Raw genomic sequence first — 57,608 nt, 5'->3', positions numbered from 1 at the left:
TATCTGAAGTTCTTCAAAGGTAAATGATTTTATTTGAATGCTTTTCTTGTTTTTGTGAAAATGTTGCCTGCTGAATGCTAGGCTTAATGCTATGCTAGCTATCAATACTCTTACACAAATGCTTGTTTAGCTATGGTTGAAAAGCATATTTTGAAAATCTGAGATGACAGCGTTGTTAACAAAAGGCTAAGCTTGAGAGCCAATATATTTATTTCATTTCATTTGCGATTTTCATGAATAGTTAACGTTGCGTTATGGTAATGAGCTTGAGGCTATAATTACGCTCCCGGATACGGGATTGCTCGTCGCAACAGGTTAAGAGGATTTGAACAATTCTGAATGGGTGTAGACAAAGAAAACATCTCCAGTAGGTGTACCAAAACATTCAAGAGACATTTTCTCAAAAATGGGTCTAGAAATGTATTGTTCCTCAACTGCAGTGTTGAGGAACAATACACCGTTTTCTAACTCTGAGTCTCTACTTGTATCAAATTTAAAAAACAACAACCATTTTGCTACATAAGACGGAATCCAGGTAGTAGGTCACAAATGAGGACAACACCAGGGTCTGTATTCATAAAGCATCTCAGAGTTGGAGTGCCTATCTAGGATCAGTTTAGGCTTTGAGACCATATTGAATAAGATACCCTAGTAGGCTACTACAAATAAATCACACTGTATAGAGATCAGGAAAGGTTATTATCAAGGTTCCCATCTCCTTGAAGCTATTAGAAGGTCATGGGCCCTATTGGCCCTAGTCAAAAGATGTGCACTACATAGGGAATAGGATTCCATGTGGGACGCAAACCCAATACGACAAGACCAGTAGGCTATATGCTACAAAATAACACCACAGCTTAGGGCAGTGGTTTTCAAACCAATCTTTTGGAACCCCAGACGTTTCACAATGTTGTTGTAGCCCTGAACTAGCTCACATAATTCCCCTAATTAAGGATTATTAGTTGATAAGTTATTATCATCAAGGTTCCCAGACATCCCCTTGAAATTATCAATAGGTTATGCATTAGGCCTAATATATACTCTATATACCTGTATATGAGAGAATTATCCAACGTAAACGATATATCATATTGTGTGCGTGGCTCCAGACCGGATTCCGGTCTCCGTTCAGGAAATCCCCGATCCCGTGAGGTTGGTGAATGGTGGACTAGTCAACACCCGACCTTGGCCGACCCAGAACAGAATATAGGCTACACCATATCACTAGAGCAACAACATATACGACCTTGGTGTGATTTTACACATATTTAATGTCTCGGAGGCCTGGATAATAATATAGGTCAAAGGGCAGTGTGACATATTGGAACAAGCCACATAGCCTATACGCTATAGGCCTACAATCATTTGACCATACACATAGCTTTTGCACTTTAGACAAAATCTCTATAAAGCCTACCATTAGTAGTCCTACTAATAACGCAACACTGTTTACATGCCACTCTTAGGTTGCATAACACGTTATATAGACTAAACAAAAAGTGTGTATAATAAGTAGGTTAGACATTTACATATTTAATAAAAGTGTCAAAAAAGTGCACCTGCTAGTCGGGACAGAGAAAGAGACGAGCCATCCAGACAGCTCGTGATGTCAGCGTGGAACTGATCGACTCGCGTGCACCCTACACAGCCACGAGAGAAGACAGGAGGCCAGCCCGATCAGTGAGACTGTCTGGAAAGCCAATTTGCCAAATTGGGTCCGACGCACGCACTGTCTATTCGTCTGGGGAAATACTTTCATTTATAATGTTCTTTTCCCATCTTAACGAATATTACTGGACGACTTTTGATGACACGGTGGTTTATTTCAGGACTAACTGGTGCCCAGCTTTCGTCCCCTCTCTTTCACTTCCCTTGTTTATTTACTCCTGAATGAAAGATAAACAAACTAACCTATTTCGTTCTCATCCGCGCTTGTTTGCGTGCCCATCCGATGATCCCTTAATTAAGCGGTTTCCTCATCACCTCACCCTAACGATAAACCCCATCATAATAACCCACAACATGTGAACTTGGGGCAGCGTCTTGGTCTCACAGTGGTCTGGTCTGACTGCACCACTGGCTGATCACTGCACAACAACAAAGATAAAGAACCGTCTAGAGGAGGGTGCTATGGCAGACAGCAGGGTCCCGCATGGCATGAGACCGAGCGAGGGAGAACACACGACCCTCAAAACCCGATGGCTGCGCTCAAGCAAGGCATCTCACATCGCCAAGAATGTTTTAATTTCTTTAAAATTGCAATAACATCTCTAAAATACCGGGCCAATATGATAAAACTCGATTTGACAGACAATGATAATCCCAAAATTCTCGCGCACCGCACACCACCCCCAAAAATAAATTTGGGGCGCAGCTGGCACCATGCAACGCCGGATGTCCATTATTAATTTTTAATACCGCACGAAACGCGATTTAGAAAGCGTGTGGAGTGGCTTCGCACGCCACAATGGAGCCTACATTACAGTCTACATTCTTTATAGTCATGATCTAAAAAAAACGAATAGGTTGCGAGTAAAATATTTCGATATAAAAGAAGTTACCTCGTTTCCCATTTTGTCATTTCTTACACCTGACTGTGTAGGCTACAGTAGCCTAACCGACGCGAATGTGACCGACAGTGACAGTAGCCTAACCGACTCGAATGTGTACAGTAACAGCCAGTGACAATAGCCTTCGGCCAAAGTTGAAAGGGTTTTCAGGAGATCGAAAAGCATGCACCGCTCTCAATATGCAGTTGAACCCTCCTCCCTAAATATACTTTGTATCGGTTCTACTAAAAATAATGTAACAAAATAATAGCGCAAATACTTAGCCGAAATACGAGGTAAATCCAAGAGGGGATAACTACCAACTTCAGTAAATTACAAAGCTTAAGTGACTAGCTACATAGCTATACCTTATTAGGTTTCGTCCGTGTCCCCTTGAAAGAATCCTCTTCAGACAAGTAAGGCTACAAGGTTACTAACCCACACCAGTGTAAAATGTCTGCCTTAACCACTCCAAAGATTATTACGCACTTACAAGTGTGATAACACGGCGAAAGTCATAATACCCAAAACACATCATTTATCCTGACATAAAGGAAGTTAGTTTTAAACAGCTGGTGTCGAGCTAGTCCATAGTTGATCAAACGGGGACATCAAGGCTGTACAGGATAATGTCTGATCCAAAACAGATCAGATTTCGAAATGAGACCAGACACAATTAATACATTTTGAATGATTGCCTCCATAATGCCTAGATAAACCTAATTCTATTTTATAGAAGCTCGTAAATAACTTACACATCTCCGCGGAGCGGTCTAACCCCCTTACGCATCACATGGTGTCGCCCGTATGACTCACAATTAAAAAAGAGCGAACTGGTAGCCTAGTCTACTTTCAATTTTTCGGCGGAATGATAATACTTTAGTTTCTCATCAGCTTTTTGGAGGGGAGGGGAGGGCGTGAACATTGTTCCGAGGATGTTATATGTTTTGTTATTGTGCTTACATGTTAATGGTAGGATGGAATACACACTCGGTTAAATTTGACACGGCCTTCCCTTAAAAGCGAAAGGACCAACACACGCGCGCTCCGCTCGCAGAGCAACGGAGGAAAACTCCTGATGCAAAATGGAAACTGTGTCAACGGGTAAACACAGGCTCTCGGTGCACGAGGGCATACGAGTTCATGGCAGCGCTCAATTCTAGTGGTCGAGTTCGTTTTGCAAGTCCCGGTGCCCCGGTTTGCAGGATTTTGCTTATTTTAGACCACTCTCTTGGTCCTTAGGTGACGTCTTCATTCAACCGGGGCAACGGACCATGCAAAACGAACTCGCCTAGTGAAAACGGATATGGCTGGCGTAACGTCAGAGCTGGGGCGGGTTCATGTGAACCATCTTTAGGACACGGTGAAGAATGAGGGCCTGAACCCGGTGAACCGCACGACTACTTACTGTACCGAGGGCTCTAGCCTGCTTCCTGCTGCGCCGCTCTATAGGCAGATAATTACATTAAATCCGAGAATATGGGTCAGATTCCTATTAAAATGTCATGTAAAAAGTGTCTAGCCTAGCTAGCCTACTCTGCTACATGCAGACCAGTATCACAATGATAAGCAGCCCAGACCTACAGACAGTAATCATATGTTCCTTTTCTATTTTAAATCTGAATGTCACACAAAAGTAGGTAGCCACTTGCCTGTGTGTGTGCAGAACGTCAAGTTACATTCCCATGAATAATACAACAGTTTAGTGTGTGTGTGTGAGAGAGACAGGGAGAGTACGTTATCTTTCATTAATTATAGAACAGTTTAGTGTGGTGTGAGTGACAGAGAGAGACAGACACAGTGAGTGTGTGTTTGTTTGTGAGAGAGGGTGTGTACTTGTGTGTACTGTGAGAAACACAGCGCGAGAGAGAGAGTGTGTGCATGTTCATGCGCGCCTGTGTGTGCTATGCGTACAGTATGTCCTCTCCCAGTCGGCAGTAGATACAGGCCACAGCATTTGACACATTCCATATTCAATGGAGAGAACAACGCAGCTGGCAGAGAATGATCACAGATATTTTGGCAAAGTGGGTGGGGTTATATCCTGACTGTTTGGCCCTGTCCGAGGATATCATTGGATGGGGCCACAGTGTCTTCTGACCCCTCCTGTCTCAGCCTTCAGTATTTAGGCTGCAGTAGTTTATGTGTCGTGGGGCTAGGGTCAGTCTGTTATATCTGGAGTATTTCTCCTGTTTTATCTGGTGTCCTGTGTGAATCTAAGTATCCTCTCTCTAATTCTCTCTTTCTTTCTCTCTTGGAGGACCTGAGCCGTAGGACCATGCCTCAGGACTACCTGGCATGATGACTCCTTGCTGTCCCCAGTCCACCTGGCCGTGCTGCTGCTCCAGTTTCAACTGTTCTGCCTGCGGCTATGGAACCCTGACCTGTTCACTGGACGTGCTACCTGTACCAGACCTGCTGTTTTCAACTCTCTAGAGACAGCAGGAGTGGTAGAGATACTCTCAATGATCAGCTATGAAAAGCCAACGGACATTTACTCCTGAGGTGTTGACCTGTTGCACCCCCTACAACCACTGTGATTATTATTATTTTACCATGCTGGTCATTTATGAACATTTGAACATCTTGGCCATGTTCTGTTATAATCGCCACCTGGCACAGCCAGAAGAGGACTGGCCACCACTCATAGCCTGGTTCCTCTCTAGGTTTCTTCCTAGGTTTTGGCCTTTCTAGTGAGTTTTTCCCCTAGCCACTGTGCTTCTACACCTGCATTGCTTGCTGTTTGGGGTTTTAGGCTGGGTTTCTGTACAACACTTTGTGGCACCAGCTGATGTAAGAAGAGCTATATAAATACATTTGATTAGATTTTTAATCCAATCACTGAACAAGCCTGTCAGGATCATAGATATTCTAGAGTGTGTTGGTTTGTGTTCTCAATCTATCTCTATGGCCAGAACTGTGGAACATGGTAACTATGAGACACCAAGGCCATTTCATTCTGTTGAAAACAATAGTCATAGCCTAGGTGGATCGTTTTTAAAAATGAGACAGAGAGGTTTAGACTATTGAAAGTGTGTGTGTGTGTGTTTGAGATTGTTGAAGGCCAAATAGGAATTTCAAAGTGAAAGCTTCCCTCCACTGTCTACAGTTCATCTCATATAGTCCTGTATCTTCTTCAGTCATCATTGTCTGTAGGATGCCTTTTGGGATACAACGATTTTCCATCACCTTCACACAGCAGCAGGCCCATAATGTTGAGTAATGACAACTGTCTGATCCTAGATGATGAATGATGTCTGTAATTTTATGTAACCCTGTAATCCCTAATCCGCTGGTTGCACAAATGGCTCAATTGTTTTTTCCCTCTATAGCCGTACGGCTAGAGGTTTCCTTTAGCTATAGCCTTAACGCCCATTTTAACTGTCTAAACATCCCTTTAAACGCCATTCTAACTGTGTAAATGTCAACTTTAACTGTACAAACGTCCATTCTAACTGTGTAAATGTCAACTTTAACTGTACAAACGTCCATTCTAACTGTGTAAATGTCAACTTTAACTGTACAAACGTCCATTCTAACTGTGTAAATGTACTTTAATACAAACGTCCATTCTAACTGTGTAAATGTCAACTTTAACTGTACAAACGTCCATTCTAACTGTGTAAATGTCAACTTTAACTGTACAAACGTCCATTCTAACTGTGTAAATGTCAACTTTAACTGTACAAACGTCCATTCTAACTGTGTAAATGTCAACTTTAACTGTACAAACGTCCATTCTAACTGTGTAAATGTCAACTTTAACTGTACAAACGTCCATTCTAACTGTGTAAATGAATGGTAAAAAACAGTGCTCATAATATCAGGTGTGTGTGTGTGTGTCTGTACGATAGAGACAAGTGCCAGGTGCAGGCTGAGGAGGATTCAGAAGGAGACATGACACAGTGTACCAGACATTGAAATAGGGTTTTTACTAAGGGATTCACATGGACAATGTCACTGTATACACCTACACATTAGATCACACTTACACAAGGCCTGAGTCAGACAAGTCTTTTTCCAGTGTCAAAGACACACACATCTATACGCTCAACGTTTCCATGGTGACCACAATGAATGAGCTGTTGTGCCCGTTGCAACCTAGGTCTCGTGTTCATAATAATGGACCGAGGCCTTCCACATATCCACATATCTACATAGCTGGAATACACGGAACAGTTTTCTCTCATGTAAACGGATCTATTCATGTCAGCCCTGGGCTGAATCATGTCTACTTCAGGGAGCGTCCTAAATTACCCCCTATTCCCTACATAGTGCACTACTTTTGATCAGAGCCCAATGGGCCCTGGTTAAAAGGAGTGTGCTATAGAGTATCGGCAATAGGTAGCCATTAGGGACGTGATCTATCACTTTTGATCCCTCTGTTAACCTGCCACCACAACGATCAACAAGGCTTAAAGAAAAACACAACATCATTTGGTCTTTCTCAAAAGTAGCTGTATATTGATGTATCTTTCTTGACTTTTTGGCTGAGCTGAGGAACAAGCTGTCTCAGAGATATGAGGCCCTAGCCTGGTCCCAGATGTGTTTGTGCCATCTTGACAACTACATTGGTGTGATTGTCAAGCCAAACATGTTTAGTATGATAGCGAATGACAAGGAGGAGTTGGCATGATGGCACTAACAAGACTGGCACTGAGGCTAAGATTGGCTTCTCTCTGGGTGGGGGTGGAGGGAGGGCAGGGAAGGTTGTTGTGGCTGGCTGGAGCTGGGGTGCCTTCCTACAGAAAGCATCACACATCGTTTACACAAGAAGGGGCAGAGGCTGATAGCAAAGCACTTGCAGCGTTTGGAGTCAATTCAAGTTCAACTTATTTAGGAATGGAAATGTTTAATTGTGATTTTTCAGTTCATTAATAGGGACATTTCCATTCAATTCCTGAATTGATGGGAGTTAATTGTTGAATTGGAATTGAGTCCTCCAACCCTGTCCCTGCAGCAAGACTAGTTGTATTGTGGTCGACGACAAACAACGGCTGATATTGTGATCATGATCACCATGGTAACTAGGAGGACCTAGGGTTGAAAAATTGTAGGAAATTTCTCCAAATTCCTAGTTTTCCAGAAATCCCAGGAGGGATATTCTTAGAATTAGAAGGGAATGTGTAGGAAATCTGGGTATCCTCCAACCAGGATTTCTGACCAGGGAATTTGGGGAAAGTTACTGGAATTTTTCAACCCTAGGAGGACCATAACGATCCTGGAGAGTGACGATGGGAAAGGAGAGAGGCTAGAGTAAGGAGTTGTCCTAGTGGTTGAGATTTTAAAGACGCTTAAAATGGAGTGGGGCTCTCGAGTGTAGTTTCTCATGGCCGTCGGCCAGCCAACCCCTCCTGGAAATGTACTAGTATTTACACACAGAATGACTCAACAATAATCATCAAGGAAACATAATACAGACACTGACTCCACAGAACAGTCAACTTATGTAAGAGCCAGGATGTCAGTCAAAATAAATACTACACTTCTATTAATAGTAATAATAACAACAACAACATGTATAGGATTTGTAAATAATAACAGGTCAACTAAACCTCCAAGATTGCACGTTTTAACTGTAGCTAGAGACGCAAATGACATCTATATGCGACCTGGTAATATCGGGTTTATCAGTGTGAGCTATGCCTTCCAGTGCATTATCAAAACAAATACATTGTTTTGCTCTAAAATAGAACATTTCCCACATGTAAGGATTATATGTAACATGTACAATTAAATTATATCATTTGATATGTCATATGACTTTCATACCTGCTATCCAATAAATAGAATTCTGCATGCATTCTACAATACGTTGGAACATCAGCAGCATGATGACCTAGATATATGTTTCATATAATCCTTACATATATAGTGTCATATACTGTTTCTGTCTAAGGAGTATTATACATCACTTATCTATATTGTCACAGATTTGATCCCAACATCAGAACATGATTGTTTAAAACCCCCCCAAATTTTCACCTAAAATAACATACCAAATCAAACTGCTTGTAACTCAGGACCTGACACAAGGATATGCATATTCTTGATACCATTTGAAAGGAAACACTTTGAAGTTTGTGGAAATGGGGAATGAATGTAGGAGAATATAAAACATTAGTTCTGGTAAAAAAATAATACAAAGAAAAAAAACAATGTGTTTTTTTTTACCATCATCTTTGAAATGCAAGAGAAAGGCCAAAACGTATCATTCCAGCCCAGGCACAATTTAGATATTGGCCACTAGATGGCAGCATATGCAAAGTTTTAGACTGATCCAATGAACCATTGCATTCTGTTCAACATTTTGTATCAAGACTGGCTAAATGTGCCTAATTGTTTTTTTCATAACTTTTCAAGTTCATAACTCCTCAAACAATAGCATGGTATTCTTTCACTGTAATAGCTACTGTAAATTGGACAGTGCAGATTCTCTCCTATCTGACTTGACTGCTGCAGGTTCAGATGGCGATGCAAAACATTCTGACAACGTTGCAGTGACGTAAGAAAGACATTGGGATGGAGGGATAGAGGAATGTAGCCGGGGATGTAAAGAGGAGGGTATAGACGGGTTTCAGGAGTCAAGTTGTAAAAGAATCCAGTCCAGGATGGATGAAGGGAATGAAGATATGTGGTCAACGGAGCATCAAAGAGAACCCAACCCTGAAGAGAGAAAGAGAGAGAGGAGCCATTATAAACTCTATATACCTAGTTTATTCATGATGATTCTTTTTACAATTATTTTTGTGGGGTTTTATGTGTTTTATTGAGCTAGGCCAGTGAAGAGAAGACAGGAAAGGTAGGAGAGACTGCGAGTCTGAATGACAGTAGGTCAGATTCCAACCCATGCCACCTCTGGTATCCTAGGCTGTGTGTGTCAGGGTTCGCGGCCCTGACACATTAACGCTTCTTCTTGAAAGCTATTATACAGTGCTATGTCAGTGCTATGTCAGGCGTTATAATTAGACAGTAGGACTGACCTGGTGTTACTCCCAGAAGTAGCGGAGGTACCAGATAGTCTCGTTCTTCAGCTGAGGTCCAAACAGAGGGTTGGCCTGGGCTAGGATCGCTATCAGCCAGCTGCACACACACACACACACACACACACACACACACACACACACACACACACACACACACACACACACACACACACACACACACACACACACACACACACACACACACACACACACACACACACACACACACAGCAACTAGAGAACCTGACATTAACTTATACAGTAAGTAGACTAAGAGATAACACAGAGTAGAGAACCTGACATTAACTTATACAGTAAGTAGACTAAGAGATAACACAGAGTAGAGAACCTGACATTAACTTATACAGTAAGTAGACTAAGAGATAACACAGAGTAGAGAACCTGACTAAGAGATAACACAGAGTAGAGAACCTGACATTAACTTATACAGTAAGTAGACTAAGAGATAACACAGAGTAGAGAACCTGACAGGACATCCATACTCACAATAACCAACAACAAACAGCTGTCAAGATCAAACTAGTGATGACAACCCTGTGAACAGAAAGAGTTAATACACATGACCATATCAGCTATCATCGCGAGCACACACTGTAACCTGCTTAATATGAACGACATCTTTGATATACAGTAGCTACTACTGTGACAACTGCATTGCGATCGGGCCAACAGCAGGGATGAGAGAGAGGATCGATGCGTATAAGGCGTCTGTCCAAGGCCCACTGTTTCCATCCCGTTCATTCATTACAATCCGAGATATAGGAACATATTCTTACAATGCAAAATATTTGCCTTAAAAAAAAGCTAATATAAATATTTACCAGATTACCATTAATCAGATTACCATAATACACCATTTTTCGCTTCTGTTAAGCGTTTGTATGGATAACGGTAGGTAGGACACCTACCCTCGGTTTGGTCCTTTGGGCACGAAAAAGGGTGCTACAATACCAACGAGCGCCCATAACGTGGTGAAACAGATCATCGGCAGCGCGAAAGAGCCCATCGTTACACCGAATAGATCACCGGCTGAAAGATAAATAAATATCTAATTGTGTCCTTAGCTAGAACAACAGCATCAACGGGTCCGCTGCGTTCCTTATCAAGAACCCCCTTGCAGTTTTCTCCCGCCTTCTCTCATTAAATCGCCTCTGATTGGCCGGGAGCGTTGTGATTGCAGTCTTTGATTGGTTTAGCTTGTGTGTCCGTCAGTATTAAGAAAGGAGCGACTGGCTAGTGGAATGCGTATAGGCCTAGTCTGACAGTAGATCGGAAGTGAAATGTAACAATGTTGCCGAGTTAAAAGTAAGTATAGTTTGGACCACACTTTTTCCTAAAATTAATACACTGGTCACTGTAATGGCCTTGGTTATAGCTAATTATAAATGGGGTAATTCGAGCCCTGAATGCTAATTGGCTGTGGTAAATCAGACTGTATACCAGGGGTATGACAAAGTATGTAATTTTACTGCTCTATTTACATTGGTAACCACTTTATAATATCAATAAGGCACCTTGGGGGCTTGTGACATATGGCCAATATACCACGGCTACGGGCTTTATCCAGGCACTCCGCATTGTGCATAAGAACAGGCATTAGCCGTGGTATATTGGCAATATACCACACCTCCCCTGGCCTTATTGTGTAATTATAAACTGGGTGGTTCAAGCCCTGATTGCTGATTGGCTGAATGCCGTTGTCTATCAGACCGTATACCATGTTATAACAAAACATGCATTTTTACTGCTCTAATTTAGTAAGTAACCAGTTTATAATAGTAATAAGGCACCTCAGGGGTTTTAGAATATATGGCCAATATGCCACAGCTTTGGGCTGTGTTTTAGCTCTCCGCGATGCATCATACCTAAGGACAGTCTTTAGCCATGGTAAAGCCATGGTATTGGCGATATACCACACCCCCTTATGGCCTTACTGCTTAAATATAATATGCTTAATCCGTAGGTTATTTTCAATGTGTTGCCACATTTAATAGCATAAATGCCAAGTAACAAACAACATGTTACTTGAATGCTAAGTAGCCATGTTCCCAGCTGCTGTCATGTTGTAGCGCAAGTCAACAGCATGAATTAACCCATTCACCAAAGACACAGATTTAGTTTTGTACTGTAGGATATATACATCTTTTCTCATACACTGAGTATACCAAACAATAGGAACACCTTCCTAATGTTGAGTTGGACCTTCATCACAGCCTCAGTTCGTCAGGACATGGACTGACTCCACAAGGTGTCAAAGGTGTTCCACAGGGATGCTTCAAATGCCCCCCACAGTTGTGTCAAGTTGACTGGATGTCCTTCTGGTGGTGGACCATTCCTGATGCACAAAGGAAACTGTTGAGTGTGAAAACCCCCAGCAGTGTTGCAGTTCTTGACACAAACCAATGTGTGTGGCACCTACTACCATATCCTGTTCAAAGGAACTTTTCTTGCCCATTCACCCTCTGAATGGCACACACACACACACACACACACACACACACACACACACACACACACACACACACACACACACACACACACACACACACACACACACACACACACACACACACACACACACACACACACACACACACACACACACACACACACACACACACACACACACTTAATGTCTCAATTGTCTCAAGGCTTAAAAATCCTTCTTTAACCTGTCTCCTCCCATTTACATTTACACATACATTTAAGTCATTTAGCAGACGCTCTTATCCAGAGCGACTTACAAATTGGTGCATTCACCTTATGACATCCAGTGGAACAGTCACTTTACAATAGTGCATCTAAATCTTAAAGGGGGGGGATACTTATCCTATCCTAGGTACACTGATTGAAGTGGATTTAATAACAAGTGACATCAATAAGGGATCGTAGCTTTCACCAGAATTCACCTGGTCAGTCTGTCGTGGAAAGAGCAGATGTTCTTAATGTTTTCTTTATACTCAGTGTATATATAATAAATATAGCTGGACAATGTTACTAATGGAATCATAACAGCATCATTTCTCTTCACACCAGATGAGCACTACTTTCAATTGAAATTAATTCAATTTTATTTGGGGTAAAAAATAATGCATCCAACAAGATGTGCATTTGTTTACTGAAGGATAACATGTGAAAGCATTATATTATATAGGCCCAATGAAAACACTTTTTTCCATAGTGGTCCTAGATGGTACCCTGGGTACCGGTCTTTTTGGGGTAAAATCCTTGTCACTGCTGTCATTTGGCAAAAAAGACATGGAGTGTCTGGGAGTGTTTCTCCTTTGCCAAGATAATCTATCTACCTGACAGGTGTGGCATATCAAGAAGCTGTTTAAACAGCATTATAATTACACAGGTGCACCTTGTGCTGGGGATAATAAAAGGCCACTAAAATATGCAGTTTTGTCACAAAACACAATGCCACAGATGTTTCAAGCTTTGAGGGAGCGTGAAATTTGCATACTGACTGCAGGGATGTCCACGCCAGCCCAACCTACACATCCAGCGGGATCGTCTGAAACCAGCCACCCGGAAAGATGATGAAACTTAGGAGTCTGTCTGTAATAAAGCACTTTTGTGGAGAAACACTCATTCTGATTGGCTGGGCCTGGCTCCCCAGTGGGTGGGGCTATGCCTTCCCAGGCCCAGCCATGGCTGAGCCCCTTCCCAGCCATGTGAAATACAGTTATATGAAGTGTAACTCAGTAAAATCATTGAAATGTTTGCATGGTGCTTTTATATTTTTGTTCAGTATATGTTGAAAGCAGATGCTTCCACACAGGTGTGGTTTCTGAGTTGATTAAGGAATTAACATCCCATCATGCTTAGGGTCATGTATAAAAAATGCTGGGCAGGGCATGAAACAGCATTTTCCACCACCGTCAAAAAAACACCAAATTCTGGAATTTATTGTGAAAGGATGGTGTCGCATCCCTCCAATAGAGTTCCAGAGACTTGTAGAATCTATGCCAAGGCACATGGAAGCTGTTCTGGCTCGTGGTGCCCCAGCACCCTATTAAGACACTTTATGTTGGTGTTTCCTTTATTTTGGCAGTTACCTGTATGCGCTCCATTGTATCAACTGTAGGGTTGTACTGCCAAATTACATTCTGTACATTTCCTTTTCAGACAAAGGGCATAGTGTTACATCACCTCCCGTTGAAATCTAGCCAGACTCCCTCTCTCTCTCTCTCTCTCTCTCTCTCTCTCTCTCTCTCTCTCTCTCTCTCTCTCTCTCTCTCTCTCTCTCTCTCTCTCTCTCTCTCTCTCTCTATCTATCTACAGTGGGGCAAAAAAGTATTTAGTCAGCCACAAATTGTGCAAGTTCTGCCACTTAAAAAGATTAGAGAGGCCTGTAATTTCTATCATAGATACACTTCAACTATGCCAGACAAAATGAGGGGAAAAAATCCAGAAAATCACATTGTAGGTTTTTAATGAATTTATTTGCGAATTATGGTGGAAAATAAGTATTTTGTCACCTACAAACAAGCAAGATTTCTGTCTCTCACAGACCTGTAACTTCTTCTTTAAGAGGCTCCTCTGTCCTCCACTCGTTACCTGTATTAATGGCACCGATTTGAACTTGTTATCAGTATAAAAGACACCTGTCCACAACCTCAAACAGTCACACTCCAAACTCCACTATGGCCAAGACCAAAGAGCTGTCAAAGGACACCAGAAACAAAATTGTAGACCTGCACCAGGCTGGGAAGACTGAATCTGCAATAGGTAAGCAGCTTGGTTTGAAGAAATCAACTGTGGGAACAATTATTAGGAAATGGAAGACACTGATAATCTCCCTCGATCTGGGGCTCCACACATGCTCTCACCACGTGGGGTCAAAATGATCACAAGAACGGTGAGCAAAAATCCCAGAACCACACGGGGGAACCTAGTGAATGACCTGCAGATAGCTGGGACCAAAGTAACAAAGCCTACCATCAGTAACACACTACGCCGCCAGGGACTCAAATCCTGCAGTGCCAGACGTGTTCCCCTGCTTAAGCCAGTACATGTCCAGGCCCGTCTGAAGTTTGCTAGAGAGCACTTGGATGATCCAGAAGACGATTGGGAGAATGTCATATGGTCAGATGAAACCAAAATAGAACTTTTTGGTAAAAACTCAACTCGTCGTGTTTGGAGGACAAAGAATGCTGAGTTGCATCCAAAGAACACCATACCTACTGTGAAGCATGGGGGTGGAAACATCATGTTTTGGGGCTGTTTTTCTGCAAAGGGACCAGGACGACTGATCCGTGTAAAGGAAAGAATGAATGGGGCCATGTATCGTGAGATTTTGAGTGAAAACCTCCTTCCATCAGCAAGGGCATTGAAGATGAAACGTGGCTGGGTCTTTCAGCATGACAATGATCCCAAACACACCACCCGGGCAATGAAGGAGTGGCTTTGTAAGAAGCATTTCAAGGTCCTGGAGTGGCCTAGCCAGTCTCCAGATCTCAACCCCATAGAACATCTTTGGAGGGAGTTGAAAGTCTGTGTTGCCCAGCAACAGCCCCAAAACATCACTGCTCTAGAGGAGATCTGCATGGAGGAATGGGCCAAAATACCAGCAAAAGTGTGTGAAAACCTTGTGAAGACTTACAGAAAACGTTTGACCTCTGTCATTGCTAACAAAGGGTATATAACAAAGTGTTGAGAAACTTTTGTTATTGACCAAATACTTATTTTCCACCATAATTTGCATATAAATTCATTACAAATCACTACAATGTGATTTTCTGGATTTTCTTTCTAAATTTGTCTGTCATAGTTGAAGTATAACTATGATGAAAATTACAGGCCTCTCTCATCTTTTTAAGTGGGAGAACTTGCACAATTGATGGCTGACTAAATACTTTTTTCCCCCACTGTCTGTCTGTCTGTCTGTCTGTCTGTCTGTCTGTCTGTCTGTCTGTCTGTCTGTCTGTCTGTCTGTCTGTCTGTCTGTCTGTCTGTCTGTCTGTCTGTCTGTCTGTCTGTCTGTCTGTCTGTCTCTGTCTCTCTCTGTATCTCTCTTTCTCTCTGTATCTCTCTTTCTCTTCTCTGTCTCTCATATATATAAATATACAGTACCAGTCAAAGGTTTGGACACACCCACTCTATCTCATCATCTGTCTGGTATGACGCCATGTCAACATGACATCTCCTATGCTTTAACAGACATGCTACAATGTCATAAGAATGTCACAAAAAACCTGTAGGCAACAAACAGAGATTTTATTTACATTTTATGGCATAAATCATCCCCATACATTTCCAGAAATGATAAATAAATGTTTGAATGAACTCTGACCTACAAAGCAAACCAATCAATATTTAGATCAGGGATAGGCAACAAGGTTCAGAGGCGGGACGATTTTTGTCGGAGCAGATGGTTGGGGGTCCGGTACATAATAATCATTTGGCTGTCTGCTTTCCCCCTGCCGCAAGGTACTACCAAGGACACCGTGACTTGTGTGTACACTGTGACATTCAACACTGTGTGCTTGTTAAGAGTATTGTCCTTTAAACGGCGCAGTGTTCTGTTACCATGTGACGTGTGGCACCGCCCACCACTGGGGAACACATCACACACACACACACACACACACACACACACACACACACACACACACACACACACACACACACACACACACACACACACACACACACACACACACACACACACACACACACACACACACACACACACTTGAGTCTGTTTGTTTTGTCCATAGAATTTTAAATATTCAGATGTCACTGCATCCTTCCAAGTTCTTTGTGTCATCTCTAGCTGTGTAAACACATTATCACCAGTAAAACACCAGTCTCTAGACCCATAGAAAGGCCTCTCCACACCAGGGTCTCTAGACCTATAGGAAAGCCTCTCCACACCAGGGTCTCTAGCCCCATAGGAAAGCCTCTCCATACCAGGGTCTCTAGCCCCATAGGAAAGCCTCTCCATACCAGGGTCTCTAGCCCCATAGGAAAGCCTCTCCACACCAGGGTCTCTAGACCCATAGGAAAGCCTCTCCACACCAGGGTCTCTAGATCCATAGGAAAGCCTCTCCACACCAGGGTCTCTAGACCCATAGGAAAGCCTCTCCACACCAGGGTCTCTAGACCCATAGGAAAGCCTCTCCACACCAGGGTCTCTAGACCCATAGGAAAGCCTCTCCACACCAGGGTCTTTAGCCCCATAGGAAAGCCTCTCTTCACGAGGGTCTCTAGCCCCATAGGAAAGCCTCTCCACACCAGGGTCTCTAGACCCATAGGAAAGCCTCTCCATACCAGGGTCTCTAGACCCATAGGAAAGCTCCCAGGGTCTCTAGACCCATAGGAAAGCCTCTCTTCACGAGGGTCTCTAGCCCCATAGGAAAGCCTCTCCACACCAGGGTCTCTAGACCCATAGGAAAGCCTCTCCACACCAGGGTCTCTAGACCCATAGAAAAGCCTCTCCACACCAGGGTCTCTAGACCCATAGGAAAGCCTCTCCACACCAGGGTCTCTAGCCCCATAGGAAAGCCTCTCCACACCAGGGTCTCTAGACCCATAGGAAAGCCTCTCCACACCAGGGTCTCTAGCCCCATAGGAAAGCCTCTCCACACCAGGGTCTCTAGCCCCATAGGAAAGCCTCTCCACACCAGGGTCTCTAGATCCATAGGAAAGCATCTCCACACCAGGGTCTCTAGCCCCATAGGAAAGCCTCTCCACACCAGGGTCTCTAGATACATAGGAAAGCCTCTCCACACCAGGGTCTCTAGCCCCATAGGAAAGCCTCTCCATACAAGGGTCTCTAGCCCCATAGAAAAGCCTGTCCACACCAGGGTCTCTAGCCCCATAGGAAAGCCTCTCCACACAAGGGTCTCTAGCCCCATAGAAAAGCCTGTCCACACCAGGGTCTCTAGATACATAGGAAAGCCTCTCCACACAAGGGTCTCTAGCCCCATAGGAAAGCCTCTCCACACCAGGGTCTCTAGCCCCATAGGAAAGCCTCTCCACACCAGGGTCTCTAGCCCCATAGGAAAGCCTCTCCACACCAGGGTCTCTAGCCCCATAGGAAAGCCTCTCCACACCAGGGTCTCTAGCCCCATAGGAAAGCCTCTCCACACCAGGGTCTCTAGCCCCATAGGAAAGCCTCTCCACACCAGGGTCTCTAGATACATAGGAAAGCCTCTCCACACCAGGGTCTCTAGCCCCATAGGCCTCTCCACACCAAGCCCCTCTCCATACCAGGGTCTCTAGCCCCATAGGAAAGCCTCCCCAGGGTCTCTAGGAAAGCCTCTCCACACCAGGGTCTCTAGCCCCATAGGAAAGCCTCTCCACACAAGGGTCTCTAGCCCCATAGAAAAGCCTGTCCACACCAGGGTCTCTAGCCCCATAGGAAAGCCTCCACACAGGGTCTCTAGCCCCATAGAAAACACCAGGGTCTCTAGCCCCATAGAAAAGCCTGTCCACACCAGGGTCTCTAGCCCCATAGGAAAGCCTCTCCACACAAGGGTCTCTAGCCCCATAGGAAAGCCTCTCCACACCAGGGTCTCTAGCCCCATAGAAAAGCCTGTCCACACCAGGGTCTCTAGCCCCATAGAAAAGCCTCTCCACACCAGGGTCTCTAGATACATAGGAAAGCCTCTCCACACCAGGGTCTCTAGCCCCATAGGAAAGCCTCTCCACACCAGGGTCTCTAGCCCCATAGGAAAGCCTCTCCATACCAGGGTCTCTAGCCCCATAGAAAAGCCTGTCCACACCAGGGTCTCTAGCCCCATAGGAAAGCCTCTCCACACAAGGGTCTCTAGCCCCATAGAAAAGCCTGTCCACACCAGGGTCTCTAGCCCCATAGGAAAGCCTCTCCACACAAGGGTCTCTAGCCCCATAGAAAAGCCTCTCCACACAAGGGTCTCTAGCCCCATAGAAAAGCCTCTCCACACAAGGGTCTCTAGCCCCATAGAAAAGCCTCTCCACACCAGGGTCTCTAGCCCCATAGGAAAGCCTCTCCACACCAGGGTCTCTAGCCCCATAGAAAAGCCTGTCCACACCAGGGTCTCTAGCCCCATAGGAAAGCCTCTCCACACAAGGGTCTCTAGCCCCATAGGAAAGCCTCTCCACACAAGGGTCTCTAGCCCCATAGAAAAGCCTGTCCACACCAGGGCTGCAATAGGAAAATGACAGTAGAGGGTTTAGTCATATTAAAGCTCTATAGCAGCTCATGGTTATCATGTCACTGCAAGAATGGTGATGGTCATTCCTTCATTCTAGAATCAACTCTTTTTTTCTATGGGTTTTACATTCATCATCTCTCTCTCTCGCTGTCTCTCTCCCACTCCCTCTGTCTACCTACTTCTTCCCTCGCTCGTTTCTCTATGACAGTGAACTATCGCTACCTAGTGGTTTAAGGGATACCTTACTGGTCTGACTATGGACTCCAGTCTGTAACTTTACCCGGGTTGTTTACCGGACACAGATCATGTCAATGTACTAGAATAAATTCGTTTAACACTACAGTATATTGTAGCGTTCAGTTTGTTCACCAAATGTCCTTTAGGTAAGTAGGAACTGAAGTTTCAATATCCCGAAACAAGCATATCAAAACATGTTTCATTTCAAAGCTCCCCTGATAGTTTTACTGACATTCACATCACAGTCCGCGGTTAATTTTAAGTTTCAGCTTTCATTTATTCATCTTCAGATGATATCTGAGTTTCATTATTGCTTTTCCAAGAGAGTGGTCGTGGCAGGCAGACACATGCCCACATGCAGGAAACGTTGCGGTCAAGCTAGTCTCGTGTAGCCCTACCTAACTAAACAAGCTATGCATGCGCAACCACACATAGGAACACGGTATCAGGTGGAACTCGGATTTGGACGAGAGAGCGCTCGTAAAGCTTTGTGTAGAGGCGCATAGATTCTGTCTGTCGGATAGCTTTATCATTTACGAGTGTCAGATGTAGCTCGTCCGCATTCAGGAAACGGCGCAGATAAAGGCAGTTGAACCAACAACGAAGATTGATTCACCCGGCGGTTAAACTGTGGGGTAACCGCGGTCAATACTGGCCCTTTTATCTAGTTTTAAAGTGATATACTTTCAGTGTTTTGTATATTTTGTATTCGAGTTGATAATGCTGGATGGTCGAACTGATGAAGTTCACAAGAGACCTTTGCCGACTGCTGGGTATTGGAGGCGGTAAGTAAAAGTAACTGCGAGGCCACTGTAAAGTTATTGAACTCATAAATGTCTATGTATTTTACGTGTGTAGTGTTTATCGATGATCGATTTCTCGCTGGCGAGTCTACTCGACTGAAGACAAGTTACACAAGTTAACATGCTCCTATGCTGTGTGATAGCCTATTGTGATCACAAATAGGAGTGATATTATTTTGTTTATGTTAGTCATGTATGTTCCTATAAAAGGTTGCCTTGTATTTAAAGTGGCAGTCCGCAGTTGAAACCATAACAAGTCTGAGGGATGAAGTTGGAAAAATTTAACCGCTCTCAAATTCATAGTTCGAGTTACGGATGTAAGGACGGATCAGCCATGATATCAAAATTATAGTTTTATTAAATTTTTGAGCCTGTATAGTGTTTGTTTACATATACTCTGTTTACAAACATTGGAGTAAAACAAGCTTATATTCTACCCATTGATCCTCATGAGCTTAGTTCAACTGTTGCACCCATCAGAACCCAGAATATAAGCTTGTTGACTCGGGAACCCAAAAGCAAATATACTTGATTTTAAAAAAGGACCAATTTTTAAATCAAGTATATTTGCTTTTGGGTTCCAGAGTGGCACAGCGGTCTAAGGCACTGCATCTCAGTGCTAGAGTTGTCACTACAGACCCTGGTTTGATTCCAGGCTGTATCACAACTGGCCGTGATTGGATGATCCATAGGGCGGTGCACAATTGACCCAGCGTCGTCCTGGTTAGGGTTTGGCCGCTGTAGGCCGCCATTTGTAAATAAGAATTTGTTCTTAACTGACTTGCCTTGTTAAAAAAAGGTTAAATAAATTAAAATAAAACCATTTTTGCCCTCTCACTCACATAATCAGTATGTTTCTTCTTCAGTCCTTTGTGTGTTGCTTTTCTGTCTCTCTGCTCTGTCTGCATGTGCCGACACGCCACATCGGAATCTGAGACTTTGTTTCCATTATGCTTACAAGACACGGTGCAGTGCACATAGCTCAGGGGACACAGTCCTCTAAGCTCGAGGGTTGTGTGTCTTTGTGGAACAGATCTGGTCCTGTGTAGCTCAGATGCTAGGACCATGGGGCCTGTAATTCCAGGGTAGAGGGTTCAATCGCCGGGACCACCCATATGTAAATTGTATGACTGAAAGTCGCTTTGGATAAAAGAGTGTGCTAAATGGCATATGTTATGACATTAACTCTAGATGAAACTCTACCCTAAATGTAAGAGAACAAATTGATGACTAATTCCAATAGAACGTAGTCACCAGTAATTCCCAGACTCTTGTTTAAATCTAAAGGCCTTCTATTCCCTAGTTCCTGGTTTAGTCTTTTGTCTCAAATTGGTGTTGTGGTGGTGAATTCAGGACGCTTGTTCTATAAGCCAAGGCCACAGAGGACTGTAGTGTGTATACGCCAAGGCCACAGAGGACTGTAGTGTGTATACGCCAAGGCCACAGAGGACTGTAGTGTGTATACGCCAAGGCCACAGAGGACTGTAGTGTGTATACGCCAAGGCCACAGAGGACTGTAGTGTGTATACGCCAAGGCCACAGAGGACTGTAGTGTGTATACGCCAAGGCCACAGAGGACTGTAGTGTGTATACGCCAAGGCCACAGAGGACTGTAGTGTGTATACGCCAAGGCCACAGAGGACTGTAGTGTGTATACGCCAAGGCCACAGAGGACTGCAGTGTGTATAAGCCAAGGCCACAGAGGACTGCAGTGTGTATAAGCCAAGGCCACAGAGGACTGCAGTGTGTATAAGCCAAGGCCACAGAGGACTGCAGTGTGTATAAGCCAAGGCCACAGAGGACTGCAGTGTGTATAAGCCAAGGCCACAGAGGACTGCAGTGTGTATAAGCCAAGGCCACAGAGGACTGCAGTGTGTATAAGCCAAGGCCACAGAGGACTGCAGTGTGTATAAGCCAAGGCCACAGAGGACTGCAGTGTGTATAAGCCAAGGCCACAGAGGACTGCAGTGTATATAAGCCAAGGCCACAGAGGACTGCAGTGTGTATATAAGCCAAGGCCACAGAGGACTGTAGTGTGTATATAAGCCAAGGCCACAGAGGACTGTAGTGTGTATATAAGCCAAGGCCACAGAGGACTGTAGTGTGTATATAAGCCAAGGCCACAGAGGACTGTAGTGTGTATATAAGCCAAGGCCACAGAGGACTGTGTAGCTAGGCCTGGGCTATTGCACTCACTAACTGACATTGCTCAAGATACTCTCTACATGACCAAGATGCACTCTACATGACCAAGATGCACTCTGATAGACCAAGATGCACTCTGATAGACCAAGATGCACTCTGACATGACCAAGATGCACTCTACATGACCAAGATGCACTCTGATAGACCAAGATGCACTCTGATAGACCAAGATGCACTCTACATGACCAAGATGCACTCTACATGACCAAGATGCACTCTACATGACCAAGATGCACTCTGATAGACCAAGATGCACTCTACATGACCAAGATGCACTCTACATGACCAAGATGCACTCTACATGACCAAGATGCACTCTACATGACCAAGATGCACTCTGCTAGACCAAGATGCACTCTGATAGACCAAGATGCACTCTACATGACCAAGATGCACTCTACATGACCAAGATGCACTCTACATGACCAAGATGCACTCTGCTAGACCAAGATGCACTCATGACCAAGATGCACTCTACATGACCAAGATGCACTCTACATGACCAAGATGCACTCTACATGACCAAGATGCACTCTGATAGACCAAGATGCACTCTGATAGACCAAGATGCACTCTGATAGACCAAGATGCACTCTACATGACCAAGATGCACTCTACATGACCAAGATGCACTCTACATGACCAAGATGCACTCTGCTAGACCAAGATGCACTCTGATAGACCAAGATGCACTCCAATTGACCAAGATGCACTGCAATTAGACCAAGATGCACTCTGCTAGACCAAGATGCACTCTGCTAGACCAAGATGCACTGCAATTGACCAAGATGCACTCTGCTAGACCAAGATGCACTCTGCTAGACCAAGATATAGGAATCAAACCTGCAATAATTGGGCCATGCTTTTAACAAAATGTCAATGCACACTTTTGTGAAACACATAATGAACCCTTGTATGTAGATACCTGTAATGTTCCACACTTCCACAGTAGGCTAACAACATGTATTTAAACAGTAATACTCCACACTCTAATTGATACCCCCAATCAACAAGTTGCTAGAGAGAGAGCCGGCTGGGATATACATAACATTCCTTTCTTCCACAGTAAACCTAAACTAGTTAAACATCATTCCCAGGCTTTCAGCACCTCTGATTTTGTCAGATGAAGGTGTTGCAACAGCATCCGAGCAGAGAGCAGAGAGTCAGACAATCTGGACGTGTCATCAGTCTACCAGGTTGTTGTTGTTGTGGTATTCAAATGAGAGGCACCTGATCGCTGTCATCACACTGAAGAGGCCGTGTACGTTTGACGATAACATCTGGGGCTGTCCTCGTTCTAAATGGCGTTCCACCAGGAGGAAATATTTTACTTTCAGTTTGATTGTCCTCTGACTTTTAGCTGCCTGAGAAATCCTCTTCTGTGATGACTCACACACACACTACAGTCCTCTGTGGCCTTGTTTGGTCAAACCAGAAGGATGTCTTTGAAGTGTCATAAGAGAATGTAGGGAATGGATTAGAGCTGAACTGTTCCATTATACTACAGGGGAAACATGGATTTTTTTGCTGACACAGACAGAACCCTCCCCACCCGTCTGTTTCATTGGGGGATGAGGGTGATGAGGGTGGTATGGAGATGGGTTGTGTTGTGTGTATTCTTTGTGGTTTACTGTGTGGTGGCTAACTACTAACAAAGTGTTCCGCTTTGATTTGACTCCCTTCTGTCCTCTTCTCTGGTCTGTCAGCTTAAGGCATTATGGGTGATGGGGGGGAGGGGTACTTTGTCTCTGAGTGGCAGGAAACCACAGGCATGCAGAGAGAGAGAGATATAAATACCACCAATATTTATCTGTTTATCGTCCCCTGCTATTCGAACTACAACTATTTACACATTGTTAAAACGGCTGATAATATAACACTTGAAATGTCTATTTTTTTCAACCTTTAAGTGCAATGTTTACTGTTAATTTCAAATAGTTTTTTTGTTTGATGTTGTTCAATTAGTTTCTTCTCACTTGTTTATTTCACCTGCTTTGGCAATGTAAACATACAGTATGTTCCCCATGCCAATTAAACCCTTTGAATTTAATTGAGAGAGGGTGGCAGAGAGAGAGGGTGGCAGAAGAGGGAGAAAAAGAGATGTTAAGAGAGAGGAGTGGCAGAGAGAGAGACTGAGAGCATGGCAGAGAGAGAGAGACTGAGAGCATGGAAGAGAGAGAGGAGTGGCAGAGAGAGGAGTGGCAGAGAGAGGAGTGGCAGAGAGAGAGAGACTGAGAGCATGGCAGAGAGAGGAGTGGCAGAGAGAGAGACTGAGAGCATGGCAGAGAGAGAAGGAGTGGCAGAGAGAGAAGGAGTGGCAGAGAGAGGAGTGGCAGAGAGAGGAGTGGCAGAGAGAGAGAGACTGAGAGCATGGCAGAGAGAGGAGTGGCAGAGAGAGAGACTGAGAGCATGGCAGAGAGAGAAGGAGTGGCAGAGAGAGAAGGAGTGGCAGAGAGAGGAGTGGCAGAGAGAGAGAGACTGAGAGCATGGCAGAGAGAGGAGTGGCAGAGAGAGAAGGAGTGGCAGAGAGAGAGACTGAGAGCATGGCAGAGAGAGAGAGACTGAGAGCATGGAAGAGAGAGAAGGAGTGGCAGAGAGAGGAGTGGCAGAGAGAGGAGTGGCAGAGAGAGAGAGACTGAGAGCATGGCAGAGAGAGGAGTGGCAGAGAGAGAGACTGAGAGCATGGCAGAGAGAGAAGGAGTGGCAGAGAGAGAAGGAGTGGCAGAGAGAGGAGTGGCAGAGAGAGGAGTGGCAGAGAGAGAGAGACTGAGAGCATGGCAGAGAGAGGAGTGGCAGAGAGAGAGACTGAGAGCATGGCAGAGAGAGAAGGAGTGGCAGAGAGAGAAGGAGTGGCAGAGAGAGGAGTGGCAGAGAGAGAGAGACTGAGAGCATGGCAGAGAGAGGAGTGGCAGAGAGAGAAGGAGTGGCAGAGAGAGGAGTGGCAGAGAGAGAGAGACTGAGAGCATGGCAGAGAGAGGAGTGGCAGAGAGAGAGACTGAGAGCATGGCAGAGAGAGGAGTGGCAGAGAGAGAGAGACTGAGAGCATGGCAGAGAGAGGAGTGGCAGAGAGAGAGACTGAGAGCATGGCAGAGAGAGAAGGAGTGGCAGAGAGAGAGAGACTGAGAGCATGGCAGAGAGAGGAGTGGCAGAGAGAGAGAGACTGAGAGCATGGCAGAGAGAGGAGTGGCAGAGAGAGAGACTGAGAGCATGGCAGAGAGAGAAGGAGTGGCAGAGAGAGAGAGACTGAGAGCATGGCAGAGAGAGGAGTGGCAGAGAGAGAGAGACTGAGAGCATGGCAGAGAGAGGAGTGGCAGAGAGAGAGACTGAGAGCATGGCAGAGAGAGAGAGACTGAGAGCATGGCAGAGAGAGGAGTGGCAGAGAGAGAGAGACTGAGAGCATGGCAGAGAGAGGAGTGGCAGAGAGAGAGAGACTGAGAGCATGGCAGAGAGAGGAGTGGCAGAGAGAGAGACTGAGAGCATGGCAGAGAGAGGAGTGGCAGAGAGAGAGACTGAGAGCATGGCAGAGAGAGAGAGACTGAGAGCATGGCAGAGAGAGGAGTGGCAGAGAGAGAGACTGAGAGCATGGCAGAGAGAGAGAGACTGAGAGCATGGCAGAGAGAGGAGTGGCAGAGAGAGAGACTGAGAGCATGGCAGAGAGAGAGAGACTGAGAGCATGGCAGAGAGAGGAGTGGCAGAGAGAGAGACTGAGAGCATGGCAGAGAGAGAAGGAGTGGCAGAGAGAGAGACTGAGAGCATGGCAGAGAGAGGAGTGGCAGAGAGAGAGACTGAGAGCATGGCAGAGAGAGAGAGACTGAGAGCATGGCAGAGAGAGGAGTGGCAGAGAGAGAGACTGAGAGCATGGCAGAGAGAGAGACTGAGAGCATGGCAGAGAGAGAAGGAGTGGCAGAGTGAGTGAGACAGAGCATGGCAGAGAGAGGAGTGGCAGAGTGAGTGAGACTGAGAGCATGGCAGAGAGAGAGACTGAGAGCATGGCAGAGAGAGAAGGAGTGGCAGAGTGAGTGAGACTGAGAGCATGGCAGAGAGAGAGACTGAGAGCATGGCAGAGAGAGAAGGAGTGGCAGAGTGAGTGAGACTGAGAGCATGGCAGAGAGAGAGACTGAGAGCATGGCAGAGAGAGAAGGAGTGGCAGAGAGAGAGACTGAGAGCATGGCAGAGAGAGAGACTGAGAGCATGGCAGAGAGAGAGACTGAGAGCATGGCAGAGACCCTAGAGCATGGCAGAGAGAGAGAGAGACTGAGAGCATGGCAGAGAGAGAGACTGAGAGCATGGCAGAGAGAGAGACTGAGAGCATGGCAGAGAGAGAAGGAGTGGCAGAGGGAGTGAGGCTGAGAGCATGGCAGAGAGACTGAGAGCATGGCAGAGAGAGAGACTGAGAGCATGGCAGAGAGAGAAGAGAGAGAGGGGGAGGTAAAGTCCTTTCCCATCATTTTTCTGTTCCCTATCAAAGTAGTGTAACACAAACAGCTTCTCTGCTGGCCTTGGGAACCAGATTCACAACATGGTTTTCATATCGCACAAGAAAGAAGGGTGGTTTTTCTGACAATGATGCTGCTTGTTTCTTAGCAGTGTAAGTTGTGTTTCAGTCAATGTTTATTTCTAACATAGGCTCAGTAAGAATTGATGGAAACAAAGACACAAAACTAACTAATATAAACTAATATGAGATGTTTAGACAAGGGTCGTTAAGTAGGGCACTGAAAAGTTTTGAAACTGAAATGAGTTTCTTATTTGAAGAGATCAGGAAGTACCTTCCAGTTTCTAAAAGTTTCCCCAGTTTTGTGACAACTGAACATGACCCAGGGAGGAGCCGTTGTGTGTTTAAGGGGAGTGAGCCGTTGTTGACCGAGGTAACCCAACATTTCAGAATGTTCCGATAGAAATGCATTGTGTAGATATGATTGTCTATCTATCATGTCGAATAAGTCATGCTCTATATTATTCATTGCATTTCTATCTGCAATGTTCTGAACGTTTCACCTTACGGAACAAGAGCCCAGATGTCAGTCAGCCAGCCAGTCAGAAGTGCTGACAACGGCATGCAGGCTTCGCTCTCTGTCCTTGTGAGAAGCAAACATACTGGTTGGATCAGGCCCTTTTCCTGTGCTAACTTTGCAGCTTGATTACTCCATTATGAAGATTGAGAATATCTCATTCCACACATGGTTTAACACTTGCGTCAAGATGAGGTTGTTTGAGGCTGTTTTGAGTATATTTGTCATGGTTGGAGTTGAGTTGGGCCGCATCTCAAATGGCTCCCTGTTCCCTTTATAGTGCACTACTTTTTCCCAGGGCCGATAGGGCTTCGGCATGCTTTGATTCAGCTGGCGCCCTACTCTGCCAGGCGAACTGAACGAGTGTGCTCACGTACTCCCTTAAAAGACTGTTGCTTAAAAGAAACAGAAAACGGCAATAGTACGTTTTGTTCATCTTGAGTCGCCGCAGCCAGTATACACTTCCTCAAAATAGTTAGAATTCATCGAACTCATGAAATCTGTCATTCATTTGGACTTTTTTTTTGGTAAGGAGATCTTAGTCAAACAATAGTACATTTAACTAAGATATTTGGTGCAGTATTTTTCAAGGGGAAGGGAAAGGGGATACCTAGTCCGTTGTACATCTGAATGCATTTAACCGAAATGTGTCTTCCACATTTTAACCCAACTGCTCTGCATCAGAGAGGTGCAGGGGGCTGCCTTGTTGTTGGCTAACTGCCTTGCTCAAGGGCAGAACTGCAGATTTTTCCACCTTTCCGGCTTAGGGATTCGAACCAGTGACCTTTCGGTTACTGGCTCAATGCCCTTAACCGCTAGGAAATGAGTGTTCCATAAATGAATGTTCTATAAATGAGTGTTCTATAAATGAAGTGATGAAGACACTTCACTGAAGAATCCCTACTGTTGACCAATAACCGATGAAGGGGTGTCGACTTCAGTTTGCCTTGTGAAACGTTGTGCGCCCGTACAGCCACAAAAACACCTGCCGAAGACCAAAACAAACAAACATCACAGAAATACACGTACAAACTGTTTCTGCTGGGAAGAACACAGAGGCCTTTACATAATGTAAAATAACATCCTATTACTTATAGGCCTGTTGGGTCCCAGAGGTCACACGCACGGATGCATACACACACACAGGCACACACACGTTCCTCCTCTCTTCCGTTGCCCCTCTCTGGGTGTGTTTGCGTCTGGCTGCTAATGCCAAACAGATAGAGTTTCTCTTCCTTCCTCAGGCCCAGGCGACAGGCCTGCTGCTGGTTGGTCAGTGGTGGTTCTATTTCTGGACTTACAGGGATCCTTCTGTAAGTCTGAGTCCCAAATGGCACCATTTCCCTATTTAGTGCACTTCCTTTGACCAGGGGCCATAGGGGAGTGGTGGAGGATAGGGTTTCATTTGGGACGCACCCCAGTTCTTCCGTCTCTGAACATCTGTTCTGGCTGCCGTCACCTCACAGGCTGACCGAGGTGGAATCACAAGGCAAACATATTCCTTTAGCCCTCTGTTTGGTTTCAGGTCTTCTGGCATTCTTTTTTTTATTGACATTGTTTTGTTGAGAGAGAGAGGATTTGAAAACGAATTAAACAAATCCAGCATTGATAACACTCATATCTTCTAGGTGAAATACCAGTGTGTAATCACAGCAGCGAGATGTGTGGCCCGTTGCCATGAGAAAAGGGCAGCCAGTGGAGCACAAAAGCATTATAAATACCACCACTATTTATCTGTTTATCGTCCCCCACTATTCATACTACAACTATTTGCACATTACTAAAACATAGCTGATAATAACACTTACATTGTCTATATTTTATCAACCTTTTTGAGTGAGACGTTCACTTGTCATTTCTAATAGTTTTTTGTTGAAGTTGTTCAATTAGTTTCTTCTCACTTTTGTTATTTCACCTGCTTTGGCAATATAGACATACAGTATGTCCCCCATGTCAATAAAACCCAATGTAAACATACAGTATGTCCCCATGCCAATAAAACCCAATGTAGACATACAGTATGTCCCCATGTCAATAAAACCCAATGTAGACATACAGTATGTCCCCCATGTCAATAAAACCCAATATAGACATACAGTATGTCCCCCATGTCAATAAAACCCAATATAGACATACAGTATGTCCCCCATGTCAATAAAACCCAATATAGACATACAGTATGTCCCCATGTCAATAAAACCCAATGTAAACATACAGTATGTCCCCCATGTCAATAAAACCCAATATAGACATACAGTATGTCCCCCATGTCAATAAAACCCAATGTAAACATACAGTATGTCCCCATGCCAATAAAACCCAATGTAGACATACAGTATGTCCCCCATGCCAATAAAACCCAATGTAGACATACAGTATGTCCCCCATGCCAATAAAACCCAATGTAAACATACAGTATGTCCCCATGCCAATAAAACCCAATGTAGACATACAGTATGTCCCCCATGTCAATAAAACCCAATGTAGACATACAGTATGTCCCCCATGTCAATAAAACCCCATGTAAACATACAGTATGTCCCCATGCCAATAAAACCCAATGTAAACATACAGTATGTCCCCATGCCAATAAAACCCAATGTAGACATACAGTATGTCCCCCATGCCAATAAAACCCCATGTAGACATACAGTATGTTCCCCATGTCAATAAAACCCCATGTAGACATACAGTATGTTCCCCATGCCAATAAAACCCAATGTAGACATACAGTATGTTCCCCATGTCAATAAAACCCCATGTAAACATACAGTATGTCCCCCATGCCAATAAAACCCAATGTAAACATACAGTATGTTCCCCATGCTAATAAAACCCAATGTAAACATACAGTATGTCCCCATGCCAATAAAACCCAATGTAAACATACAGTATGTTCCCCATGCCAATAAAACCCCATGTAAACATACAGTATGTTCCCCATGCCAATAAAACCCCATGTAAACATACAGTATGTTCCCCATGCCAATAAACCCCATGTAAACATACAGTATGTTCCCCATGCCAATAAAACTCAATGTAAACATACAGTATGTCCCCATGCCAATAAAACCCAATGTAAACATACAGTATGTTCCCCATGTCAATAAAACCCCATGTAGACATACAGTATGTCCCCATGCTAATAAAACCCAATGTAAACATACAGTATGTTCCCCATGTCAATAAAACCCAATGTAAACATACAGTATGTACCCATGCTAATAAAACCCCATGTAAACATACAGTATGTCCCCATGCCAATAAAACCCAATGTAGACATACAGTATGTTCCCCATGCCAATAAAACCCCATGTAAACATACAGTATGTTCCCCATGCCAATAAACCCCATGTAAACATACAGTATGTTCCCCATGCCAATAAAACTCAATGTAAACATACAGTATGTCCCCATGCCAATAAAACCCAATGTAAACATACAGTATGTTCCCCATGTCAATAAAACCCCATGTAGACATACAGTATGTCCCCCATGCTAATAAAACCCAATGTAAACATACAGTATGTTCCCCATGTCAATAAAACCCAATGTAAACATACAGTATGTTCCCAATGTAAACCCATGCCAATAAAACCCAATGTAGACATACAGTATGTTCCCCATGTCAATAAAACCCAATGTAAACATACAGTATGTTCCCCATGCCAATAAAACCCCATGTAAACATACAGTATGTTCCCCATGTCAATAAAACCCCATGTAAACATACAGTATGCTCCCCATGCCAATAAAACCCAATGTAGACATACAGTATGTTCCCCATGTCAATAAAACCCAATGTAAACATACAGTATGTTCCCCATGTCAATAAAACCCAATATAGACATACAGTATGTTCTCCATGTCAATAAAACCCAATGTAAACATACAGTATGTTCCCCATGCCAATAAAACCCAATGTAAACATACAGTATGTTCCCCATGCCAATAAAACCCAATGTAAACATACAGTATGTTCCCAATGTAAATATACAGTATGTTCCCAATGTAAATATACAGTATGTTCCCCATGCCAATAAAACCCAATGTAAACATACAGTATGTTCCCAATGTAAATATACAGTATGTTCCCAATGTAAATATACAGTATGTTCCCAATGTAAATAAAACCCAATGTAAATATACAGTATGTTCCCCATGCCAATAAAACCCATTGAATGGAGAGAGAGACTGAGAGCATGGAAGAGAGAGAGGAGTGGCAGAGAGAGAGGGAGTGAGACTGAGAGCATGGCAGAGAGAGAGGGAGTGAGACTGAGAGCATGGCAGAGAGAAGGAGTGAGACTGAGAGCATGGCAGAGAGAGGCTGAGCTCATGGCAGAGAGAGGAGTGGCAGAGGGAGTGAGACTGAGAGCATGGCAGAGAGAGAGACTGAGAGCATGGCAGAGAGAGAGACTGAGAGCATGGCAGAGAGAGAGGCTGAGAGCATGGCAGAGAGAGGAGTGGCAGAGGGAGTGAGACTGAGAGCATGGAAGAGAGAGAGACTGAGAGCATGGCAGAGAGAGAGGGAGTGAGGTTGAGAGCATGGCAGAGAGAGGCTGAGAGCATGGCAGAGAGAGGAGTGGCAGAAGGAGTGAGACTGAGAGCATGGCAGAGCGAAGGAGTGAGACTGAGAGCATGGCAGAGAGAGGAGTGAGACTGAGAGCATGGCAGAGAGAAGGAGTGAGACTGAGAGCATGGCAGAGAGAGAATAGGGAGAGACAGAGCATGGCAGAGAGAGAAGAGAGAGAGACTGAGAGCATGGCAGAGAGAGAATAGGGAGAGACAGAGCATGGCAGAGAGAGAAGAGAGAGAGACTGAGAGCATGGCAGAGAGAGAATAGGGAGAGACAGAGCATGGCAGAGAGAGAAGAGAGAGAGACTGAGAGCATGGCAGAGAGAGAATAGGGAGAGACAGAGCATGGCAGAGAGAGAAGAGAGAGCGACTGAGAGCATGGCAGAGAGAGAAGAGAGAGCGACTGAGAGCATGGCAGAGAGAGAAGAGGGAGAGACTGAGAGCATGGCAGAGAGAGAAGAGGGAGAGACTGAGAGCATGGCAGAGAGAGAAGAGAGAGCGACTGAGAGCATGGCAGAGAGAGAAGAGAGAGAGACTGAGAGCATGGCAGAGAGAGAATAGGGAGAGACAGAGCATGGCAGAGAGAGAAGAGAGAGAGACTGAGAGCATGGCAGAGAGAGAAGAGGGAGAGACTGAGAGCATGGCAGAGAGAGAAGAGAGAGCGACTGAGAGCATGGCAGAGAGAGAAGAGAGAGACTGAGAGCATGGCAGAGAGAGAGAGGGAGAGACTGAGAGCATGGCAGAGAGAGAAGAGGGAGGAGAGACAGAGCATGGCAGAGAGAGAAGAGAGAGAGAGAGACTGAGAGCATGGCAGAGAGAGAAGAGGGAGAGACTGAGAGCATGGCAGAGAGAGAAGAGGGAGAGACTGAGAGCATGGCAGAGAGAGAGAGGGGGAGGTACAGTCCTTCCCTATCAAAGTAGTGTAAGATAAACAGCTTCTCTGATGGCCTTGGGAACCAGATTCACAACATGTGGTTTTCATTTCGCACCAGATTTGTTTTGTGTCCAACACCGTTGCTGCTTGTGTCACGTATACTCCCTCTCCGGGCTCGAGGTCGTCAGGCTCATTATTACGCACACCTGTCACCATTGTTATGCACATCAGCGCCTCGTCAGACTCACCTGGACTCCATCACCTGCCTGATTACCTTCCCTCTATATGTCACTCCCTTTGGTTCCTTCCCCAGGCGTTATTGACTCTGTGTTCCATGTCTGTACACTACGCGTGTCTCTCGTTGTTTAGTTATTAAAGATCCACTCCCTGTACTTGCTTCCTGACTCCCAGTGTAGACGGTACGGCTTGTTTCTAAGTAAGTCGTGTTTCAGTCATCGTTTCATTCTAACAGGCTCTGTAAAAATGGGATGAAAAAAGACAAACTAATATGAGCCGTTTAGACGAGGGTTGTTAAGTAGGGCACTGAAAAGTTTTGACACGGAAATTAGTTTCTTATTTGAAGAGCTCAGGAAGTACCTTCTAGCTTCAATCAGTTTCTCAAAGTTTCCCCAGAACTCAAATGTGTTTCACTTGAAATGAAACTGAATGAATGAGCGATCAGGCTGGATCCACCAGGCGAGCGGTTTCCTGATTGTGAGGCTTGAGTGAATAAGCCAGAAACAAGGACGCTGATGGAAATAAAGAATGAAACCATTGTAGGCAGCTTCCCTGTGTGCAGGAATACTATGGACCCTGCCAGGCGCAGCACCAATAGGTCTAGGCTGCTTCTTAAATGGCATCCTTTTCCCTAGGTAGTGCACTACTATTGACACTATGGGCCCTGGTTAAAAGTGGTGCACTACATAGTGCACTAATTCTGACCATGACCCAAAATAGTTTACTAAATAATATAGGGTGCCATTTGGGATGTACTCTATGAGTGTGTTGGGTGGAGGGGGAAGAGTCTCATTTCTTGTTGGTAAGGCAACGATACACTTCCTGTATGGATCCACTGGTCCAATATGTTTCCACCCAAAGAACAAAGGAGAATCTCTAGCAGCATGTGCACTGTACTGTGTTCTCTCGTCTCCTCCCTGTCCTCTTTATTCCCTCTCCTTTCCCTCCAGTCCCCATCTCAATGAGACTAACCTGTAGGGGAGAGTGGGGTATGTTGAGACATTTCTTACATTCAGCATCACTACGTCAAGGGAAATATAGTATTCTTTCTAACAACAATATCTACATATATTTCAGGATGTTGTGTATCCCTGGAAAGAATCAGAATCCATTCAAACATGGATATATCTGGGCTGCTGCCTCCTTCTCCTCCTCTTCCTCTGTCTCTTTCTCCTCCTCTTCCTCTGTCTCTTTCTCCTCCTCTTCCTCTGTCTCTTTCTCCTCCCTGTTCTTTCTCCTCCTCTTCCTCTGTCTCTTTCTCCTCCTCTTCCTCTGTCTCTTTCTCCTCCTCTTCCTCTGTCTCTTTCTCCTCCTTGTTCTCTTTGTTCTCCTCATCTTCCTCTGTCTCTTTCTCCTCCCTGTACTCTTTCTCCTCCTCCTCTTCCTCTGTCTCTTTCTCCTCCCTGTTCTCTTTGTTCTCCTCCTCTTCCTCTGTCTCTTTCTCCTCCCTGTTCTCTTTCTCCTCCTCTTCCTCTGTCTCTTTCTCCTCCTCTGTCTCTTTCTCTGTCTTCTCTCCTCCTCTTCCTCTCTTCTCTCCCTGTCTCTTTCTCTTTCTCTCCCTCTTCCTCTGTCTCTTTCTCCTCCCCTCTTCTCCTCCTCTTCCTCTCTCTTTCCTCTCCCTGTTCTCTCCTCCCTGTTCTCTTTGTTCTCCTCCTTCCTCTGTCTCTTTCTCCTCCCTGTTCTCTTCTCCTCCTCCCTGTCTCTTTCTCCTCCCTGTTCTCTTTGTTCTCCTCCTCTGTCTCTTTCTCCTCCTCCTCTTCCTCTGTCTCTTTCTCCTCTCTGTTCTCTTTGTTCTCCTCCTCCAAAGTCTCTAACTTTCTCAGTGAGACCAATCTGTAAAGATCATGTTACAAAAGTAACACTAAACAAACACCAAAGTGTTTTCTTTGGTTCATTTGTGTTCGATCTCTGGTTATGTGTGTTTCTAGATGTGCCAGGTGAGCAGGAGGAGATGGAGTGGGGAGGAGGAAGAGGAGGAAGAGGGGGTCCAGGTCCAGCTGCGGGTGGAGAGGTCCTGAGTGGGGAGGAGGAGTTGAGTGAGGAGGAGAAGACCAGAAGGAGAGCAGAGAGACGCAGGGCTAAGAGAAAGGTGAGTGGAACACACACACACTTGTACTACGTCAGACCTATACCACATCATAATCAACCTGGTAACACTTCAAATGAAGTTTCTCTTCTACCTGTGTAACCTGTAATAACACTGTCATTACTACAGTAACATTGTTGCTACATAGTCATTAAGAAATGTCTGTAATTATTGTTAATGAATGAATAATTAATGACGTAATAGAGTTGACCTGGTCCACCTGCCATCATCTCTGTTGTACCCGGTCCACCTGCCATCATCTCTGTTGTACCCGGTCCACCTGCCATCATCTCTGTTGTACCCGGTCCACCTGCCATCATCTCTGTTGTACCCGGTCCACCTGCCATCATCTCTGTTGTACCCGGTCCACCTGCCATCATCATCTCTGTTGTACCCGGTCCACCTGCCATCATCTCTGTCATACCCGGTCCACCTGCCATCATCTCTGTTGTACCCGGTCCACCTGCCATCATCATCTCTGTTGTACCCGGTCCACCTGCCATCATCATCTCTGTTGTACCCGGTCCACCTGCCATCATCTCTGTTGTACCCGGTCCACCTGCCATCGTCATCTCTGTCATACCCGGTCCACCTGCCATCATCTCTGTCATACCCGGTCCACCTGCCATCATCTCTGTTGTACCCGGTCCACCTGCCATCATCTCTGTTGTACCCGGTCCACCTGCCATCATCTCTGTCGTACCCGGTCCACCTGCCATCGTCATCTCTGTCGTACCCGGTCCACCTGCCATCGTCATCTCTGTCGTACCCGGTCCACCTGCCATCGTCATCTCTGTCATACCCGGTCCACCTGCCATCATCTCTGTTGTACCCGGTCCACCTGCCATCATCTCTGTTGTACCCGGTCCACCTGCCATCATCTCTGTTGTACCCGGTCCACCTGCCATCATCTCTGCCACCCGGTCCACCTGCCATCATCTCTGTTGTACCCGGTCCACCTGCCATCGTCATCTCTGTCGTACCCGGTCCACCTGCCATCGTCATCTCTGTCGTACCCGGTCCACCTGCCATCATCATCTCCGGTCCACCTGCCATCATCTCTGTTGTACCCGGTCCACCTGCCATCATCTCTGTTGTACCCGGTCCACCTGCCTGTCATCTCTGTGTACCCGGTCCACCTGCCATCATCTCTGTTGTACCCGGTCCACCTGCCATCATCTCTGTTGTGCCGTCATCCTGGTCCACCTGCCATCATCTCTGTCGTACCCGGTCCACCTGCCATCATCTCTGTCGTACCCGGTCCACCTGCCATCATCGGTCCACCTGCCATCATCTCTGTCATAGCCGGTCCACCTGCCATCGTCATCTCTGTCATACCCGGTCCACCTGCCATCGTCATCTCTGTCGTACCCGGTCCACCTGCCATCATCTCTGTTGTACCCGGTCCACCTGCCATCATCTCTGTTGTACCCGGTCCACCTGCCATCATCTCTGTTGTACCCTGTTCCACCTGCCATCAGGCCACCCGGTCCGCCTGCCATCGTCATCTCTGTCGTACCCGATCCGCCTGCCATCGTCATCTCTGTCGTACCCGGTCCACCTGCCATCATCTCTGTTGTACCCGGTCCACCTGCCATCATCTCTGTTGTACCCGGTCCACCTGCCATCATCTCTGTCGTACCCGGTCCACCTGCCATCATCTCTGTTGTACCCGGTCCACCTGCCATCATCTCTGTTGTACCCGGTCCACCTGCCATCATCTCTGTTGTACCCTGGTCCACCTGCCATCATCTCTGTCGTACCCGGTCCACCTGCCCATCATCTCTGTGTCCCGGTCCACCTGCCATCATCTCTGTTGTACCCGGTCCACCTGCCATCATCTCTGTTGTACCCGGTCCACCTGCCATCATCTCTGTTGTACCCGGTCCACCTGCCATCATCTCTGTTGTACCCGGTCCACCTGCCATCGTCATCTCTGTCGTACCCGGTCCACCTGCCATCGTCATCTCTGTCGTACCCGGTCCACCTGCCATCATCTCTGTTGTACCCGGTCCACCTGCCATCATCTCTGTTGTACCCGGTCCACCTGCCATCATCTCTGTTGTACCCGGTCCACCTGCCATCATCTCTGTTGTACCCGGTCCACCTGCCATCATCATCTCTGTCGTACCCGATCCACCTGCCATCGTCATCTCTGTCGTACCCGGTCCGCCTGCCATCGTCATCTCTGTCGTACCCGGTCCACCTGCCATCGTCATCTCTGTTGTACCCGGTCCACCTGCCATCGTCATCTCTGTCGTACCTGGTCCACCTGCCATCATCTCTGTTGTACCTGGTCCACCTGCCATCATCTCTGTCGTACCTGGTCCACCTGCCATCATCTCTGTTGTACCTGGTCCACCTGCCATCATCTCTGTCGTACCTGGTCCACCTGCCATCATCTCTGTTGTACCTGGTCCACCCGGTCCACCTGCCATCATCTCTGTTGTACCTGGTCCACCTGCCATCATCATCTCTGTCACCTGGTCCACCTGCCATCATCTCTGTTGTACCTGGTCCACCTGCCATCATCTCTGTTGTACCTGGTCCACCTGCCATCGTCATCTCTGTCGTACCTGGTCCACCTGCCATCGTCATCTCTGTCGTACCCGGTCCACCTGCCATCATCTCTGTTGTACCTGGTCCACCTGCCATCATCATCTCTGTCGTACCGGTCCACCTGCCATCATCATCTCTGTACCCGTCCACCTGGTCCACCTGCCATCATCTCTGTTGTACCCGGTCCACCTGCCATCATCTCTGTTGTACCCTGGTCCACCTGCCATCATCTCTGTCGTACCCGGTCCGCCTGCCATCGTCATCTCTGTCGTACCTGGTCCATCCTGTCCACCTGCCATCATCTCTGTCGTACCTGGTCCGCCTGCCATCGTCATCTCTGTCGTACCTGGTCCACCTGCCATCGTCATCTCTGTCCACCTGTCACCTGGTCCACCTGCCATCATCTCTGTTGTACCTGGTCCACCTGCCATCATCTCTGTTGTACCTGGTCCACCTGCCATCATCTCTGTTGTACCCGGTCCACCTGCCATCATCTCTGTTGTACCCGGTCCACCTGCATCATCGGTCCACCTCTGTCATCTGTGTACCTGGTCCACCTGCCATCGTCATCTCTGTCGTACCCGGTCCACCTGCCATCATCTCTGTTGTACCCGGTCCACCTGCCATCATCTCTGTCGTGTCCACCTGCCATCATCTCTGTTGTACCCGGCCATCATCTCCACCTGCCATCATCTCTGTTGTACCCGGTCCACCTGCCATCATCTCTGTTGTACCCGATCCGCCTGCCATCATCTCTGTGCCGGTCCGCCTGCCATCATCTCTGTCGTACCCGGTCCACCTGCCATCATCTCTGTCGTACCCGGTCCACCTGCCATCATCTCTGTCGTACCCGGTCCACCTGCCATCATCTCTGTCGTACCCGGTCCGCCTGCCATCGTCATCTCTGTCGTACCTCCGCCTGCCATCGTCATCTCTGTCGTACCTGGTCCGCCTCATCATCTCTGTCGTACCTGGTCCGCCTGCCATCGTCATCTCTGTCGTACCTGGTCCGCCTGCCATCGTCATCTCTGTCGTACCTGGTCCGCCTGCCATCGTCATCTCTGTCGTACCTGGTCCGCCTATCATCATCATCATCTCTGTCCTCCTTACCCTCCCTCAACACACCTTTTACCATTCTCTCTTTACAGAGACAGAAAGAACGAAAGAAACTGGAGAAGGAGAAGAGCGCGGATGCTGAGCAGGAGGGAGAAGCGTCAGAGTCTGAGAGTGAAAGTGAGGAGGAGGAGGTAGAGAGGGTAGTACCTCCTGCCAAGAACAAGCCCACGCCTCCTCTCGCTGTGTCTGGGAACAAGAGCAACCGCCAGCCCCCTGTCCGGTTCCCAGAGGAGGTAGGGGAGGGAGGGAGGGAAGGACATGGAAGGCAGGGAGATATGGAGGGGAGGATATACCAGAGAAATAGATATAGGATGATAGAAAGAATTTCTTTGTCTCTTTCTGTCTACTATATCTGCGGCCTAAATGACACCCCATTCTCTATATAATGCCCTACTTCTGACCAGAGCTATATGATTCTATGGGCCCTGGTCATAAGCAGTGCATTATAAGGGTGCTGTTTTGGTTTATATCTCCTCCTCTAGGAGCCAGAGTGGGACGTCCGCAGTGCGTTTGTGGCCAACGCTGCCAGTCACATCAGACCCAAAGCCAGGACCAGTGCAGGCCACGCCTCTAGAGAGAACAAGGAGAACGAGTCTAAGACCAGCGAGGTGCGCAGGGCTGGATACACACACGCACACACACGCACACAGAGGCAGTGTTAACTGAGTTGTCTCATTTCAGGTGGAGAGTTCAGACCCTGTGAAGAAGAAGGGAGCTTCACTAACAGGTGACATGAACACAATCTCACAATCTCAGAATGATTATTTCTATTCACTGAAATGACCCCAGTTTAACACTGTATGTGTGTGTGTTCTCCTCCAGAGAAGGGTATTCAGTTGTTTAAGCAGGGCCAGTACTCTCAGGCTGTGGACATGTTCTCTGAGGCTATCCACTGTGACCCCAAAGACCACAGGTACACCTTAAAGCTTGACCTCTGACCCTAAATACGACGTATCGCACCACTATGCTCTCTGACCTGAAATTAGATTTCTGTCAACTTGTTTTAATGTGTCCTCTCTCTCTCTCTCTCTCTCTCCTTCTTCCTTCCCTCTCTCTCTCTCTCTCTCCTTCTTCCTTCCCTCTCTCTCTCTCTCCTTCTTCCTTCCCTCTCTCTCTCTCTCCTTCTTCCTTCCCTCTCTCTCTCTCTCCTTCTTCCTTCCCTCTCTCTCTCTCTCCTTCTTCCTTCCCCCTCTCTCACTCTCTCCCTCATCTCTCCTTCCCTCTCTCTCCTCTCTCTCCTTCTGCCATCTCTCTCTCTCCTTCTCTCCTCTCTCTCTCTCATCTCTCTTCTTCCTTCCCCTCTCTCTCTCTGTCTGTCTCTCTCTCTCCACTTCTTCCTTCATCTCTCTCTCTCTCTCTCTCGGTCCACTTCTGCCTTCATCTCTGTTGTACCCGGTCCACCTGCCATCATCTCTCTCTCTCTCTCGGTCCACCTGCCATCATCTCTGTCGTACCCTTCCTTCTCTCTCTCTCTCTCTCTCCATCTCTCTCTCTGTCTCTCTCGGTCCACCTGCCATCATCTCTGTTGTACCCGGTCCACCTGCCATCATCTCTGTCGTACCTGGTCCACCTTCCATCTCTCATCTCTGTCTCTACCTGGTCCACCTGCCATCATCTCTGTCGTCTCCTGGTCCACCTGCCATCATCTCTGTTGTCTCCTTGGTCCACTCTCTCTCTCATCTCTCTCTCTCTCCTCTCTCTGCCATTCTTCTTACCTGGTCCACCTGCCATCATCTCTGTCGTACCTGGTCCACCTGCCATCATCTCTGTTGTACCCGGTCCACCTGCCATCATCTCTGTTGTACCCGGTCCACCTGCCATCATCTCTGTCGTACCTGGTCCACCTGCCATCATCTCTGTTGTACCCGGTCCACCTGCCATCATCTCTGTTGTACCCGGTCCACCTGCCATCATCTCTGTTGTACCCGGTCCACCTGCCATCATCTCTGTTGTACCCGGTCCACCTGCCATCTCTCTCTGTACCCGGTCCACCTGCCATCATCTCTCTCTGTACCCGGTCCACCTGCCATCATCTCTGTTGTACCCGGTCCACCTGCCTCTCTCTCTCATCTCTCTGTCTGTACCCGGTCCACCTGCCATCATCTCTGTTGTACCCGGTCCACCTGCCATCATCTCTGTTGTACCGGTCCACCTGCCATCATCTCTGTTGTACCCGGTCCACCTGCCATCATCTCTGTTGTACCCGGTCCACCTGCCATCATCTCTGTTCTACCCGGTCCACCTGCCATCATCTCTGTTGTACCCGGTCCACCTGCCATCATCTCTGTTCTCTCCGGTCCACCTGCCATCATCTCTGTCGTACTCCGGTCCACCTGCCATCATCTCTGTTGTACCCGGTCCACCTGCCATCATCTCTGTTGTACCCTGTTCCACCTGCCATCATCTCTCTGTCTCCTCCGGTCCACCTTCCATCTTCATCCGCCTGCCATCATCTCTGTTGTACCCGGTCCACCTGCCATCATCTCTGTTGTACCCTGTCCACCTGCCATCATCTCTGTCTTCCTTCTTGGTCCTCCTGCCATCATCTCTCTTGTACCTGGTCCACCTGCCATCATCTCTGTTGTACCTGGTCCGCCTGCCATCGTCATCTCTGTCGTACCTGGTCCACCTGCCATCATCTCTGTTGTACCTGGTCCACTATCTTCATCATCATCTCTCCTCTGTACTCCTCCCTCTCCTTCTGCCTTTTCGTCATTCTGTTTACCTGGTCCACTCTGCCATCCTTCTTCCTTCTCTGTCATACCTGGTCCTCCTTCTCCTTCATCATCTCTCATCTCTGTCCTCCTTACCCTCCTCCTCTCTCTCTCTCTCTCCCTCTCCTTCTTCCTCTCTCTCTTCAGGGACAGAGAGCTCTCTCGAAAGAAACTGTCTCTCTCCTCCTCTCTCTCTCGGATGCTGGGAGGAGGGAGAAGGTCAGAGTCTGAGAATGAAAGTGAGGAGGAGGAGGTCCTTCTTCCTTCCCTCTCTATCTCTCTGCCAAGAACAAGCTCTCTCTTCGCTCTCCTCTCTGTCTACCTGTCTGGGAACAAGAGCTCTCTCTCTCTCTCTCTCTCCCTGTCCAGGACCCCTCTCTCTAGGGGAGGGAGGGCCCTCCTTCATGGAAGGCAGGGAGGTATGGAGCTGTTTTGGTTTATATCCTCCTCTAGGATGATAGAAAGACTTTCTTTGTCTCTTTCTGTCTACTATATCTCTCTCTCCAAATGACACCCCATTCTCTATCTAATCCTCTCTCTTCTCCTTCAGCTTCTCTCCAGTCTCATCTCTCTCTCTCTCTCTCCTCCCTCTCTCTTCAGGCCTTCTTCCTCTCTCTGGGCCTTCCTTCTCTCTCTCTCTCTCTCTCTCTCTCCTTCGAGGTCTTAAGCAGGGCTGATTATCTCACGCACACTGTTTTGGTTTATATCTCGCTCCTCTCCTTCCCTCCAGAGTTCTCCAGTTGCGTTTCATTTCTCTCTCTCCAGTCACTCAGACCCTCCTTCTCTGAAGGACCAGGCAGGCTCTCTCTCTGACAGAACACAGGAGAACAATCTCAGAATGATCTCTCTATTCAGGGAAATGACCCCAGTTTAACACTGTATCTCTCTCTGTCTTCTCTCTCCTCTCAAGGCACTCTCTCTCTCAGTGTTTCTCTGTCTCATTTCTCTGGAGGCTTCTTCCTGTGAAGAAGAAGGGAGCTTCTCTCTCTCTCTCTCTCTCACTCTGACCCTTCTTCCTTCTTCCTTCTCAAAGACCAAGGTCTCTCTCTCTCTCTTCTCCTTCTTTGACCCTGTACTCTCTCTGTGGACATGTTCTCTCTCTATCCTCTCTGACCCCTTCTTCCTTCTCTCACTCTTCTTCTTGACCTCTGACCCTCCTCTCTCTCTCTCTCTCTCTCTCTCTCCTCTCTCTTCCTTCCCTTCTCTTCTCTCTCTCCTTGTTCTTCTTCCTCTCTCTCTCCTCTCTCTCTCTCTCTCTCTCTCTCTCTCTCTCTCTCTCTCTCTCTCTCCTTCTTCCTTCTTCCTCTCTCTCTCTCTCTCTCTCTCTTCTTCCTTCCCTCTCTCCCTCTCTCTCTCTCTCCTTCCTTCTCTCTCTCTCTCTCTCTCTTCTTCTTCCTTCTTCCTTCCTCTCTCTCTCTCTCTCCTCTCTTCCTCTCCTTCTTCCTTCCTCTCTCTCTCTCTCTCCTTCTTCTTCCCTCCTCTCTCTCCTTCTTCCTTCTTCCTTCTCTCTCTCTCTCCTCTCTCTCTCTCTTCCTTCTCCCTCTCTCTCTCTCCTTCTTCCTCTCTCTCTCTCTCTCTCTCTTCTTCCTTCTCTCTCTCTCTCCTTCTTCTCTCTCTCTCTCTCCTCTCCTCTTCCTTCTCTCTCTCTCTCTCTCTCTCTGTCTCTTTCAGGTTCTTTGGGAATTCATACTGCTACTGGTGTCTGGAGCTCTACCCTCTGCCCTATCAGACGTCAGAGGTCCATCCTCTCGCCCCTGATTGGCCAAAGGGATATTTCCTCTCTCTGCACTGATGGGGTTGAAGGTCAGTGTCTGAGCTATCTACTTCTCTTCCTCTCTCTGTCTCTCTCTGTCTGTCTCTCTTGTCTTGTCTCTCTCTTTCCTCTCTTCTCTCTCTCTGTCTGTCCTGTCTGTCCTGTCTTGTCTTGTCTTGTCTTGTCTTGTCTTACTCCCCTCTTCTCTCTCTGGTGAGCAGAGGGGGCCATGCAGCAGGTGTTGAAGCTGGATCAGGACTGTGAGGAGGCCTCTCATTGAGCTCTTCAACTGCAAGGTCCTGCAACTCATGGTGAGGGGAGACTGGGGTCAGGGGTCAAATCAAAATGAATTAGTCACTTGCGCCGAATACAACAGGTGTAGTAGACCTTACAGTGAAATTCTTCCTTCCTCTCTCGAACCCCTATAAAAGTCTCTCTCTCCTTCTAAAGAGCAGCTCTAAAATAACAATGGCGAAGACTATATTCCTTCTTCCTTCCCTCTCTCTCTCTCTCTCTCGGGGGCATCTCTCTCTCTCTCCTTCTTCCTTCCCTACATCTCTCTAGAGTTCTTCTCTCTCTTTCTTCCTCTCTCCTGAAATGTCTCTCAGTTCAGTCTCTCTCTCTCTGTCCTTCTTCCTTCCCTCTCTCTCTCTCTCCTTCTTGAGTCTCTCTCTCTCCTTCTTCCTCTCTCTCTCTCTCTTCCTGAATTCCTGTGTTTTCTGAACCGTCTCTCTCTCTCTCCTTTCTCTTTCCCTTCCTTTAAATGTATCAGCTGCCCAAAAGTGGGGGTTGTGATGGAGACTTGGCCTCTCTCTGTGTTCTCCCTCTCCTTCCCTTCCTTGAGCTCTCTCTCTTCCGTTGTTTTGTTGCCTAATAGAGTTTACCCAGGATCGGATCCTCTCTCTTCTCCCTCTACACCTCTTCCTTCTTCCTGGCCTTTCTCTCTGGAGATCTCTTGGCGGATTCTCTTCTCTCTCTCTGACTGACCTTCCTTCTCTCTCTCTCTCTCTTTCCCTTCCTATTCTCTCTCAGAGGTGATTTTCTTCCTTCCTGGTCTTCTCTCTTCTTCCTTCCTTCCCTCTCTCTCTCTATAGGTCTCCGCTCTCTTAAGGTTCTGTGGTAAAGTAATTGTTATCTCTCTCTGTATGTTTCTGGGGGTTTCTCACGTGAACGACGGACAAACATCGTCTCATACTCTCTCACTTGAGTTCTGTCTGAACTCTCTCTTACCTTCAGACTCTTTTCAGGGTCCGATCCAGGACATTTCTGAGGAACCAGAACTCATTGCTCTCTGAGGTTATTGGGAATTATATACTGTGTCTGGAGCTCACCCCTCTGTATGTTGCTAAGGTCCACAGCTCGCCCCTGATTGGCCAAAGGGATATTTCCGCAAAGTGCACTCCTGGGGTTGTCTGTCTGAGTCTCTCTGTCTGAACATTCCTGTCTGTCTGTCTGTCTGTCTGTCTGTCTGTCTGTCTGTCTGTCTCTGTCTGTCTGTGAAATCTGACTCTATCTTCCTCCCCTCTTCTCTCTCCAGCGGTATGGTGAGGCAGAGGGGGCCATGCAGCAGGTGTTGAAGCTGGATCAGGACTGTGAAGAGGCCTCCATTGAGCTCTTCAACTGCAAGGTCCTGCAACTCATGGTGAGGGGAGACTGGGGTCAGGGGTCAAATCAAAATGTATTAGTCACTTGCGTCGAATACAACAGTTGTAGTAGACCTTACAGTGAAATGCTTACTTACGAACCCCTATAAAAGTAACAAGTAATTAAAGAGCAGCAATAAAATAACAATAGCGAAGACTATATACGGAGGGGGTACCGGTACAGAGTCAATGTGCGGGGGCATCGGTTAGTTGAGGTAATATGTACATGTAGGTAGAGTTATTTAAGTGACTATGCATAGATGATAACATCAGAGAGTAGCAGCAGTGTAAAAGAGAGGGGGGGGGCAATGCAAATAGTCTGGGTAGCCATTTGATTAGATGTTCAGAAGTCTTATGGCTTGTGGGTAGAAGTTGTTTAGAAGCCTCTTGGATCTACACTTAGCGCTCCGGTACCGCTTGCCCTGTGGTAGCAGAGAAAACAGTCTATGACTAAGGTGGCTGGAATCTGACCATTTTTAGGGCCTTCCTCTGACACCGCCTGGTATAGAGGTCCTGGATGGCAGGAAGCTTGGCCCCAGTGATGTACTTGGCCTTTCGCACTACCCTCTATAAATCACTTTTTATTTTTTTTATTTGTCACATACACATGGTTAGCAGATGTTAATGCGAGTGTAGTGAAATGCTTGTGCTTCTAGTTCCGACAATGCAGTGATAACCAACAAGTAATCTAACTAACAATTCCAAAACTACTGTCTTATACACAGTGTAAGGGGATAAAGAATATGTACATAAAGATATATGAATGAGTGATGGTACAGAGCGGCATAGGCAAGATACAGTAGATGGTATTGAGTGCAGTATATACTTATGAGATGAGTATGTAAACAAAGTGGCATAGTTAAAGTGGCTAGTGATACATGTATTACATAAGGATGCAGTAGATGATATAGAGTACAGTATATACGCATACATATGAGATGAATAATGTAGGGAACATTATATTAGGTAGCATTGTTTAAAGTGGCTAGTGATATATTTTACATAATTTCCCATCAATTCCCATTATTAAAGTGGCTGGAGTTGAGTCAGTGTGTTGGCAGCAACCACTCAATGTTAGTGGTGGCTGTTTAACAGTCTGATGTCCTTGAGATCGAAGCTGTTTTTCAGTCTCTCGGTCCCAGCTTTGATGCACCAGTACTGACCTCGCCTTCTGGATGATAGCGGGGTGAACAGGCAGTGGCTCGGGTGGTTGCTGTCCTTGATGATCTTTATGGCCTTCCTGTGACATCGGGTGGTGTAGGTGTCCTGGAGGGCAGGTAGTTTGCCCCCGGTAGTGCCTTGACGTCAGAGGCTGAAAAGTTGCCATACCAGCCAGTGATGCAACCAGTCAGGATTCTCTCGATTGTGCAGCTGTAGAACCTTTTGAGGATCTTAGGACCCATGTCAAATCTTTTCAGTCTTATGAGGGGAAATGGGTTTTGTTGTGCCCTCTTCACGATTGTCTTGGTGTGCTTGGACTGTGTTAGTTTGTTGGTGATGTGGACACCAAAGAACTTGAAGCTCTCAACCTGCTCCACTACAGCCCCATTGGTGAGAATGGGGGCGTGCTCGGTCCTCTTTTTCCTGTAGTCCTCAATCATCTACTTTGTCTTGATCACGTTGAGGGAGAGGTTGTTGTCCTGGCACCACACTGCCAGGTCTCTGACCTCCTCCCTATAGGCTGTCTTGTCGTTGTGTCATTGGCAAACGTAATGATGGTGTTGGAGTCGTGCCTAGCCATGCAGTCATGAGTGAACAGGGAATACAGGTGGGGACTGAGCACGCACCCCTGAGGGGCCCCCGTATTGAGGATGTGTTGTTACCTACCCTTACCACATGGGGGCGGCCCATCATGGAAGTCCAGGATCCAGTTGCAGAGGAGGTGTTAGTCCCAGGGTCCTTAGCTTATTGATGAGCTTTGAGGGAACTATGATGTTGAACTGTGAGCTGTAGTCAATGAGAATAGAATTCTCACATAGGTGTTCCTTTTGTCCAGGTGGGAGAGGGCAGTGTGGAGTGCAATAGAGATTGCATCATCTGTGGATCTGTTGGTTTGATATGCAAATTGGAGTGGATAATGGTGTTGATGTGAGTCATGACCAGCCTTTCAAAGCACTTTATGCCTACAGACGTGAGTGCTACGGGTCAGAAGTCATTTAGGCAGGTTGCCTTAGTGTTCTTGATGTTGGTCTGCTTAAAACATGTTGGTATTACAGACTTGGACAGGGAGAGGTTGAAAATGTCAGTGAAGACACTTGCCAGTTGGTCAGCGCTTGCTCGGAGTATACGTCCTGGTAATCCATCTGGCCCTGCGGCCTTGTGAATGTTGACCTGTTTAAAACCTCTTGGAACTACCCATCCCGGATCTGGCAGAATTGTCATCATCAACACTAATTAGCATAGCGCAATGCCAAATAATCTTACTAGAAAATATTAATATTCATGAAATCACAAGTGAAATATAGTGAAAACACAGCTTAGTTTATCATAATATTTGTTTATCACCCTGTCATCTCAGATTTTGAAATGATGCTTTACAGCCAAAGCAATACAAGCCGTTTGTGTAAGTTTATCGATAGCCTAGCATAGCATTTGTGTAATTATGTACACTTAGCATCAGGAAGCTTGGTCACGAAAATCAGAAAAGCAATCAAATTAACCGTTTACCTTTGATCTTTGGATGTTTTCACTGATGAGACTCCCAGTTAGACAGTAAATGTTCCTTTTGTTCCATAAAAATTATTTTTATACCCAAAAAATCCACTGGAAATAGCGGTCACGACAACGCAGAAAAAAAAATCCAAATTATATCCATAATATTGACAGAAACATGGCAATCCTCAAGGTGTTTTTCAAATATCAATTCGATAATATATCAACCGGGACAATTGGCTTTTCTCTAGGACCGGGAGGAAAAATGGCTACCTTTTTGTCTTTTACGCAAGAATCACTCTGAGAGCCCTCAGCTGGCCACTTACGCAATGTGGTCATTCTTCAACATAAAGGCGTCAAACTACGTCTAAAGGCTGTAGACACCTTAGGGAAGACCTGGAAAAGGGAATCTGGTTGATATCCCTTTCAATGGTCAATAGGGATGCATAGGAAAACAGAGCGTTCAAAATAAGAGTCACTTCCTGATTGGATTTTCCTCAGGGTTTCGCCTGCATTATCAGTTCGTTATACTCACAGACAATATTTTTTACAGTTTTGGAAACTTTAGAGTTTTCTATCCTAAGCTGTCAATTATGTGCATATTCTAGCATCCGGTCCTGAGAAATAGGCCATTAGGATAGAATTATGGTCAGATTTGCCAAATGGAGGATGAGGGAGATCTTTGTATGCGTCTTTGTGTGTGGAGTAAAGTTGGTCCAGTTTTTTCCGCCTCTGGTTGTACATTTAACATGCTGATAGAAATTTGGCAAGACTGATTAAGTTTCCCTGCATTAAAGTCCCCAGCCACTAGGAGCGCCGCCTCTGGGTGAGCATTTTCCTGTTTATGGCGGAATACAGCTCATTCAGTGTGGTCTTAGTGCCAGCGGTGGTGGTATGTAGACAGCTATGAAAAATACAGATAACTCTCTAGGTAGACAGTGTGGTCTACAGCTTATCATGAGATACTCTACTTCAGGTGAGCAAAACCTTGAGACTTCCTTGGATATGGTGCACCAGGAGTTATTTACAAAAATACATAGTCCGCCGCCCCTTGTCTTTCATTTTTTTATTTAACTAGGCAAGTCAGTTAAGAACAAATTCTTATTTTCAATGACTGCCTAGGAACAGTGGGTTAACTGCCTTGTTCAGGAGCAGAACAACAGATTTATTTTACCGTGTCAGCTCCTGGATTTGATCTTACAACCTTTCGGTTACTAGTCCAACGCTCTAACCACTAGGCTACCTGCCTCCCCAGGTCTGAACGACGACACTGTTCTTTCCTGCCGATACAGCCTATAACCAGCCACCTGTTGATAATGTCGTCGTTCAGCCACGACTCCGTGAAGCATCAAATATTATAGTCCTGTATGTCCCATTGGTAGTTTAGAGTTTGCACGTTTGCTAACAGAATGAAAGGAATTGGAGGTTTATTCGATCGCCTACGATCGGGTCAGGCTCTAGTCTTTTGTTATAGGATAACTTTGGTGTTGATTGGTGAACTTGTGATGAGATTTTTTTGTCTTTTCTGTTTTGTTCCTGAGATCTGATCTGATATCAGTTTATCAATTCACCCCTTCTCTCTCCTGTAGGATCTGGGCTTTGAAGAGGGGCAGAGTGTGTTGCTGTTGGAGAAGTTTACCACGGTTCAGGCTGCTCTCGGCTCCCCTGAGGCTGATAGAGGTATTGGGACAGGCTGCTCTACCAGACCCCACCACAGGGGGCGTAGTATAGACATGCTGCACTACCAGACCCCACCACAGGGGACATAGTATAGACAGGCTACTATACCACTACTATACCAGACCCCATCACATGGGGGTAGTACAGACTGGTTGCACTACCAGACCCCACCACAGGGACGTAGTATAGACAGGTTGCACTACCAGACCCCACCACAAGGGGGCGTAGTTTAGGCAGGTTGCACTACCAGACCCCACCACAGTGGGCATAGCCATTGCATTTAAAGAGTTTGATTTACCAAATATACTACAACAATATAGAAATACTTACTGTACATCTAACATTGATTTGTTGTGAGGTTTCGCTACAATGTTTCATAGTAAAGTGAACCTTTTCCTCTTCTTTCTGCAGTGGTGGACCTCTCCCTGAGGACTCTACTGGGTGAGTGTTGAACTGGGTATCATACCTGGATTGTTAGTGTGACTCTCTACCATGTTATCCCACTGAGCTAAAGTCTAGGCATTAGCTTCGGGAGCTAACATGAATCTTCATGTCTCAGACAAGGTTCTCGTCATTTGAGACCAGCTTTATTGAGGCCAGCTCCACTCTGTTTGTTATTCGTCATCTAAATGGTCCTATAATACATCATTTCATTTACATCCCTACAGTTATAGAAGCTATAGACTGTCCCAAATGGCCTCCTATTCCAGGGTTTCCGGTAGGAAAATGTTGCGCTGGACATTTGGCAAGAAGCATTTGAATTTACCGGACATTTGAGAAATTTAACGGACCTCATATGCATTGGGTGCTTAAGCCGATTAGGGCGTCCACCATCTGTCAGAATGACAGAAATCACATTTAAATGATGGTAATTCATATTAACAGAACATGCAAGTCGAAGATGCAACAATGTGTGGTACTTATTAACCACATTCTGATGCACACTTTGAAGATGTTAGAATAACTGTCCAAATGTACTTTTCCTCAACAAGACGAGTAACAAACAGCAAAATCACTAGCCTGTCAATCTTCTATCCCCCATAGGAGAAACATTAACCTATTCTATTGGTCAACTTGTGGAGAAAGAAATAGCCTATACCAAACAGACTCTGGGACAGTTGTGGGAAGACAGATCCCAAATTCATTCAACCAGTAGGACCAGGCTACATTAAAAAACATAAAAAAGTCATGAATCTGATGCAGAGCAGAAGGCTTAGATCAGTGGTCGCCAACCGGTCGATCATGATCGACTGCTCGATTTCAAGCCACTCCTAGTCGATCACCAAGCATTTCTGTGAAAAACCCAACGATAAAGCGTTCCTATAAACATTTTTTTGGTTTCGCGCTGTTGATGGTAGGTGCACTTGATTCAGCAGCCCTGGTGCCGGGAAGGCAAAGTGTTTCCATTTTAAACCATTTCATGTGTCTAAAGGTAGAACTCGGCAGGCCCAGAGAGCAAATCAAGTGCACCTATAGGCCTACCGCTGCCCAATCAGATAGCTCAGATCACCGAGTCTGCACAGTTTCCTCGCTCCATAAACTGTAAAAAGAATCCTTGAACTCACAGCAAAGTTGATCCTGTGAGATTTCAAAACGTTTAAAACCACGAGTAGAGAGACAACGAATACAGCAGAGAGCTGCTTTTTTCTTGACTGAGTTCATGTTTAAGTTGTTATTCAGCACGGTCAATACTTAGTTCATCCGTTTTATAAGCCATAAAATGTGAGTGTTTTCAATAAGCTTGCGTTGTTGTTATTTCTCTGGTCATAGGAGTAACAACATTTAATTGGTTCATGAGGCAGAAGTAATGCAGTGCGATTTAAGCCTCACCATCAGCTGGAAGACTGTGTCCCCTTTTCTCAGCTGAAGGAGGGACGGTGAGGAGGGACAGAGGAGGGACAGAGGAGGGACAGAGGAGGGACAGAGGAGGGACAGAGGAGGGACAGAGGAGGGACGGTGAGGAGGGTGAGAGGCAGCCTCCGCTGCTCCTTCCCTCCCCTCAGACTGACCATCAGATGCTGACATCAGATGCTCCCTCCCCAGATGCATCCCTCCCCTCAGACTGACCATCAGATGCTCCCTCCCCTCAGACTGACCATCAGATGCTCCCTCCCCTCAGACTGACCATCAGATGCTCCCTCCCCTCAGACTGACCATCAGATGCTCCCTCAGACTGACCATCAGATGCTCCCTCCCCTCAGACTGACCATCAGATGCTCCCTCCCCTCAGACTGACCATCAGATGCAGGCCATCAGTAGAGTACAAAAAATAAGCAAATTATTATGCTCACTCAGCTGTGCCTCACAAGCAATAGAACAAATGATCTACTACCAGTGTGATCATATACCTACAATGTTTTAAATGGTCTGAGAAGAACAACATTGGCAGGCCAATTCAAGCACAGCCAATATGCAGTGATGATATATAGGGCCTATAGCCTACTGTACAAACCTCATTGCTACAGAACTGTGTTTAATTAGTTCATGTTGCAAAGGCTTATGTTTAAGTCATGTTTTTTAAATCTGAGCCGTAGATGTCTGCTTGCATTTTGACTCGGTGATCTTGACTCAGAAAAGGTTGTTGACCGCTGGTTTAGATTAAAATGTTAAACTATTTCGTCACATTATAAATGCAACAATGTGCACAAGGCAGTAGGCGATGCGTGAATGTTTGTTCCATAATGACATTAGCGGGAGAACACCATTGTCAAAAGGGCTCTGCACATGTGAGCGGTTTCATGTGACAGAGATGAAAATATCTGTTAGAAATTTTGAAAGAGGGGACATCTGATATGCAACAACTAGCATGCGTTGCTGGTATGACTCGGATTGTGCCTTTGTTTACTGGACGAGAAAGAAAGTTGATATAAAATATAATTGCCTCCACAGGCTAGTATACTTTGACACAAAGTAAGACATGCCTAATAATGTGTAGTAAAACCAGGGGTTGGAACTGGTTTGGGGAACAGACTTCGAAAACGAAGAACAGAACCAGAACCGAGAACGAAAGTGATCTATACTGTACCGGAACAGAACTATTATTTTAAAAGCATGGGAACCGGTTAATAATATTATTTTCTTTCTGGGAATTTTTTTCCAGTCCCACCAAAAACGCAACAAAGTGCCTATGCACAGCCCTCACTCTGTTACTCAGAAACTTAACCCAGTGTCTGCCTGCCTGCCAGCTGAAAAGTGTGTGTGTGTGTGTGTGTGTGTGTGTGTGTGTGTGTGTGTGTGTGTGTGTGTGTGTGTGTGTGTGTGTGTGTGTGTGTGTGTGTGTGTGTAGACTAACTGCCCCTCCCTCTGAAGCATAGTCTACTGTAGCTACTGACGTTACACGCTTGATTAAAATATTTTTTATTAGAGAAGAATGGATGAACCTTTTCATTGCTAGTTAAGGATACTGTAGTACTATATACATGTTTTTATTTGAATTCTGGTGCTGCTCTGCACACACAAGCTTGTTAGCTAGCTAGCTAGCTCTGGTCTAGCTCTCAAACTTTAGGCAGAATTATGTGTATTCAGAAGGCTTTAATGTCCGCAGAGAGACAATTATTTTTGCAGCAGTCATAAAACATCACATATAAAAAATACAAATAAATAGCAAAGGATATTTTCAAGCAAATAGGCAGGCAGGGTACGGCAGTTTCCTAGTGTACTGTAGTGGAACTGAGAGTCATGATCAAGGGTTTGTTCTGGTCCAATGTTAGTTAAGCAAATAGGCAGGCAGGGTACGGCAGTTTCCTAGTGTACTGTAGTGGAACTGAGAGTCATGATCAAGGGTTTGTTCTGGTCCAATGTTAGTTAAGCAAAGTTCAGGCATTCAAAGTTCCTTCATAGAAGTATCCTAGTGTATTGTAGTGGAACTGAGAGCCATGATAAGGGTTTGTTCTGGTCCAATGTTAGTTAAGCCAACTCCCTCTCACCAGTGTATTTTCAGACACCCTTCTCACTTGTTCCTTCATAGAAGCTTCTCCTCCAGTCGCTAAATGTAAAATATATTATAAGGTGGGCGATATAAACTGTTCGTTTGTTTAATGAACATTGTTTTGTTGGTCATCACAACAAAATAATGGTTCTGTTCATCACTTTGGAATGATGTTGGTTCCAACCCCTGATTTCACGTTCAGTGTTTCTTTTAAGTGTATGTTTTCAAAATGCCACCCTCCATCTCATTGCACAGTGTTGTTGTCTGTCCACTGCATGTACTTAGTGTTGTCCACTGCTAAATGTTGCCTATTCATATGAGGTGTAAAAAGGAACGGTGATAAACTGTTGCCTGTTCATAGTGTTGTTTGTTTGAACCGGTTCAGAACATTGTTTTGTTGTGTCGTGAAAAGTTGTTGCCTGTTCACAAACAAAATAATGGTTCTAGTGTTTCAGACGCGGTGATGAAGCCTTAGATTGGAATGATGTTGGTTCCAAGCCCCTGATTTCAAAGTGTTGTGTTTCAATTGTTCATAGTGTATGACGCGGTGATGAAGCCTTCCGTTGCCTGTTCATAGTGTTGTTCCGTTGCCTTGTGCCTCATAAATGCCGGTGATGAAGCCTTCCGTTGCCTGTTCATAGTGTTGTGTGACGCGGTGATGAAGCCTTCCGTTGCCTGTTCATAGTGTTGTGTGACGCGGTGATGAAGCCTTCCGTTGCCTGTTCATAGTGTTGTGTGACGCGGTGATGAAGCCTTCCGTTGCCTGTTCATAGTGTTGTGTGACGCGGTGATGAAGCCTTCCGTTGCCTGTTCATAGTGTTGTGTGACGATGTGATGAAGCATTCCGTTGCCTGTTCATAGTGTTGTGTGACGCGGTGATGAAGCCTTCCGTTGCCTGTTCATAGTGTTGTGTGACGCGGTGATGAAGCCTTCCGTTGCCTGTTCATAGTGTTGTGTGACGCGGTGATGAAGCCTTCCGTTGCCTGTTCATAGTGTTGTGTGACGCGGTGATGAAGCCTTCCGTTGCCTGTTCATAGTGTTGTGTGACGCGGTGATGAAGCCTTCCGTTGCCTGTTCATAGTGTTGTGTGACGCGGTGATGAAGCCTTCCGTTGCCTGTTCATAGTGTTGTGTGACGCGGTGATGAAGCCTTCCGTTGCCTGTTCATAGTGTTGTGTGACGCGGTGATGAAGCCTTCCGTTGCCTGTTCATAGTGTTGTGTGACTGTTCGGTGATGAAGCCTTCCGTTGCCTGTTCATAGTGTTGTGTGACGCGGTGATGAAGCCTTCCGTTGCCTGTTCATAGTGTTGTGTGACGCGGTGATGAAGCCTTCCGTTGCCTGTTCATAGTGTTGTGTGACGCGGTGATGAAGCCTTCCGTTGCCTGTTCATAGTGTTGTGTGACGCGGTGATGAAGCCTTCCGTTGCCTGTTCATAGTGTTTGTGACGCGGTGATGAAGCCTTCCGTTGCCTGTTCATAGTGTTGTGATGCGGTGATGAAGCCTTCCGTTGCCTGTTCATAGTGTTGTGTGACGCGGTGATGAAGCCTTCCGTTGCCTGTTCATAGTGTTGTGTGACGTGGTGATGAAGCCTTCCGTTGCCTGTTCATAGTGTTGTGTGACGCGGTGATGAAGCCTTCCGTTGCCTGTTCATAGTGTTGTGTGACGCGGTGATGAAGCCTTCCGTTGCCTGTTCATAGTGTTGTGTGACGCGGTGATGAAGCCTTCCGTTGCCTGTTCATAGTGTTGTGTGACGCGGTGATGAAGCATTCCGTTGCCTGTTCATAGTGTTGTGTGACGCGGTGATGAAGCCTTCCGTTGCCTGTTCATAGTGATTGTGACGCGGTGATGAAGCCTTCCGTTGCCTGTTCATAGTGATTGTGATGCGGTGATGAAGCCTTCCGTTGCCTGTTCATAGTGTTGTGTGACGCGGTGATGAAGCCTTCCGTTGCCTGTTCATAGTGTTGTGTGACGTGGTGATGAAGCCTTCCGTTGCCTGTTCATAGTGTTGTGTGACGCGGTGATGAAGCCTTCCGTTGCCTGTTCATAGTGTTGTGTGACGCGGTGATGGAGCCTTCCGTTGCCTGTTCATAGTGTTGTGTGACGCGGTGATGGAGCCTTCCGTTGCCTGTTCATAGTGTTGTGTGACGCGGTGATGGAGCCTTCCGTTGCCTGTTCATTTGCTGTTTGAGGAGCTGTAGCAACATCTCTCCTGCTGTCTGACAGATTTACCTCTCAGAGACTCTGCATCTGTAGGCTGGACGCCTGATAAATATAATGCATTACGAATATACTGTACACATGTCCCAATTTAATTCCACTGAATTATGCAAATTAACCTATAGATTGATAAGCATGACCCGTCAAATGTATTTAGATCAGCTGGTATTTGCATCAATCCCAGTAAAAAAATCCCTGTTTTAGGTAGGATCACCACTTTATGTTATGAATGTGAAATGTCAGAATAATAGCAGAGAAAATAATTTATTTCAGTTTTTATTTCTTTCATCACATTCCCAGTGGGTCAGAAGTTTACATACACTCAATTAGTATTTGGTAGCATTCCCTTTAAATGGTTTAACTTGGGTGAAACGTTTCGGGTAGCCTTCCACAAGCTTCCCACAATAAGTTGGGTGAGTTTTGGCCCATTCCTCCTGACCGAGCTGGTGTAACGGAGTCAGGTTTTTAGGCCTCCTTGCTCGCACACACTTTCAGTTCTGCCCACAAATGTTCTATAGGATTGAGGTCAGAGCTTTGTGATGGCCACTTCAATACCTTCGTTGTCCTTAAGGCATTTTGCTTTGGAAATATGGTTGGGGTCATTGTCCATTTGGAAGACCCATTTGTGACGAAGCTTTAACTTCCTGACTGATGTCTTGAGATGTTGCTTCAATATATCCACTCATGATGCCATCCATTTTGTGAAGGACACCAGTCCCTCCTGCAGCAAAGCACCCCCACAACATGATGCTGCCACCCCTGTGCTTCACGTTTGGGATGGTATTCTTTGGCTTGCAAGACTCCCCCTTTTTCCTCCAAACATAACGATGGTCATTATGGCCAAACAGATCTATTTCTGTTTCATCAGACCAGAGGACATTTCTCCAAAAAGTTGCAGTTGCAAACCGTGGTCTGTCTTTTTTATTGCAATTTTGGAGCAGTGGCTTCTTCCTTGCTGAGCGGCCTTTCAGGTTATGTCGATATAGGACTCGTTTTTACTGTGGATATAGATAATTTGTACCCGTTTCCTCCAGCATCTTCACAGGGTCCTTTGCTGTTGTTCTGGGATTGATTTACACTTTTAGCACCAAAGTATGTTCATCTCTAGGAGACTGAACACGTCTCCTTCCTGAGCGGGATGACGGCTGCGTGGTCCCATGGTGTTTATACTTGCGTACTATTCTTTGTACAGATGAACGTGGTACCTTCTGGCGTTTTGGAAATTGCTCCCAAGGATGAACCAGACTTGTGGAGGTCTACCATTTTTTTTCTGAGGTCCTGGCTGATTTCTTTTGATTTTCCGATGATCTCAAGCAAAGAGGCATTGAGTTTGAAGGATTGGCCTTGAAATATATCCACAGGTACAACTCCAATTGACTCAAATTATGTTAATTAGCCTATCAGAAGCTTTTAAGCCATGACATCATTTTCTGGAATTTTCCAAGCTGTTTAAAGGCACAGTCAACTTAGTGTATGTAAACTTTTGACCCACTGGAATTGTGATACTGTGAACTATAATTGAAATAATCTGTCTGTAAACAATTGTTGGACAAATTCCTTTTCATGCACAAAGTAGATGTCCTAACCAACTTACCAAAACTATAGTTTGTTCACAAAAAATGTGTTAAGTGGTTGAAAACGAGTTTTAATGACTCCAACCTATGTGTATGTAAACTTCCGACATCAACTGTATGTAGGGAATAGGGTGCCATTTAGGTTGCATTCATAATGTTGTGGTGTTATGTTGCTGTAATGAATGTGTTTTTCACCATGGTCCCCTTCCTCTTGTCCTCAGGTCCCCCTGTCCCTCTCTCTGGGTGGGGAACGTCACCGTGGACCTCACGGAGAAGCACATATGGGACCTTTTCAAAACGTACGACCACCATGCCCCATTTCCATCCGTTTTAGTTCAGTAGCCTGACCGATCTATCTCCATATCCACTGCTTAGGCTTCTCTTGCTGTGACTTTCGTTCGTTCGTTCTTACATGGTGTGTGGTGATAATCGTCAAGAAACATAACATTAACACCTTAAATGGTTTACTCAAAATGGCCGCCGGTCCCCCATTCTAATACTATGACATTTATCTGTTTGTTGAGTTGGAATGGTGATCATTATTCTTTTACGTTCTAATTCTATGTTTTTACTGTAGGTGTGGGGAAATAGAGAATGTAGAACTCTGATACTAATTCTATGTTCTGTACCATAGGTGTGGTGAGATAGAGAGTGTCAGAGTTCTACATGAGAGATTCTGTGCCTTTGTCAACTTCAAAAATGCCAACATGGCTGCTCGCGCCTTGGAGAGGCTCCAGGTGAGTGGTGGGATGAAATATAATGCTGTCTAAATGCCTTCAACTATGTGAGTTGTGCTTTCAATTCCTCAGCTTGAACTTTAGGAGTGTGTACTTTTGGGACTATGCCATTGTACCTTTGGAACTATGCCATGGCACTTTTGGGACTATGCTTTTGGTTCCATGGCACTTTTGGACTATGCTATTGTACTTTTGGGAGTATGCTTTTGGTTCTATTGTCCGATTGGAAATATGCTATTTGTTCCATTGTACTTTTGGGACTATGCTTTTGGTTCCATGGCACTTTTGGACTATGCTATTGTAC

General features: G+C 45.9%; 2 protein-coding genes and 1 pseudogene across 9 annotated transcripts in view; 1 reads left to right on the top strand and 2 right to left on the bottom strand.

The window, feature by feature from the left end:
• The window catches only part of LOC124018277 (CREB3 regulatory factor-like), a 39,849-nt gene extending 36,410 nt beyond the window's left edge, over positions 1-3,439 (bottom strand). The window contains exons 1-2 of one of the 8 annotated variants that reach the window (XM_046333550.1): positions 1,560-1,870; positions 1,051-1,184 (exon numbers count right to left, since the gene is read on the bottom strand). The gene's annotated coding sequence lies outside the window, so the exon portion shown is untranslated. Of the gene's footprint in view, positions 1-1,050; positions 1,384-1,559; positions 1,871-1,911; positions 2,491-2,561; positions 2,872-2,917; positions 3,161-3,304 lie in introns of those variants that run through there. The other 7 variants (XM_046333545.1, XM_046333552.1, XM_046333544.1 and 4 more) reach the window with 7 other exon arrangements.
• Positions 3,440-8,854: 5,415 nt separating this feature from the next.
• atpv0e2 (ATPase H+ transporting V0 subunit e2) lies at positions 8,855-10,683 on the bottom strand. Its single transcript, XM_046333558.1, has 4 exons — positions 10,465-10,683; positions 10,043-10,090; positions 9,533-9,632; positions 8,855-9,215 (listed from the first exon to the last, which is right to left on the bottom strand). The coding sequence occupies exons 1-3, from the start codon at positions 10,560-10,562 to the stop codon at positions 9,539-9,541; spliced, it is 240 nt and encodes a 79-aa protein (XP_046189514.1). The 5' UTR covers positions 10,563-10,683; the 3' UTR covers positions 8,855-9,215; positions 9,533-9,538.
• Positions 10,684-19,408: 8,725 nt separating this feature from the next.
• On the top strand, positions 19,409-57,598 carry LOC124018271 (annotated as a pseudogene).
• Positions 57,599-57,608: the final 10 nt, after the last annotated feature.

The sequence above is a fragment of the Oncorhynchus gorbuscha genome, unplaced genomic scaffold, assembly GCF_021184085.1.
Source record: "Oncorhynchus gorbuscha isolate QuinsamMale2020 ecotype Even-year unplaced genomic scaffold, OgorEven_v1.0 Un_scaffold_460, whole genome shotgun sequence".
Classification (NCBI taxonomy): Eukaryota; Metazoa; Chordata; class Actinopteri; order Salmoniformes; family Salmonidae; genus Oncorhynchus; species Oncorhynchus gorbuscha.
Note: the sequence above shows the minus strand (reverse complement) of the source record. Positions and strands in the feature narration are given on the sequence as shown.

Excerpts from the sequence above, each read along its gene's own strand:
- atpv0e2 (XM_046333558.1), bottom strand. The coding sequence starts at position 10,562 with ATGGGCTCTTTCGCGCTGCCGATGATCTGTTTCACCACGTTATGGGCG. Across the intron at positions 10,091-10,464 it reads CCCAAAGGACCAAACCGAGG|GGTTGTCATCACTAGTTTGA; the intron begins GTAGGTGTCCTA and ends TTCTGTTCACAG. Across the intron at positions 9,633-10,042 it reads GCTGTTTGTTGTTGGTTATT|CTGGCTGATAGCGATCCTAG; the intron begins GTGAGTATGGAT and ends GTGTGTGTGCAG.